This window comes from Centruroides sculpturatus, unplaced genomic scaffold (genome assembly GCF_000671375.1).
Source record: "Centruroides sculpturatus isolate CEXI.00-Female unplaced genomic scaffold, Cexi_2.0 scaffold1111, whole genome shotgun sequence".
In the NCBI taxonomy this organism is placed as follows: Eukaryota; Metazoa; Arthropoda; class Arachnida; order Scorpiones; family Buthidae; genus Centruroides; species Centruroides sculpturatus.
In genome coordinates, this window is record NW_019385311.1 from 85,890 (window position 1) to 146,629 (window position 60,740).

Genomic DNA, 60,740 nt, shown 5'->3' on the forward strand with positions numbered 1-60,740 from the left:
TGCTGCTGGTTTTAGAGCATCTGTCAGTGCTGTGTTTTCGTTACTAATTTATTTCTTCTTTATAGGTAAGCAATTTGCTTTCTCATATGGTTGATTGTTTTACTTTTATCTTGTTTATTGGTTTTGTATTATTTTTGACAGATGCTACGAAACTTTAACTTTAAACTTTAACTAATTATTGTATTTGATTTTTAAATCTTAATATTTAAATTGTTATTTATTTAAATTAATATTGTTAATATATAGTTTTTTATTGTAATCTTATGCCTATTGTATTTAAGTGTTTTGTACTTTTTGGGAGATGATTTTGCTCCCCGCATCAAGGAGTCTATCCAGTATGCGTAATAAATAAATAAAAATAAAATAAAATAATAAAATAATAAATCTCTCAGCGAGTGATTAGGTATTGATTAAGTTATCTCTTTATACTTATTGTATAGCCATTTTTTTCAGATGAATTTGGTGTGAAAAAACAATCTTTTTGGCATTCCTTTTTGGTTTGAGGCGAGATTTCCCTTCTTTTCTTTTGGTAAAGAATAGTGTTTTGATTGACGATGGCATCCTCATCAATAGTTTTCAGAGACCTCATATTGCCTTTTTCAACACGGGTGAAATCATTCGAAAATTCGGGTATTGAAATAAACGGATGAATAGAAACGATAGTACAAGGACAAGCAGGGTAATAGCTGCAGTATCAAAAATACAGTATTCTTATATGGATTTTATCGTCCTTTTTTTTATAATTCTTCATTGTGCTATTGTTATTAAGTGTAAAGATTTAATTATTAAATAATTTTGTGCAAAAATAAAATATTATAAGTTTTTTATCATTAAATAAAAATGTTATACTATTAAATACATTGGTGCTTCATTGTCGACGTTTTCAAATTTAATTTATCTTGGCAGGCCATTCGAACTCAGAATCCTTCGATGTCCGAAGAAGATTTCTTACTATAAATAAGGGAAAGTTGATTAAACTATCCCCGAACCTAAACGATATATGTCGGGCCCTGTCTTTCACTGCCTGGCGTCCTACTGAATGGCTGGTCCAACCCATAATGGGCTTGCTAATAAAGTACTTAGATATAGTATAATAAAGTGAAAATTGCATTAATTAGCAATGATTATATTGGGTTTTCCAGATGATTAACAGCTGTCGTTACTTAACTTAGACGCGTGATTTAATTATTGCATTCAATTATAAAAACATCTCACATTGTCACTACTTCGAGATTGTGATTTTTGGTAGATAGAGCATTTTGACGTTTAATTTTATTTTATTGTTAAAAGTGGACGAATAACACGCGATATAACAGATATAAACAAACAAACCAAAAATAATACTATTAAAGAACACAATACATACGAAGGTAACGCGCAAGCGAGGGACAAATTGAACGTGTACACTTCTCGTGCATTTTTCCCTGAACTTCAAAGGCAATGAAATTCGATATTTCTATTTATATGCACGTGATTTTAGGCTGTGTGTGGAGAAAACGATTATTAAACATTAACTCCTGTGCATTTTGTCGAAAATTTATAAAACTTTTACAGAGAGGTTAACGAGTAGGGGGTGAGAGATAAAGGGAGATTAAAGTTCATTTTAATAAAATATCGTATCAAATAATGCCAGTAAAGTTAAGCCACTGGTTGCTAAATATTTAATAAAGATGTTAAAAGCTACAATGAAATAAATAATAAAGTTAATTTACATTCCGTAGAATTTACTCGAAAACATTACTTGAATGCACAAACTTCCATATATTATTGAATAAATTAAAGTAAACACAACCGATTAATTCGATTATTAAAAAAATAATCAAGATAATGCTGTACTCGCCTTCTTTGTTACAGCGATAATGGTAAGACTCAAACGACTGCAAAACTATTGTAGCGATATTAAAATCTATATCCGTTTTAATTTCTGCACATTAAAAATAGAAATATTCGAAACAGGCGCGAGTTATAAAATTTAATCTATCGCTTATTTTAAATTTAAAACTAATTGTTTTCTGACAAAAAGATGCACGAACTCGAAGAATATTTATTGTGACAATCTGGAGAAAACGAAAAATAATTGATATAAAGGGGTTTATTGAATCCGTTCGACCACATCAGTGCCATCAAATAGCTCATACGACAATAGTGGAAACTCTGGTGAATTAGCATGTGCCGTAGTGGCGACAGCGCCAACTAGTGACATCTAGCGGTCCGAGGAGAACACTAACACCGCAGAATATGTAAAGTCTAACAGAACATGCAAAAATGCAACTAAATAAATATTCTATCACCTTTTTGTCCATATTTTATTATTTTAAAACGTGAATTATAATTTTATTTAATAGGATACGTGGATGGATAGTGATTTAAAGGAAGGAATAATACCAATAAAACATATCAAATGCAATAAGAGTCAGACGTTTTAAACTAAAATCTGAGGTTTTAATATAATTTTATTAAATCGAAACAATTTTTTAAAATAAAACATTTTTACATGAAATTAAAACACATCCAACACCAAAATGTATTACGTGCACGGTTTGATCATACAGGTGATGCATGGATTACACGTGATGCAGTTATTACATGTGTGAAATGTCTAATTTAGCATTTTTTGTTTTCAGAAACTCTCTGATGAATCATTATATTTTGTCACATGTGTCTTAGAAAGGACTTTGAAATATTTATCTGCCAATAATTAGTACAATTGTCATAAACACTTTTAATATTGGCATTCTTTAAAAAATAATTAATTAACTTAGTTAATAACGTAATTGATTTACACCGCGCTTCAGGAAAGGAAACAGGAAATCACTCTGGTTGTAACTTCCCCCAGGATACACCTTGGCGCGATACTAACCACTTATTATCCTGCGCCAGGGGCTCTCCGACGTCAGGTTTTGTTTTGATATGCCACAAAAAGAGACCTTTAGAAAGGACTTTCGGAGGTCATTTTTCATAAGCAAACAGATATCTCCTTCAGAAGTATTTTTGAAAAACAATTCAGTTTTTCGACCATTCGATCTCTGACACCGTGTCCAATAGAAATATATGTTAAATATAGAATATGAAACAGATCATTAAACAACACGATAACTGCTCCAATAACTTTAAACCGAATTAATAATTTATCTATTTTTTTAACATTCAGAACATTACTGGTTACTTCAATATAATCTCCAGGTTCATTTTTGTCGGTCGCTCTCTTTTCTATTCTCGTATAAATCGTAATAACTTTTCGTGAGTCAGCATAGAACTTTTGTCTTTTACGTTACTCTCATTTCGAAGGGATTCGGACCTGGCTTTTATTACCTGCATTTTACTTATTAATCTAACTCCGTTATGCTATATAATCAGTTAAATTGAATTACATTTCATACATAAATATTCACAAAATTATTAAGTATGGTTTATAACTGTTAAATTTTTAACTACAGAATTCAGCTAATAATATTTTGTACTTATCACTGTTATTTCTACTGCAACAAAGTAAGTAAGCAGATAATACGTTTATTAATATTACATGCAAAGAAATTAACATTAAAATTATTTATTGGTACGAGCGATTTTCTATGAAAATGTAAAAATAAGAAAAAAACAATTCAGGTTTTGACGCAATTCGTCAATTTTCGTTTAAACAATTGAAGTGTAACTTTTTTATTAAAATTTTATAATTGTGTTTACTACGATCCATAAACTGTATGTAAAGATTTTGTTCATTAACATTATACAAGACTCTTTCGATATCGTAAGGGTCTGGGTGTTCCTGTAAATCAATGTACAGAAACTCTTCGTCGTTCAAAGCTGACGAAATATAGAACTTTGGTGGGCGATAATGGACGCAATACAACTTATCATAAGCAATTATTCAGAGTGAAATTTACCTTTGACAAAACTTTTAAATTATCCAAATCCATTTTATACGTCACCAAAACACTGTTTCGAAGACCTGAACGTGTTGTCATATATGTATTGTCAATTGCCCAGAAAAAGTTGTCGCTCAGAAGTAAATGTACGCCGATCGCATACTCGACAAAATCGACTTTATCCCCAAAAGTGAAATTTCCAGTTTCAACAAATTGTCGTGTCGACCATAAATATTTCCATTGTATTCAATAATTCCCCGAGAATACATTTGATCGGGTAATTTAAACTTTTTCAGTATTTTAACTTCTCGTTTTTCATCAAGACGAAATTCTTTCAATAAAAAAGCAGCCTTTTCTAGTAAAATAATCTTGTAATTGTCTTTTGGACCCTCTTCGATATTTATCAATTTTGACGGAAGCATTCCGTTTAAATTAAAACTGAGTTTTTGATACTGAAAAGTTTCCTCATCTGTAATTTCTTGGAGAATGCAATCTGAAAAGAAAAACGTCAATTAAATATTTACTTAAAAATAAATTATTAAAATAGAAATGATTTTATCAACATATAATACGTCACAATACACTTTGAGTTAAAATTGAACTATTTAAATGTTACAAGTTAATTATAAGTTTGTGTTTTGTAAGAAAACTGTCTTAAAATTGTAATATAAAATGAAAGTTCAAGTCGGGATAATTAAAAATTATCAAACGTTTTTCCTAATTTTCTTAACTTTTCGTTGGAAGCCAAAGCCTCGCCATTCTTTTTGTCGGTTCATTTGTTTATCACTAGCGTAAATAAGAGTTTTAAGGAAGTATTTCTCACACGAAGTTGACAGAAATGTTCAGATTACGAGAAAATTTCATGTTTTCAACATAGTAAATGTAATTTTTTTAGAAAAAAAACAAAATGTAAATAATCGATATGAAAAGACATAACACATTTAATTAAATAGAAATTGTATATTGATAGTACAAAAGTTTTTACGATTTTAATTATAATAAAAAACTTATTTGTGCACTCTTGCACATGTATTCTTGAACTTAAAACTTTACAATTTACCTTTCTATCACATTTATGTTTTAGTGTAGTGAGTATTGTTTCTATTTTATTGTAAAATTGGAAAAACGTTTTTCATGAATTAAAGGATTTTTTCACTAGAAAATATTTTTTATTACTTTTGAAAAGAGAATTTCGAAAAATAATTAAAAGCAAACAATTACAGGAAAATTTCTATATGATTTGCTTGCCACGTTCGAAACAAAATGAATCAATTTTAGAAGGAAATTATCTGTATAAACACTATGAATTATACCAAATAGAATAAAAACGTTCGAAAAGGAACTGGACGAACATCTTTACGCTAATGAAGACGTAAATTTTACACTAGATGAACAACTATTTCTACCGCGCGCAATGAAAATCTTAACACAAACTCTATTATTTTCAACCCAAGAAATTATTGTCACAGCAAAAACAACGCATGTCTTATCAAAAGTACAATAAATCAGAATTTGCTCAAAGAAGCAATTATGAAATTGTACAACGGCGATATTAATTCTCAATATAATATAAAAAGAGTCAGAAAATTCTCTTACTCTCATTTTCTTGTTGGTTTTCTCCTCCAAAATTGTCTTTCTGTTCGTCTGTTTAAATAAATGTTAAAATATAAATATCATTGTTCTCGATTCCACAGAAAATTTTATATCTAAGTCATGTATATAATAAAAGAAATACCTTTTGATTTTTCTCTGTTTCTTTGACAAAAGTCATCGGCAGTGAAACAGTATTCTAAGAGATCAGTTTTCTACATAAACAACAAACGAAAGACAATTTAAACAAGTAAAAATAACACATTGTTACGCTTATTAATTATTTGAAGTAATTTGTTTCTAATTATTTTAGATTATACGGGTTTAACTAAACGCTCACCTTTACATTCCAATCTTCCTTTATATTTATTGTATCGTCGTTTATTTCAGATGGATTTGGTGTCAGAGAACAATCCGCTTGGCACACTTTTTCGGTTTCGGACGTGATTTCTCTTTTTTTCACTTGGTAACCAATAGCGTTGACATTGATGATGGCATCCTCCTCATTAGTTTTCCCCGACCTCATATTGCCCTCTTCGGTAACGTGTGAAGCCATTCGAATATTTGAATTTTGAAGTAAACAGATAATTATAAACGGTTGTACGAAGACAAAGAGAAACAGCAGCAATATCAAAAAATACAGAATTTTTATATGCATTTTATAGTAGTTTTCGTTGATATTCTTCATTAACCTATTGTCATTGAATAAAAAAAATTAATTATTAAATAATTTTGTGCAAAAATAAAATATTATAAGCTTTGTAATAGATAATAACAACTATATAATATTAAATACAATGGTGCTTCATTGTCGAATTTTTCGAATTTATTTCGTTTACGCAGGCTAATCGTTCGAAGTTCGAAGAAATTTTTACGTTATAAGTAACGGAAAGTCAACTAAACTATTTTTCGACCCGAAACGATATCGTAATTTAAGGTAAAATAAAGCAGTTAAATGCGTAAGTAATCAATTAAAGTCCGAAGCAATAAATAAAAGAATTAAATATCGTCCAATAAAATAAAAATTGCCTTAATAAGCAATGCTTATATCGTGCTTAACAGATATGTTTTCCGAAATATTAATAGCTGTCGTTAGTTATCATAAATGTGTGATTTAATTATTAAATTTAAATATAAAGGACACAGTCTGACATTATTGCTACTGAAAGAAAGATAATATTTTTTATGTAAAAGGGAATTTTATGTCTAATGTTATTTTGTTGTTATAAATGGACAAATGCAATGTAATAGTCATAAACAATGAAGCGATAAAAGAACAAAATACATACGAACGTAACGCGCGAGTGAGAGACGATTTCTCGTGCATTTTTCATCGTGTTCTGTTCGAACTTGAAATGCAAATAAAATTCGAGATTTTTATCTGTATGTATGAATATGCGTGTATGTAATGAATCTTAGTTTAGGTGTAAAAACGTAAAAATGTCTGTGCTTTTTGTGAAAATTTTCTGTTTGAAAGGATTTAAAATTTTTCTTATAAAGCTCATTCTTACCCTAAAAATTATTTGGCTATTTTATAATTAAAAATACGAAACTTCATTTNTTATCTTAAGTTGATTGTTTATTAAAATATTATGTAATTCTGTAATGTTGTTTTTATATTAATAAAACATCCGTCAAGTGTCTCAATTTGTAACATTCTTACCCATTAAGTTATTTGACCATTTTATAATTAATAATATGAAACTTCATTTTTATAAATATCGTAACACACGGCGTCAACAAATGCTTCTGGGAAAGTTAAGCGAGTCGTTGCTGGATTTTTAATAACAAATTTACAAGCTAACAATTAAATAAAGAATGAATTTAAACTACGCCCCGAGAAATTCGCAGCAAAACATTATTTCAATGCACGTGCTTATATAAATTATTTGACTAATTAAAGTAAATATTAGTTTAGGTGTAAAAACGTAAAAATGTCTGTGCTTTTTGTGAAAATTTTCTGTTTGAAAGGATTTAAAATTTTTCTTACAAAGCTCATTCTTACCCTAAAAATTATTTGGCTATTTTATAATTAAAAATACGAAACTTCATTTGTATAAATATTGTAACACACGGCGCCAGCAAATGCTTGCGGGAAAGTTAAGCGAGTCGTTGCTGGATTTTTAATAACGAATTTACAAGCTAACAATTAAATAAAGAATGAATTTAAACTACTCCCCGAGAAACTCACAGCAAAACATTATTTCAATGCACGTGCTTATATAAATTATTTGACTAATTAAAGTAAATATTAGAGATTATCAGGCTATTAAAGGAACGATTACAAGAACTGTTGACTCGCCTTCTCCGTTATAACGATAAAGCTGTGATGTGAACGAACGACTCCTAAATTATTGTATCGATATTAAAAACTATTTCTGTTTTACTTATGCATTAAAAATAGAAATATTCGACACAGACGCAAAATTTACTTATAATATTTAATTTGTAGTTAATTCTAAATTTAAATTTATAATTATTTTCTGACTAAAAAGTGCACAAACTCGAAGAATATTTACTTCGATAAAATTCAAATCAAAACCTTTAAATAAAACGAATACTTACAAAGTGATGTTTTCTTTGGGCTTTGAAACAATACGTTTGTACTACGAGTTTTAATTGACTAAACAGGAATTTCCATTTGTTTTATATTTTTGATAAAGTTTTCGTGTGACGTTAGTTATTTATTTACAGCTTGTCGATACTCTAAATTTGTTGTTACTTGTTATTAAAATAATGTTTAAAATATCAGAAAGAGATTTATTTAATTACTAAATTTTCTTCGCGTATTTGAAATGTAAAGTAAGGTGGAAAATAACACAACAGTGGAAATATATCAGAGTTATATGTTTCTAAAATTTTCACTAATTTTATTTTACGCATTAAAATCTTTAATGTGACAAATAAACAAACCATTTATAAATAAAATGATTTGCAAAACTTATAATAAAGCAGCTAACGTTTATTCGACAAAAATATTTTCTTATCTTTTTCTACTTAAAAGCGTTAGATTTAAATAAAATTATCTCGGCGACAGAAAAAGATGCGTTATAATTGGATAGTGTTTATTTTGACAACGGAACAATGCCGGGATGTAATGAATTTTTTTCTCACGTTTTAGCTCCTTTCAGTAAAGTCACTCCCGATTTTATATATTTAATCCGTTCTTCCTACTCCAAATCGTTCCATATCCTTCTAAATTTACATCTACCCGATTCCTTTCTCGATATTTAGAGAGGACAGACATACACCCGCACAGGCATAAAACACACTTATTTAAAATTAAGTAAATGGTAAAATTAAACTACGATTGACTTTCTATTTTTCAGCAAAAATGTAACGAAACGTTCTTTTCGAAATTATACAAAACTTAAATTGCAATTTTCTCATACGTAAATTTATTAATAAGCCAAATCTTGTACATTAAGCATATTAAACATCTATATAAATGAATAAATAAAAATTAATGTCAAACGATAACTAAAATGAAGGTAATAAATTCAGTTTATTATTATATAAAAGGCAACTTTACGTTTAATTACTTGATTTGGCAGCACTCGAGGATGTCTTGAAAAAATCCCTTAATAATTAAATATTTTATTTCTCTGTTTCTACGTTTCAGTCTAGAGCAGTGTTTAATCAATTAAACACTGCTCTAAACTGTTCNGAAATAATCACAAAAACTGTTGACTCGCCTTCTTTGTTATAACGATAAAGCTGCGATGCGAACGTACGACACTTAAATTATTGTATCGATATTAAAATCTATTTCTGCTTTAATTATACACTAAAAATAGAAATATTCGACACAGGCCCGAGTTTTTGTTATAAAATTTAATTTAGAGCTAATTTTAAATTTAAAACTGTACTTGTTTACTAACAAAAAGGTGCACGAACTCGAAGAATATTTATTTCGATGAAATTCGAATAAATTATTTTAAATAAAACGAATACTTACCGAGTGATGACCTCTTTGGGCTTTGACACTATACGCTTTTACTTGGAGTTTTAATCGATCTAAACACGAGTTTCCGTTTGTTTCATACTTTTGATAAAGGCTTCGTGTGACGTTAGTTATTTATTTATACTCTAAATTAGCTGTTACTAGTTATTAAAATAATGTTTATAATATCAGAAACAGATTTATTTAATTACTAAATTTTCTTCGCGTATTTGAAATGTAAAATCAGGTGAAAAATAACAGAACAGTGGAAATATATCAGAGTTATATGTTCCTAAAGTTTTCATAAATTCTATTTTACGCATTAAAATCTTTAATGTGACAAATAAACAAACCATTCATAAATAAAATGATCTGCAGAACTGATCATAAACAAGCTAACATTTATTCGACAGAAATATTTTCCAATCTTTTTCAACTTGAAGATGACCTATAAAATGTATTGAAAGCGTTAAATGTAAATAAATTATCTCGGCAACAAAAAAAGATGTTATAATTGAATAGTGTTCATTTTGACAACAAAACAATGCCGGGATTTAATGATTTCTTCTCACGTTTTAGCTTCTTTCAGTAAAAAATGCTCGAATTAAAATAAAGTTACTCTCGATCCGTATCAGTAGACTATATATATTTAATCCGTTCTTCCTACTTTAAATCGTTCCATATCTTTTTAAATTTACATCTACCCGATTCCTTTCTCGACATTTAGAGAAGACAGACAAACACACGTTCAGGCAGAAAGCAAACTTATTTAAAATTAAGTAAATGGTAAAATTAAACTATGATTGAATTTTTATTTTTCAGCAAAAATGTAACGAAACGTTCTTTTCAAATTTATACAAAACTCAAATTGCAATTTTCTCATACGTAAATTTATTAATAAGCCGAATCTTGTACATTAAGCATATTAAACATCTGTATATATGAATATATAAAAATTAATGTCAAACGATAACTAAAATGAAAGTAATAAACTCAGTTTATTATTATATAAAAGGCAACTTTACGTTTAATTAATCGATTTGGCAGCACTCGAGGATGTCTTGAAAACATCCCTTAATAATTAAATATTTTATTTCTCTGTTTCTACGTTTCAGTCTAGAGCAGTGTTTAATCAATTAAACACTGCTCTAAACTGTTCAGACGAATCATCATCTTTCAGGAAATCGTGCACAAACCAGCAAACGCTCATCAAAATGCTGACGCTTTAAGTCGCATTCTCATCAGACAAATCATTGCGATTGAACCTATAACAGATAGAAAATCTACAACAGTGGGACGTACAATGAAAACCAATTATTCAAGTTTTAAAGGAAAGAACAACCGCAGGAAAGTTAAACGAATTAAAATTGTTTGAATTTTATTTACACGGGAAAGTTTTTTTGTCAAAAACGCGCAAATAGAAGGCGAACAAATTTTGAAAACAAATAGTGATACCTTTAAGCTTAAAGAAGTATTATTTTATACACTTTCCGTGATAATCGTCTCGCAAAATATCTGGGAGAAAAGATAATGCGAACCGACATACAAAAACTGTTTTATTGAAGAAATGAAGAAAGAAATAAAAAGTTGTTGACAAAGCTCTCAAAGTTGGACAATTAGGAATGTAGAAAACGTTGAATTAATGTCTTTCTTTACTTTTTCCTTTCAACTAAATTCAAGAAGACTGAAAAGTCAGGTGTTAATTCATGTTGTTGATTGCCATCATGGATAACTTTGATCTCTACATCTTCCTTCGGAGTAGTTAATCTCTTGGAATGAAATATTTTCTTTTATTACTAGATGTATTCGATGAATAGATTTGTGATGTTTTTTAAGATAATTTCGGAATGTGTAAAAGACACACAAACTGATCGTTGCAATAACAATACTTGGATTATTAATATAATTGGAGATGAAATGATTGGAGTAAGAGAGGCAACTTGCGTTACTGGAAGCGAATGATCCAAGACATATTTTACTTGTTCGCTCGATATGTCAGCCATTTTAATGTCCAAATCTAATTTAATTTGTAGCTACAACGAGTGGTGTAGAAGTGGAGTATATCAACTTCTCTTTTAAATATTTTTCTAGATTATATAATTTCGTATTTTTGAAATAAACAATAGAACGGACTTGTTCATGTTTTATGTGTTTCGAGTTGTATCTTCATTTTTGGTGTACGGTCGTTTTCTTGTCTCAAGATTAACTCTTTTTCTGTTTTAGTTAGATTGTTCAGTTTATGCAGTTTAGTCACCCCATTCTTTAATTCCTTATAATAACTTCTTTAGGATCAATCGGAAGTTTTCTAAATTTATCACCGTAAACTATTCCATATTTTTTACTGTTAACCCAGTCTTGCGTTACACCAATTATCTGTTTAGATATAACAGCTTTAATTATCTTAAGTTGATTGTTTATTAAAATATTATGTAATTCTGTAATGTTGTTTTTATATTAATAAAACATCCGTCAAGTGTCTCAATTTGTAACACTCAATTGTGTTTGAAGCAAAAAATATAGTTTATAACTGTTAAATTTTTAATACAAAAGAATTATTACCATTAAAATTATTCATTCGTACAAGCGTTTTTATATGGAAAAGTAAAAATAAAAGAAAATAATTCAAGTTTCGACGAAATTCGTCAATCTTCGTTTGAACAATTGAAGTGTAACTTTTTTACAATAATTTTATATTTGTGTTTTCTATCATTTATTAACTGTATGTAAATATTTTGTTCATTAACATTATAGAATACTTTTTTGATGTAGTAACCGTACGGGTGTTCCTGTATATCAATGTACAGAAACTCTTCGTCGTTCGAAGCCGACGAAATATAAAACTTCGGCGGGCGATAACGTACGCAATACAGCTTATCATAAGCAACGAACATGCGTAGAAGATAACAGTTATTAACTCTAAAATTTCGCTTTGACAAAACTTTTAAATTATCGAAGTCCATTTTATACGCCTCGTAAATCATCTCCAACCAGGAACCTGCTTTAGATTCTTTACGATTTATCGTGTCAAATGCCCAGAAAAAGTTGTCACTTGGAAATAAATATATACTGTAATCATACTCAACAAATTCGACTTTATCCCCAAAAGTCAACTTTCCAGTTTTAATGTTATACTTGACAATTCTTTGTTCCGAGGTATTATCATGTCGACTATAAATATTTTCATTGTATTCAATAACTCCCCAAACATGCATTTGTTCGGGTAATTCATACTCTTTCAGTATTTGAACTTCTCGTTTTTCGTTAAGTCGAAATTTTCTCACTAAAAGGTAATACCATTCTTGGAAAATAATCTTGTAATTGTCTTTTGGACCCTCTTCGATATTTACCAATACTGACAGATAAGAAACTTCGAAAGGAAAACTCAGGTCCTGATACTGAAAAGCCTCCTCATCTGTAATTTTTTGGAGAATGCAATCTGAAAAGAAAGCTTTATTTATATTTAATTAAAAATAAATTGCACATTTATTCAAAATTATTGAAATGAAAATGTTTTTATTAACATGTAATACCTCACAATTCACTTCGAGTTAAAATTGAACCATTTAAATGATACAAGATAATTAATTATATTTGTAAGAGAAATCGTTTTAATTATTTGTACCATTTTTCACGATAACGAAAAGAATAAAACTTATTTCTCTTTCTCGCCATTACAATTGCATCTAAGTAAACACGTATTCACCTACCAATTTCAATGCAAAGCTTATACCTGTTAAATATATTAATAATTTTAAGTACATCTAACATTTTAAGTGTCTCGATAATTTCGTAGAAAAGAATAAAGATGTAAATAATAGAAATCAAAAGACATTAACACATTAAATAAGAAACTTTATGATTCTAATGATAGTAAAAACTTATTTGTTACACTTGCATTCTTGCACTTAAAACTTTACAATTTACGTTTACATCATTTTGATGTGTCAGACAATACATAAATTACTGGTATTGTAAAACTCGAAAAACGTTTTTCAAGACTTAAAAATTTCTTTACAAAATTTTTTTTTTTATTCTTCAAAAGCGAATTTGAAAGAAATAAATAATGCAAAGAAAACTATTATAGCTAATTTTTTAAATTATTTTCTGCCACGTTCTAAACAAAATGAATCAATTTTAAAAAGAAGTGTTTATAAATACTACGAGTTACACCGAATAGAACAAAACGTTCGTAAATAAACTGGAAAAACACTTTTACGCTAATCAAGATGTAAATTTTACAATAATACAAAGGGTCGGAATACAAAAAAAGTAAAATTCATATTTAAATAACTTCGAGTCATCTGATACATAAAGATTACTGAAAACTATTTTCACCGTGGAAAATGAAAAACTTAACACAAACTGCACTATTTCTAACCCAAGAAATTATTTTTATAGCGTAACAACACAATTATTCAAACAAATTATCTCTGTGTTGTGCCAAGTCTTATCAAAAGTACAACAAATTTAAAATTTCATCAAATATACAATTATGAAGTTGTACAACGTCAACATTAATTCTGAATATAATATATAAAGAGGCAGAAAATTCTCTTACTCTTATTTTCTTTATGATTTTCTCCTCCAACATTGTTTTTCTGTTCTTCTGTTTAAATGAATGTTAATATATTAATATCGTCGTTCTCGTTAAGTTAACAAATTCTATGTTAATTGACCTATATAATTAAAGATATACCATTTGATTTTTCTCCGTTTTTTTTTGACAAAAGTCAACGGCAGTGAAACAGTATTCCAAGATATCAGCTTTCTACATAAACAACAAACGAAAGACAATTTAAACAGATAAAAAGAACACATTGTTATGCTTATTAATTATTTTAAGTAATTAATTTCTAATTATTTTAGATTATACAAGTTTAACTAAACGCTTACTTTTACACTCCAATTTTCCTTTATCATTATTGTATCGTCGTTTATTTCAGATGGATTTAGTGTCAGAGAACAATTCCCTTTGCACTCTTTTTCGGTTTCGGACGAGATTTCTCTTTTCTTCAGTTGATAACCAATAGCGTTTTCATTGATGATGGCATCCTTGTCATTAGTTTTCCGAGTCTTCATATTGTTTTCTTCGGTAACATTTGAATTTTCGAATGTTGAGGCAAATAGACGAACATACACGATAATACGAGGAAAAGGAGGAATTGCAGCAGTATCAGAAAGTAAATTCTTTTTATTTGAATTTTATTGTCGTTTTCAATATTATTTGTCATCATGCTCTATCTATTGAATATAAAAATAAAATATTATAAGCTTTGTAAAAGATTAAAACTATGTAATATTAAATACGGGGGTGTTTCATTGTTGAATTTTTCGAATTTAATTAGTTCTGGCAGGGCAGTCGTTCGAAGTCCGAAGAAATTCTCACGTTAAAAGAAAAGGAAAGTCAATTAACAATTTCCCGACCCGAAACGATATCCATTTTGATAAAAATAAAAAAAGCTAGTACACGTAATTTAAGATAAAATAAAGCCATTAAACGCGTTAATAATAAATTAAAGTCCAAAGCAATAAATAAAATAATGAAATGAGATATAATCAAATGAAAATTGCCTGAATAAGCAATGGTCGTATCGTGTTCAACACAAATGTTTTCTGTATTATAATTAGCTGTCGTTACTTATCATAGATGTGTGATTTAATTATTACATTTAAGTATAAAAGACACTATCTCACATTAATGCTATTGAAAGATAATACTCTTTATTTTAAAGGAAATTTTGATGTTTAATTGTTTTTTATTATTATAAATCGACGAATAACACACAATTTAACATATAGAAACAAACACGCCTAAAATAAAGCGATAAAAGAACAAAATACATACGAACGATACCCGCAAGCCAGAGACGACTTCTGGTGCATTTTTTATCATGTGCGGTTCGAACTTAAAATGCAAATAAAATTTTAGTTGTAATGAATTTACAACTTTTTTTTTTTATAAAACTCATCCTTACCCTAAGAATTAACTTATTTGTCCACTTCATAATTAAAAATACGAAACTTTATTTTTATAAATATCGTAACACACGGCGCCAGCAAATGTTTCCGGAAAAGTTAAGCGAGTCGTTGCTGGATTTTTAATAACGACTTTACTTACAAGCTAACAATTAAATAAAAAATGAATTTAAAATACGTACCGAGGAAATAACAGCAAAAAATTATTTAAATGCACGTGATTTTAAAATTGTTCCACTAATTAAAGTGAATATTAGAGATTATCAGACTATTAAAGGAATTTAAAGAAAAACTCTTGACTCGCTTTCTCCTTACAACGATAAAGCTGTGATGCGAACGAACCACTCCTAAATTAATGTATCGATATTAATATCTATTTCTACTTTAATTTCTGTATATTGAAAATGGAAATATCCGACACAGGAGCGAGTTTTAATTCAATAAAATTCAATCTAGAGCAAATTTTAAATTTTAAATTCTAATTGTTTTATGACGAAAAAACTGACAGAACTGGAGAAATAGTCACTTTGAATAAATTGCTTTATATAAAACGAATACTTACCGAGTGATTTCCTGTTTGGACTTCCACACTTTACGCTTCTACTTAAAATTTTAATTGACTTCAACACGAATTTCCGTTGATTTTAAGTTTTTGATTACGACTCCGTGTGACGTGATTTATTTAATTACAGCTTGTCGATACTCGAAATTAGCTGATATCAGTTATTAAACCTCTGTTTAAAACATCAGAAACAGATTTATTTAATTAGTAATTTCCTTTTATTGATTCGAAATGTAAAGTAAAGAGGAAAGTGATTGAAGGGTGAAAATATAACTGAATTATGTACTTAAAAATTATTAATTACTTGATATTTCAAAATAAAATCTTTAATTTGGCAAATAAACAATCAACTTATCAATAAAGTCTTCGACTGCAGAACTAACAATATAGAAAAAAGCTGATATTTATTGCCACAACTTGTCACAATTAATATTAGCTTTTTTCTTGTATCGTGATGATTAAAATATGTACACTTAACCACAAATTTGAAGTTTCTTCTTCTTGTACAATATTCTTTTCCTGATAGCAATATATTAGTGCCAGTCATCAATCTAGCAGCTTTGAGGGAGAAATGTTTGAATTGAAATAACGTGACTTCTGATTTATATCGGTAGATCTCATATACTTAAACTGTGTCTTCTGTTTCTATTAGTTCCATATTCGTCTCAAATTATATCTATCTGACTTTATTCTTGATATTAAGAGAAAACAGACAAACCCACAGGCAAACGGAATGAAGTGATAATTTGTAAGACTGCAATTTTTTTTAAAATTGCAGTTAAATTAATATAGATGCTTTAGGCAAATAAAAAATGAAATTGAAATTGTTTTTCATTTTATTGATAAAATGCAATGAACCGTTCTTACAAAATTATAAAAAAACTCAAATTGTAATTTTTTCGTACGTAAATAAATTTATTAAGTCCAAATTTGTATAATTAAGACACTTAATATCAATATAAATAAAGAAATAAAAATAATATCAAAGTATAACTAAAATAAAGGTTGTAATTGTAATTTTTTCGTACGTAAATAAATTTATTAAGTCCAAATTTGTATAATTAAGACATATAATAGCAGCATAAATAAATAAATAAAAATAATATCAAAGTATAACTAAAATAAAGGTTGTAAATTTAATAATTAGTCGAGTAAACACGAGGTTTATCACAAATAGAAGTGGTTAACAGAAATGCATTGGACAGAATTAACTGTCAAATTTACCTTGTCAAGGTAAATATTATTTGTCAGAAATAATATTTAGCTTGTTGTGTTTTACTTTGTTTATAGAAAATTAAAAAAAAATTAAAATTAAGTAAATTGATTTTCTGTTTAACATTTTGTTTGTAATTAGAACAGGATATTAAACTGTACTTAAGATAAAATTATAAGATTCGATTTGGAAAAATTTACTTGTCATTCTTGATTGTTTGGTTTTTTGTACGTAATTTTGTTAATTTTATTAATTTTAAATAATTAATATTCAGCTTAATTCGATGATGCGTGATAATCAAGATCGTATTCTAGATCTGTGGAATCCATTTTTGACATCCACGACATTTTGTAAAGTGAGCTATCGAAAATACAATATTGCATTTTTGGATGCTCTTATCATCGTTTTGGGTATCTTATACGCAGTTAATTATATCTACATTAATATATTAATTCTGAAATTAATATTACACGGCAGTGCTGATAATAACAATCGCTTTTCGTGCATTTTTATATATTTTGATATTTTATATTCCCGTGTACCATTTTTACTTCAACAAGAATTATATCCGTCAGTTGTTTTCGGGAATATTTACAACGGAAGATATTTGTTTCGACAGTAGAATAAATCGCAAATATATCAGAATCGAAGTAACTTTTGTATAAATTTCTCACGTTATTTTCTGTATTTTGTCGTGTTTAACAGCCACGCCAGCACAAACGAAAATCAGAACATTTGATGTAACTTATAATGCAATTCTGTGTGGCTTTGTTATGTTTCCTTTCGCGGTTTTTACTGCGGTTTGGTGATAATGCTAATGTTATTCTTATTTCTCCAGTTTACTGTAATTTGATATGAATTAAAAATTGCTTTAGACACACTAATTCACTATGTAAAAGCGAATCGAAAACATCTTGCGAAATTTCAATTGATACCTAAGGCTTATATTTACATTTTAGATATGTGCAGTAAACTGGGGAATGTTTACTCTCCAAACCAAATTCGTACGGTAAAAAGACTAAAAATCGAAAGCGTATGACTATGTCACACATACACATTTTAAAGATGTACACAGTGTCTGAGATGAAGTAACATAGGTTAACTTTGCCCGAATTTTTCATTAAAGTACTTTCACGCGTGCAATATCATGTTCCAGTCCTTAAAGATAATACACCTACCGATCAGACTGCTTTATATATTTCCAAAGTCTCCAGGCTACGAATATGGTCCATTTAATAGGCCTGCCTAATTACTTGGTGTTCTGGAGGTTCTCATGCCCGTCCTGGACGGTGGAGCACGTGGTTAAGGCTGTGGCATGCCTGGTGTTTGTAATTACGTATTGATTCTCGCGTATCCTCTTTCGTGTTGACCGTTTAGATGAGCCAATATACACTAAATCCCTTCGGAATTTATCATTTTTCACCGGTACATTGTACAGTACACTCCTAGGACATTACACATTGCAACAGATTCTAAGAGGTAATTACAGTTTTATAAACAATCGGCAGAATCATAGGTAAATAATGGAATGGATTCTGATCAACTAACGGATACGGATATTTCATTCGTATGAAACCAAAGATAAAGTAAGGCATTGTCTATTCGAGAAAGACGAATATCAATTTTTGAAATTGGTTAGATTACTTTCGGCTCTTTTTACTTTCTCGGATGTGATGTATGACAAAGTTCAAATATTAATCTCCCCCAAGATTTTTACTTTTTTGGACTTGAAATATACAGAAATGCTTAAAAAATTGGGGGTTTTTCTGTATGTGTTGATGTTAGTGTGTGAGAAGTGCACGCTTTTGTTTACACAATTTGAAGCTTATTAACTCCTATGCCTTTTGTCGAAAATTTCTAAAATTTTGCAGGGGGATTTGTGTATAGAACAATTGATCCTATCAATATTAAATTTTGATGGTTAAAGATTAACGGGGTGGAAAAATAGAGTGAGTACATGTGTTTTATTTCATGTTAGATTTTTATCGGTTATTAGGATTTAGAAATTTTTATACAACTCGTCTCTAGCCTCAATATTAAGCTTTTTGCCATTTTAGAATAATAAAAGTTTTTAAATTAAATATCGTAATAGATGGCGCCACGCAGAATTTAAATTCTAATTCCGGAACAGTTACGCAACTCGTTTTCGAGTTACTTTGATCAACGAACTCGTACGTTTGAAACGACACGAGAATAACAAGTGTAACTATATATGTTTATATGATTTTTACTTGTAATTATACACCCATTTTATTAGAACAAACAGCACGTTTTCACTATTCTGGAGATGGTTATTATTGTCTTTTCACATATCTGTTTGTGTTGGTAATTAACAAAGTGTTTAAATGTGTATGTATGAATATTTTCATTTGTAAAGTAAATTATACTTGAAATGGCGACTGGTATCTTTCTTTATAATGACTTTTTTTATACACCAGTAAAAAAATTAATTAAAAAGTACATGTACTGCATATATTAACAAATACAGTTACTATCCTTGCGCCATTTCAAACAATATCAGTTGTTTTAATGAAAATGAAAACATATGTTTATTTGTCATCACTTATATTGTCTGTTGATATACCGTAACTACTTCTTGAAATGTTTGTATAAAATCGCTAATGGCACGCTGACTGTGCCTTATATAATAGCGATGTTGTAAAGGGAAGTAAATAATAATTCGAAATAACTGAAATGTTAATTGCGCTTCCCGCTCGATATTTCGTTCGATTTCCTTTCGTTTTTTCCGTTTGTCTTCATCGTTGTTGTTATTATAACGGTTAATGATTTTGCCATTTGTCCTTGTAGAATTCAACGATCGTTCCTGCAACAATGGCGCGTTATCGTGTGCAGAAAAGGAGAAATTGCCTGGGGATCACCCTATCTTTTATAATAAAATATTTTTCCAAAAAATTGCACGGAAGTAAGATTATTACATTATTTTGTACTTATAACTCTTATATATATTATATAATTGTATTTGATTTATAATTAGAAAGGTTATTTTATGTAAGAGTTTATCTCTCCGNGTCTACTTGATCAATAAAACTGTACCATTTCTTACCATTCAAGTATCGTGATAAATGTGACAGTGGTAGGCTAAAATAACCAAATTCTTTATATGATTTTCATTTTAATATTTATTGTATCTTATTGTATTTGATTTATAATTAGAAAGGTTATTTTATGTAAGAGTTTATCTCTCCGAGAGACAATCTGAGACATTCTTTAAATGGTGTGCAGTAGGAAAGAATAGGAATTTTTATAATGTGTTAAATTGGTCACTCTGTATGTTAAAACTTTATGTAAATATATTAATCAAATACTATGATGTAACGACCATATAAGAAGTAATTATTTTAGTCTAACATCATTACGTGAATAGCGATACTCGGATGGTACGAAATGGCAAAATTTCATTGATGAAATAGACACTGATTGAAAATATATGTTAAATTTTTAGGATGTTTGTACAGACAAACTGTTTTATTCATTAAACAGTAATCTGCCGATCCATCAAATTTGGCGAAAAATACACCAAATACTTAAACTCGCAGTGTAGAAAACCATTTAAAACATATTTTGTACTGGTCGATAACCTGGTATTTTGTAAACTTTTTAATCGAATGCCATCATTCTGCTGTAACAATCGATTGAAAACGTTTCACTCCATCAGAAGTTATTCTCGTCTGAATCTGCCGAACTCTGATCGCCCACTGCAGATCGCCTATTTGGGTTTTTTCCCGAACACTTGACGGTTTTATATCTTCTGTCACGTCCGTAATGTATTCTACAAAGTTGATTAATATATATTAATTATTAGTCGTGATATCGCGATTCGAAAACAAAGTACCGTTAACAAAGGACAAGTACTTCTCCACGTGGTTTGCCTAGCCATTAGGCGTGGATTAGCCGATCAGCGGGCGGCTCAACTCGGTCGTTTCAATTATTGTTTCGGCCTTACTGGTAAGGTACTTGTTATATTTCCGTGTATTATCGGTACTATCTCCAGGGCGTTCACTCACTTCTGCCTCATTGAAGTAACTACTCAGCATCCGGACATCATGACTGTCGAGGAAACTAATAATTCACTCAACAATAGTTTCATAGAGGAAGATTTAATATCTGCAATTAAGCAATTAATGAGAACCTGGATATAATCCTAACAAGTATCCCTACAAACTCCAACGTCTCTGTCAAAACGAAAGGGCGTGCTCAGGCAAGGGAGGCTGCTGTTAAAATGCACGCTGCAGCCAACCAAATTCTTGGGGTTGTGCTGGCCCTAAGAGAAAGAGTAAAGGTTCTGAAAGCCACTGGCACTCAACCAACCAGGGGAACCTACTCAGAAATTGTTAAAAGGAACCTCAAGCCTATGAGTCAAACAACCAAGCTGATATACAAAAAATCGGCCAAACTGGATGGTGTGTACAACCCAAAGAACGAGAAACATGACATTATCATATCACCAATTAAGAAACCGGATCACCCAGCTCCAACCCTGGAGGAGATTATGGGACTTTTACAGACCCATGTGGACCCAAAGAGGCTTGGGATTAAAATTAAGGCTGTCAGACCCCTTCCCAGCGGGGACATCAAAATACAAGTTCACGAGGAATCCGACCTCTTAACATTAAAAAAGGCCATGCAAACTCATGAAGCATTAACAGAGAAAATAAGAGTAATAGAAAAAAAATCAAAAACCTCCAAAGGTTATTCTGTATAATGTCCCTGATAACATAGGACAAGACCTAGTATGCAACATCTACCATCAAAACAACCATTTACAAGAGCTACTTACTAAAGAAGAGTTCAGTAACAGCACCAAAATAAGTCACAGCTTCTATCCCAGAGGAATCAGTCACTCAAAACATATCATACTTAGCGTCTCGCCGAGTATCAGGAACGTTCTTATGAAACAACAAAGAGTTTTCATAGACTGGAGCTCAGTCCGGCTAGACGATTATATTGCAACAATCCGTTGTTATAACTGTACAGGGTTTGGACACACCTCATATAGGTGTACTGAAAAACAAAAATGTTCCCACTGCACAAAGAGACACAAATTTAAAGACTGTCCGAATCTCCACTGGGAACCCACATGTTACAACTGTAAACAATTCAACAAAACTGTGCCGAAGAACAAGGCGGTCCGTACCGATCACAACGCACTTGACAAAGGTTGTATCATGCTCAAAAGGTACAAAGCTAGTCAGATACAGACAACAAGATATGAATAATGGCTCCCAACATGAAAAACATCATGGGCAACTCTCATACCACCCCGGACTCCATTCCAAGATACCTTTCAAAGAAACCTCTCAATATTCTGCAAATCAACCTACAGAGAAGTAAGGCAGCCACTTCAAATGCAGTCCAGACAGCCATCGAAAAGAAAGCTGATATAATAGCCTTCCAGGAACCTTATTTGTTTGACGGGAAAATTGCCATGCTTGGTAAAGGGAGAACCTACACTAGGCGCACTGACAACCAACCGATTAAAACAGGGTTCCACATTGCCAATGATAATCTGAATGTCCAGCTGATCACACAATACTGCAGCAGTTATATCACCACCATCAGGGTCCAACATGGCCCACATCACCTGTATATCCTTAATGTTTACGCTTCACCAGCTGAGGATATTCACTTCCCCCTCCAAGAGCTTAAGGAGTACGTAAATGGGTTCTCAACATCCCCTATATTGGTCTGCGGGGACTTCAACTCTAAGTCCCCCATCTGGCACAGCCCAGTCGAAGACCCAAGAGGCTATGCCGTGAGTGAGTTCATGTCAGAACATAACCTTCAGTCCCTAAACACCAGCCACCTGCCTACCTTTTCAAGTAACAATGGAAAGAGCTGGATTGATTTGTGTCTGGGTAATACCAAACTTCAAAAACTCAACATCAGCTGCCAGACTCAAGAGTACATATCTGCCAGCGACCACGCTTACATCATTACCAAGATCTCTAGTATAAATTGCCCAGACAACCTCATAATACAAAACATCACGAATTGGGACCTCTTTCAAGAATACATCAAAGCACACTGGGACCCCACGGGTCTGACCTCACTGAAACATCCTCAAGAAATAGACTATGCTGTCGAACAACTTCAGAACGCTCTCCATATGGCCTATTATAAGGCTACTAGAATTAAAACTTGCAAGCCATCTGCACCCTGGTGGAACAGCGATCTTGAAGCCCACAGGAAAAAAGTGCGAATAGCAAAACGTAGGTACAGGAGAGAAACAGATCCTATCAATAAGCAAAACCTTCATCAAACCTATCAAAGGTACTTTAGAGAATACAAAACTTTAATCAACCGCACAAGAAAAAAGTTATGGCAGAATTTCTGCACTGCCTCCAATGAACGGGGACCTTGGTCAACCCCATACTATACAGCCATAAAAAATAGAAAGCCGCTCACAACTCCAGCTACTATCGCAGACGATCACAACTTCACAACCACCCCAGAAGAAACCTACAAACGCATTTTCTCGGACCTGTTTCCTCCTGACAACCCAAATACTGACACAGAATACCACAGAGAGATCAGGAATCGGAGTATAAATACCCAATCTACAGAATACGTTAGGCCTTTTACCGCCCAAGAAGTTAAGCGACAATTCAACAAAATTAAGAAACGGAAGGCACCTGGACCAGATTCCATAGACTGGAGAATGGCCCAGTACGCTTTTGAGGCCATCCCCACTACCTTCCTGGTCCTATTTAACAAGTGCTATGACTGTGGATACTTTCCAAAAAAATGGAAAGAGGCCTCAATAAAGCTAATCCCGAAAGACAAGGATTCTCCTCCCTCAGCCGCGGCCGACTACCGACCCATCTCACTCCTCTCAGTGGTTGGGAAGGTGTTAGACGCCTTAATGGCTGAAAGGATCCTTTACCATCTAAATGTTAACAACTTTGTCAACCCAAACCAATATGGATTTGTGCGAGGGAAGGCCACTCACCACGCCCTGGAAAACGCCATCTCGTATGTCCAGAAGGCCAAGCAAATGGGTAAACACACAATCATGGTCAGTATTGACTTTAAGGGGGCATTCGACCATGCCTGGTGGCCGGCAATCTTGGCCACTCTCGCAGGTGCCCTCTGCCCTGTCAACACTTTTAACCTACTTAAGAGTTACCTCACAGATAGATCTGCCCTGGCTGTGGAAAAGGGTAAGGTCCTCCATTGCTCTCCTATCACTAGGGGATGCCCCCAGGGCTCTAAGTCAGGACCACTATTGTGGAACATCCTCTTTAATGGAATCTTGAATCTCAACAAGGACCCACAACAAGACGGAAATCCACACATCCAAGGGTACGCTGATGACACTGTAATACTACTCTCGTATCAAAACCAAGAAAAACTACAAAACTATGCAAACAACTTTCTGAAGAGAATCTACAACTGGAGCCAAGACCACAACCTAATAATAAACCACTCCAAGTGCTCTACTATGGTCTTCCCTAAGAAAAATCCTTTACACAAAAAGCCTTCCATTAAGATCAACGGAGTAACAATACGAAACGTTAACAACCTTAAGTACTTAGGGGTCATACTTGACCCCAAACTCTCTTGGAGGGATCACGTTTATTATTCTTACAATAAAGCCATCAGTGTCAGTCATAAACTGAGGTCAATTGCCAAGAATGGGTGGGGCCTAGATAATAACAACAGTAAAATCATCTATAAAAGTGCAATAGAACCTATCCTCACCTACTGCTGTGAGGTGTGGGGTTACGCGGCAAGTAAGGTCCATATCCGCAGGAAGCTCCTCTCGGCTCAGCGGACCGCCGCCATAGCGATCACAAAATCTTATAAGACAGCCCCCACAGACGCTTTGCTAGTGATTGCTGGACTAACCCCGATCAATCTAGTTATCACGTACAAATATGTCAGGAACCTGCTGGTGAGTAAGCTTTCCAGCAATGCCAGCCCTGAATCCATTCATCATCTGATCGACAAACATAAATTACCAGACACAATCCACCCACTGATTGATGATCTCTTGCATTGTGGCTTGGACGTCAATATGGATCGCATCAACAGCCACCCAGCTCACAGTATCACCTCCAATTTCGACTTCCATTCCCCCCAATTATGAAAGGGCTCAGCATCTACACCGACGGTTCCAAAGCTACAGGTGTAGTTGGCGCTGCCACTCACCTGGAGGATCCTCAAAAACGGCTCTTCTGGGATGCAGCTTACAAGCTGTACGAGAACTGCTCAAACAATCAGGCAGAGTCTTTAGCAATCTGGAAGGCTTTAAAGTACATTCAAGAAAATACTCACTTGTTCTCTGGGAAAGTTGTTAATATCATCAGTGACAGTCGAACCGCACTGCAACAGATTAGGAAAGAAAATCGTAAACTACCAATTATCCTCAACAGTCTTGATATAATTAGTGCCTTAGAAGGAGTTACTACCATCAACTTCTTCTGGGTCAGAGGCCATTCTGGTAATAGTGGTAATGAAACAGCAGATAAGCTTGCAAAGAAGGCTCATAATCTGACCTCTCATTACTCCTACACCTCAGCTCCACTCTCCCATCTGCGCAAAGAGATCTCTACCATCATCATGACAAAGTGGCAGAAAGACTGGGACAGCAGCCTCACTGGGCGCATTACTCACAGTTTTCTTCCTGACGTTTGTCAAAGAACCCGTCTTACCTTTCTGAGCACAACCCATGCTCTGACACAGATTCTTACCTCTCATGGCAACTTCAACTGCTACTTGCTTCGTTTCCTCAAAAAAGGAAACGGGCTTTGTGACTGTACAGTCAGGGAAGCAGACGATCCATTCCACCTCATTTTTACCTGTACTAAGCACGCTCAGCACCGCCAGCAACTGAGGAACAAAACCACAAAAAACGGACACAACTGGCCCTGCCATCTCAGTGCTTTTGTTGAGAACAAAGACATATTCAAGTCTTTTCTCAAATTTGTCAACACTCTAAACCTAGCTGACTACCAGCCCTCATCTTTTCCTCAGACCCACATTTCAGCATCACCATCAAGCAGCACAACCAGTATCAACCTTCAGGATTGAGGTATATCACCAACCATCCACCGACTCGACGTTCGATCACCAAGACCTTCTACCACCAGAACCAACTCTTCCATCAGGATCAGTCATGAAGACCCACTCCAAGGACCTTGCTCTTCACAATGGACTTTAACTCTCGAGTGCACCTTCCTGTGCTGTTTGTAACGGTACCCATTCAACCGTCTTCAACCCTTTTGTCTGCGTCAAGAAGGCACTACCTTTTATTAATATTTCCCTTTCTTTGTACTGATTGTACCTTCAGTATCTTATTGTGACTTCTCCACCGGACTAATGGTTCCCGACAGGTGCCAACTGTTCCCTCTCTTCCCTTAATGTTTTATTCCTTATTCCCTATCCCCTATCCCCCATCCAATCCCTCTATCCTCCATTCTCCCCCCTCATCCCTCTCCTACTTTTTCTAGGGCTACACCACCGAGTAAAGCCTTATCCTTTGTATGTATGTATGTATGTATGCTGTAACAATCAATTTTCGAAGAATGAAATATTTCAATTAGTCTTTTGGTAAATTTGCCCATACTCAAAGTAATATTTAAATATTTTGAAATTGATTTTTTCAAAATTTCTATATAAAGTTTTATAAAGCCAATCGTTTCAAATGTATAAAATTATTTTAGACACGAATATCTTCAAATACCAAAACATTATTCAAAAAGTTTAGTGAAGAACAGCAATGGGTTTATAAGTGTAAAGTAAGAAAAATTAGAAGATATTATCTTACTCTATCATCACCGTCATATTGCATTTATTCACTTTCCCATTAATATTTATCATCACTATTCTTCGCTTCATCAAATCTGAGTATTTCTTTCGACACTAAAAATTAAAAATAATTTTTTATTTATATTACAATTTGTTTGTAATTTAATATCATAGTTCTGCCATTAACTATAAATAAGTTTAAAAAAAGAAACAAATAAAACATTGTAAAATATCCGTGTTTATGTAAAATATTTGTACGTATTCCAATATTAATTTATTCTCGCAAATTAAGTTAAAATGAAACGTATATATATATATATATAAATATAAACGTTTACTGAAAGCTGTTATATAAATGACCGACACGACTCTATTGTTAAAGAAAAAGTATGATGTAAGGGGCAAGCGACTACTAATTTGAAGTGGAGAGTATATACGTTAAATTAAATAAATGAAAAATATCATAATGATTTGTATCTCAACATTGTGACTATACGTCACAGTAAATAGTTGCTCGTGTCTATTACTATTACAACGAGCGAATGCCATTAACAATCGTTTAGAAGCGTGCACTTTAATAATGAAAATTTTCAATAAACCGCCTTTAGGGATGATATTCATTTTATAGAAAAAATCCTTGACTTCTAATGTTACATTTAATAAAAATAAATATTTAAAATCAAAAATAACATAATTTAATGAAATAATAAACTGTATCTCGCTTACTTTGACCTCATCGTTTTGTATATAAACTCTTAATATCGCGAAAGTGTGGAAAATATTTTTGAACAATGAAGGTGCTGCTTTTCATTTTCCTACTTAGTGACGGCGGTAAGTTATTTCATTGTGTTTTATTTGTATACGTAAATACAGAATGGAAATACTAGTGTACTTTATGTTACAGGATTATGCACGGCATTCTCAAGTGGTAGGATTTATTACTCACCTTGCATAATTTACGGCGAATTTGAAAAATAAGAAAAATGCGAACGAAGAGAAATAAAAAGCATTTGTCACCGCGATTGTATTGTAAGGAAAAAAAAAGTTTGTATTTCTGTACCACCCGCGTGTCGATGTTAATAATAAAACTGAGTGCTTGACAAAATTTCGTAATCAAACTACATTTAATTGCGAATCTTTACAAATTTCTTGCGTTATTCTATTGTGTTTTCCTAACGTCTTGATCCGAAAATTGTGATTTATGGAACGCCTATTTATTCAAACATTTGCAATTAATTTTTAAATACTTCTTACAGCTCATTTAAGTTACTTGGGTAATTAGTAATGATTAATTTCTGAAAGTAACATTTAATGAATAAACAAAAAGGGTATTCTCTGTACATAGCTCAATTGCATAACTAAAAATTTCGAAAATTTTTACATTTTTAAACTCGGAAACGTTGATACCTTCAGAAATACAAAACAAAAATTCGAGGGTTTCTATGTCTGTTTGGAGGGCAAGCTTAATAACTATTGTGCATTTTGTCGAAATTTCTGAAATTTTTTAGGGACGTTTGCATGTTAGAAGGATTAATAATATTAAATTTTAGTAGTTAGCGGTTGAGGGAGTGAAGAGATAGACGAGCTTGCAATTGAGATCGCAGGGTCGGCACCTCTTTAGCGCCTTGACAGAATGACACCACTGTGTTATGTGGACTGACACAGAAACCGAATTAACCGTTTAATTTCGTTTCGTGAGCGGTCGCGGTTGCGGACTTTCGGATCCGGGATACAGGCAGAAGAAGAGAACCAGAGGAAATGCACTCCCCAAACTTGCATATATATAAAAATAACCGTTTATTATTTGATATAGACTATTTACAGATTATATTTCATAGCTTCTTACTCGAAGCTAATCCGAAGCTGACATATTGCGTAACTAGTACCACCCTAACAACGACTGATAACGAGAGAGAAAGTTAACATTAATTTTGCGCGAGGATAAATACCTGTAGAATTCACAAAATTATAGTCGGAGTTTTTCACACGTAGGAAATCTTGAAGTGGCGACAAATTTGTCAGAGTGGCGGCGATCAGGAACAGTTAGAGCGCGACGGATAGCAAGCGGCGGCGAACATACGCACAATTCAAAGTTAACTCCAGGACTCATAGGCCCCTTCCTTTTATTAGTGGGTCGCCATTAAGTTTTTCCCATGTTATTTTGGGGGAATTTTTCTTTCACCGTCCGATAGTTAAATTTTCTGTTGCCAATTCCGGATGTATCAACTTCAACCAAAAGATAAGTCCGTGGGAAAACAGTTTAATTATCTTTAAAAATGACGATTTTTGTTTTATGTTTTTAATTTTCTTTTTTTAACAAAAACTATATTTAAACAAAATAATTCCACTAAGTTCGGCCCTCACACAAAGATATTTGTTCATTTATGAAACCTTCACTCTTACGTTGACTTAAATTTCCCTAATTTAGTACAGTCGACCCCCCCCCATAAGATCAGAGATACGTTCCATTCTTTAGGAATCCGATTTCTTACGAGTCCTTACAATCACAGCCCGACAGTGAAGTTTACAGACTACGGCTGATTGAAAGGTTTTATTCCATAAAAATAATCGATTCTAGACTAATTAGACTCAACATTTCCAAAATATGTATATATTTTTTGGAAATAATTCGTATAAACTACGCTATAAACAAAAAATTGTACGATTACTTACCGAGTGTGCACCATTCGACATCGCCGTTGTTCAAGCTTGTTTTCGTCGCGGAACAGCTCAGCAAACCGCGACCGATTTCTAATAACTTATTTTTCTGCGAAAACTTTGCTGAACTTTGAAGACATCATTAATATAAATAATTTTAATCGCCGTTGAATAAAAAATGTTCTTTCACAAGAAATGTATAGAATTACAGTACTGTATTGGACTTACGGTACCTAATTTACATACCGTACAGACGACAGTTAACGTAAAATCTCCGTAGCGTGGCGCTACGCGGCAAAAAAATACATATAATTAATAATTATATGTATTTTTTTGCCGCGTAGCGCCACGCTACGGAGANTGACGCTAGACGGCGAAAAATATATATTTAATTATAATAAAGTTACAATAAATTAAGTTAATATATAATTATATATACAGTACCTAATTGATATATAATTGATATATAATTATATGTACATTACCTAATTTATATATAATTTATATACAGTAGATCCCCCTATAAGACAGGTTCCTATAATTACGATTCCTATAAAATGGTGAAAAAATTGAGGCTGTATCCATACAAAACGGTAAAAAAACTCCTATAATTACGTAAAACGTCGTTGGGCAGCTAAACTACTTTCCCGCCGTTCGTAGCGCCACGCTACGGACGTTTAGGCGGGTTAATTAAGTTTAGTTTCGTTTGTACATTATATATTAATTATATATAAATTAGGTACTGTATATATAATTATATATTAACTTAATTTATTGTAATTTTATTATAATTATATATATGCTTTTCTCTGAGTAGCACCACGCTACGGAGAGTTTAGGCGAATTACAGCAAAATATCGATTATCCACTGCTCTTTTTATCTATTTCTTTTTAAATGTAAGAGATTAAATTCAGTTTCGGAAGTTCAACACAATTTCTTTATTTTTTTCTTCCTTTGCTGTTCGTGTAATGAAGAGCATAAATATACACAGTGTTCTGTAATTTACTGAATTTTATTTTACGTAAGTTTATTTCTATGCTCTCTCTGTACGGTAGATAAACAGTTGCTTCATTGTACACCACAGCACTTACTGCAATGTGTATTAATTGTGGATTGTAAATTACTTTTTTTATACTAAAAAAAAATATTATATTATCTGGATATTTTCTAATACATCGTGTCTACGGTCAAAACTCAGTACAAATAATACAGTTTATTTCTTTTCCTGTAATTAGTGTAATTTAAGTTTCTGTTTACTCTGGGTTTTAGTGCAATTACTCACGTTCTACAGTGGTACAAAAATCTAACAGGGCATCAGCATAACTTTTGTATTTTATATGATTAAGAAGACTTCGTCTTCTTATTGTATTTCATTTTTGAAACTAAAAGTGATGCAATATAAAATACATTCATTTTATGATTTATTTTAAACTCTCAACACATCTAATTAAATTAATATTATAGTGCCTCATCGCTTATATATAATAATATAATGACACTTTGAATAAATGATATAAAAATTCATTCACCTGTAAGACTTGCCAAATAATACTTTCTGCAAGGAAAAAAAATCCAATTTTATTTATCTGAACACATGTCTTATTTGTATTTATTTGTATTCAAAGAAATGAAGTGGAGAGTTGCTTAAAATAAAAAATAAATAAATAAAATTAAATGAAAAAAATTTGGTGTCTGGCATGTTTGTCTGTTGTCTGTCCGTTCATGTTGTTTACTTTGTCATTTTGTGTCACTCACGTTTAGTTTTATTCGCATTATAAGTCCTGGTCATTCACATTATAAGACCTGGTCATTCGCATTATAATTCCTGGCACAAACTTCGTAATAGCGTAAGTAATGGTAGGTTTGTTTTTCCATGGTATCTTTAGCTATTTACAGTGTAATACGTTTGTAAATTTTCTAAAAATTAATTTTTCGAACCGCTTTCGAATTTACATAAGCCATAAGCCTTCGACAAAAGTACGAGATAGTCGTATCGTTCTATCGCACGGTAGGAGACACCACGCTGATTAAAAATAATTATTTAGTGTTACTAAACATTTTATAAATACTTTAAAATACTTTAATTTGTTTATTTACTATTGCTGGTAACCCTCGATGTTAAATGTATCCGCAATTTTTTAAACAAATATTCCGTGAGTCAACGAGCGACGTTCACCGAGTCACGTGATGTTGCGTACCTGCGCCCCAACGATTTTTTCTTGGAGTTAAAACGTAAACCGTGTACTTCTGTTTGCCGTGTACAAGTAACGTTTGAACTCGCACCACAAACTCTATATTGTTGTTCGCTAAACTCGGGTTTTCTTTTAGACCCCTCGGGGAACTACGGCATTGAAGCCTAGAAATTGCACGCCGACATCAAACCTAAAGAATACTTTAGCCGTACGTACGCCGTTCAGAGGGATTCTATTATTCTCTACTGTCTATATCCTCTCCCTTCTTCTTCCTCTTTCTCTTAGCCTCCTCTTTCGCTTACCGTTTTTTTCCGCTGGCTAAACACCTCGTGTATGGCCAAAGTGTTTCATGTGTGTATGTATGTTTTATTACTATACGAGGTTTTAAGAAATCGCACGAGAAAAGATAAAAACATTTTCTGTACATCGAAAGTTGTTTATTGTGTTCAAAGTTTACAAATGTCAGTGTAAAGATATAGATAAAAATTGTAGCTAATTTTAAGCGCCACTTGTGGTCCAAGTCGAATATTAAAAAAGACCGGCTTTACGGACCCTTTGGAATAAGTTTTTTTTTATATTTGGATTGTTTTTTAAGTCTCCAAAATTTAAAATAAAATTTTATGCGAAAAATGTTACTGCGATTTTAATCTACTTTTAATGACGCACAATTAACGCTTAACTCTCTTTTTAAGAAATTTTTCATCAAATTAGCACATTGTTCTAAAGTTTTGTAGCATGGATTTTACTTCGATAAAGTTGTGTAAAACTAGCTTCTAATGTCAAAAACGACCTCCAATAGTTTTTTAATCTTGTTAATTAACAGATTTTATTATATATACGTTTAATTAAGTCAAGGGTCGGAAATCGCAAAATAAAACGTAATTTTTTGAAAATATTTAAAAATATACGGCCAGCTAGTATTTACCTTATTTTAAACCCTTCTACACTTGTAAATTTTATGAGAATGTTCCGCGAAAGGCGATATCAGCTGTTCTGAAGGTCATCCAAATGTAAAAACAATTACACTTCAGCGTCAAATTTCGCAAAAAGGCAAGACAATTGAAAAAAACTACAGAGCTTTTACTTTAAAATTAGCACATTTCTTTTGTTTTTTTTTAGCAATAAGTATTTTTTCTGTTTAATTAAATATTTCAAAATAAAATATAGGCAAAAACAAATTAAATACAATCAAACNTAACTTTTTTGGGTCCGCTAAAGGCGCGGATTTTAAACATTTTTAATAACTTTTTTGGGTCCGCTAAAGGCGCGGATTTTAAACATTTTTAATAACTTTTTTGGGTCCGCTAAAGGCGCGGATTTTAAACATTTTTAATAACTTTTTTGGGTCCGCTAAAGGCGCGGATTTTAAACATTTTTAATAACTTTTTTGGGTCCGCTAAAGGCGCGGATTTTAAACATTTTTAATAACTTTTTTGGGTCCGCTAAAGGCGCGGATTTTAAACATTTTTAATAACTTTTTTGGGTCCGCTAAAGGCGCGGATTTTAAACATTTTTAATAACTTTTTTGGGTCCGCTAAAGGCGCGGATTTTAAACATTTTTAATAACTTTTTTGGGTCCGCTAAAGGCGCGGATTTTAAACATTTTTAATAACTTTTTTGGGTCCGCTAAAGGCGCGGATTTTAAACATTTTTAATAACTTTTTTGGGTCCGCTAAAGGCGCGGATTTTAAACATTTTTAATAACTTTTTTGGGTCCGCTAAAGGCGCGGATTTTAAACATTTTTAATAACTTTTTTGGGTCCGCTAAAGGCGCGGATTTTAAACATTTTTAATAACTTTTTTGGGTCCGCTAAAGGCGCGGATTTTAAACATTTTTAATAACTTTTTTGGGTCCGCTAAAGGCGCGGATTTTAAACATTTTTAATAACTTTTTTGGGTCCGCTAAAGGCGCGGATTTTAAACATTTTTAATAACTTTTTTGGGTCCGCTAAAGGCGCGGATTTTAAACATTTTTAATAACTTTTTTGGGTCCGCTAAAGGCGCGGATTTTAAACATTTTTAATAACTTTTTTGGGTCCGCTAAAGGCGCGGATTTTAAACATTTTTAATAACTTTTTTGGGTCCGCTAAAGGCGCGGATTTTAAACATTTTTAATAACTTTTTTGGGTCCGCTAAAGGCGCGGATTTTAAACATTTTTAATAACTTTTTTGGGTCCGCTAAAGGCGCGGATTTTAAACATTTTTAATAACTTTTTTGGGTCCGCTAAAGGCGCGGATTTTAAACATTTTTAATAACTTTTTTGGGTCCGCTAAAGGCGCGGATTTTAAACATTTTTAATAACTTTTTTGGGTCCGCTAAAGGCGCGGATTTTAAACATTTTTAATAACTTTTTTGGGTCCGCTAAAGGCGCGGATTTTAAACATTTTTAATAACTTTTTTGGGTCCGCTAAAGGCGCGGATTTTAAACATTTTTAATAACTTTTTTGGGTCCGCTAAAGGCGCGGATTTTAAACATTTTTAATAACTTTTTTGGGTCCGCTAAAGGCGCGGATTTTAAACATTTTTAATAACTTTTTTGGGTCCGCTAAAGGCGCGGATTTTAAACATTTTTAATAACTTTTTTGGGTCCGCTAAAGGCGCGGATTTTAAACATTTTTAATAACTTTTTTGGGTCCGCTAAAGGCGCGGATTTTAAACATTTTTAATAACTTTTTTGGGTCCGCTAAAGGCGCGGATTTTAAACATTTTTAATAACTTTTTTGGGTCCGCTAAAGGCGCGGATTTTAAACATTTTTAATAACTTTTTTGGGTCCGCTAAAGGCGCGGATTTTAAACATTTTTAATAACTTTTTTGGGTCCGCTAAAGGCGCGGATTTTAAACATTTTTAATAACTTTTTTGGGTCCGCTAAAGGCGCGGATTTTAAACATTTTTAATAACTTTTTTGGGTCCGCTAAAGGCGCGGATTTTAAACATTTTTAATAACTTTTTTGGGTCCGCTAAAGGCGCGGATTTTAAACATTTTTAATAACTTTTTTGGGTCCGCTAAAGGCGCGGATTTTAAACATTTTTAATAACTTTTTTGGGTCCGCTAAAGGCGCGGATTTTAAACATTTTTAATAACTTTTTTGGGTCCGCTAAAGGCGCGGATTTTAAACATTTTTAATAACTTTTTTGGGTCCGCTAAAGGCGCGGATTTTAAACATTTTTAATAACTTTTTTTGGGTCCGCTAAAGGCGCGGATTTTAAAATTTTTTTCAAGAACAAAACTTTTTTTGGTTCCGCTAAAGGCGCAGATTTTAAAAATAAATTTAACAAACAAAAAGTTCCATACTTTAACTTGAAGCCATTAATTAATTAATCATCACCATTATAATCGATTTTAAAGCTTTTTTTTATAATCAATGCTGTTGTAGTATTTCAGAAACTGCTCTTCTATGCTAATTTCATTCCGCTATTTTCTGATAACACGCCCAATCAAAAATTCACCAATCCGTGAAAATTCTTAATCAGTATGGAATGAATATTTTAACTTAGATTGAATTCTAGAATAATTTCTGTAAATGCTTCTTAAAATTAGATTTTCTCAAAATATGAAGAACTAAAAGAAGGAAACTGCAACAGCTCAGTTTCTTCTGTAAAAGTGTTAAAAAAAAAAAAAGCGTTATTAAATCAATTTTAATTACAAAACCTATTATTTATAACTTACATGTTTTTCTTTTGTCTACATTTTACGTTTACTTAATTATTATCTATGTCGCAAATAATAAAGTCATTTTATTGCAGAAAACACATAAATTAATTTAATAAATTGCTTGTCATCTCATGTATTTTTGTAAGAGATTTTTCAGTGTTTTTAATATGGTGATATGAGTTTCTTTTTAAAATGTATATTATAAAGCTGTCTATAATGCAAAACTCTAAACTTTCTTTTAGGCACTTAGTTTACACGCTGGTATATACAGACACATATACATTTAAATACATACAGAAGCATAAAAGTCGGAAAAAACAGTAAACTGTCGATTAAATTTCGGGTAAACCAGAACAAAAGTTGGCATAGATGACAAATTAATACATAGAATTTGTATAAAAGTGTAGACAAATCAAGCTTTTGGGGTGATTTTAGCAAAATTGTAAACACACATAATTTCTAAATTGCTACTTTGAATTTTGCTTAACGCAGATTATATTATAAGTAAACACAGTAATACAACGTTCGCGACTTACTTCGAACTCGATTTACTTACAGTCTGGATTGTAACTGTCAAGCTGCTTGAACAGGCAGTCCGCTCGAAAAGAACCAGGTATATGCGATGATAAAACTGAGATAACTACGCGTTAAGTCACGGACACCAACAAACCAAATGAAACTTTTGGTTAGAAATAAACATTTTTTCATTCCATAAATTTAATAATAGACAGACGACATTTTTATTTCTCTGTTAACAGCCGACTTGTTGTATTTTTTCGCGAGTGTGAAATTGCGAAAACTCTATTATTACTGAATCTAGTTTTAAGAACTCGATGAGTCTATCGTGATTGAACCTAGTTTCACTCGAGAGAAATCGCACTACGGCATATTCGCCGCGTTTAATCTGAATCAGGATTGAAATACTCCGTGCAAACGGGGTATAACAAACTAAAATGCGGCCTTATTATTAAACCAGTTATAGTTATAATATACAGTTATCTTCATAATTAAGAGAGTAAAGACAGTTAAAAGAGAAGGCTGTAATGTACTGTTTACGCATTAACTATTTTTATTAACTCGTCTGGACTTTAGGAGTAACAGCAGCGTGTTCTATTGTCACAAGTACTTCATACACAATGAAAGTACAGTGATAGCGAGATAAAGAAATTTTTGTAGATATAACTGTTATTCATACGTTGTTCCGAACCGACAAATGACGGAATGAATTGGTATTGACGATTATGGCATTATGTTCTAAGTAATTTATTTACTGGTAGAATAACCTGGTGTTAAAGTGAATTGAATTTTATGTGAATATTATTCTGCACATTTATCGTAACCTTCATTCTTGTTATCGTTAATTAATTTAAACATTTTAAATCTTACACCGCTTAACTTTTATTAAATAAGAGTCATGTTATAATTAAAATATAAATAATCTTTTACGTACCTTTTTCATTATTAAGCATTTATTTTCTTTTGCAGCACGAAAAAATCGCTGATGGCAGTTTGTAAAAGATATAGACGAAGATATCTGAACACTTTGTAGTTTTCTGCAAAGAGTATAAATATATTGGTAAACTAGGAAATGACAACTACAAAGATTAAGATTATTACACTATTTTGTACTACCAACTCTTGTATTATAATATATTATAGTATATGATTTATAACTACATAGGTTGTCTTATGTACGGGTTTATTACACCGAGAGGCAGTCATTAAATGGTGTGGAATAAGATGGAATAAAGAATTTTTATAATGTGCTAAATTGGTCACTCTGTATGTTAAATTGTTACGTAAATATATAAATCAAACACTAAGATGTAACCACCATATAAATAGTAATTATTTTAGTCTAACATCATTACCTTTATAGCGATACTCGGATAATACGAAATGGGACAATTTCAAATTTTTAAGATATTTGTTAAGACAAATCCTTTCATTTGTCAAACAGTAATCTGCCAACCAATCAAATTTGGCGAAAAATACAGCAAATATTTAAACTCGCACTCTAGAAAACCATTCAAAACCAATTTTGAGCTGTCGGATAACCTGGTATTATGTAATGTTTTAATCGAATGCGTTCCGCTATAACAATTAATTTTCCAAGAATAAAATATCTGAATTAGTATTTTCGTAATTTTACCCATTTTCAAAGTAATATTTAAATAATTTGAAATTTATTTTTTCAAAATTTCAATATAATGTTTCTAAGGCCGATCATTTAAAATGTATAAAATTATTTATAGTGACGAAAACCTTCAAATACCATAACATTATTCAAAAAGTTCAGCGAAGAACGGGAATGGGTTTATAAGTGTAAAGTAAAAAAAAAATACAAAATATTATCTTACGTTATCATCATCGTCATCTTTCAGAGATTCGCTCTCCCACGAATATCGATCGTTATCTGTTTTGTTGGCTTCATCAAATTTTCTTATTTCTTTTGATACTAAAAAGTAATAATTTTATAATTTACATTTCAATTTGTTTGTAATTTAATGTTGTAATGCTACCATTAACCATAAATAAGTTTAGAAAAAATAACAAATATAACATTGTAAAATATCCGTGTTTATGTAAAAAATTTGTACGTATTTCAATATTCATTTATTCTCGCAAATTAAGCTGGATTGAAAAGTTTATAAATATATACAAATATAATATGTAAACTATAAAAAATGACAAAGCAGTACACATGTATAAACAGTACGTTACATAAATGTAATCTTTATGAATATAAATATAAGTTCAGATTTTTTCCATTCTGATTGAATCAAAAAATCAAACATATAAAGAATGGAATATTATTTCGAATCAATGTTATGAATTGAATGAATTCGATTATTTTGAATGAATGAAATTTTCGAATTTTAAGAGCAAAGTGCACAGTGTTTTTCTGTTTGTGTTTCGCAAATTATTTGTTGTTTTAATGTTAATTTCAATGTTTATGTTTCATTTTGTGGTTATATACCGGACGTTATACATAATAAACCCTTTGCATTTATATAAACGTAATTAAATTGACTTTTCGTTTGACAACGCGAGAAATTGAAAAATTTAAGCAACAAAAATAATTATCTCAAGTACTTTTGACGAAATGAATGAAATCCTTTTAGAAATAAACATTTTGAAATTAACGCTAATTTTGAATTGTTTCGAATATAATAAACTACCACATCCAACACACCTGACAAACTGTACATGGATAATTAATATTAAGTTACTTAATGTAAACAGATTTTAACACAATGAATTTAACATTCAATTATTCTTTATAATAATATTTAAACAAATTATTTTATGAATCGAAAAATGTTTTTATAATCTCTTTGTGACCTCACCTTCCTCCATCACTTCTCCTGTTTCGTTCAATTCCATGGAATCTTCTTTTTCCATGCTTAATTTTTCAGCAAAGTCCTGTAAAAAGTGAAAGAATCTGATTAATGATATAATAATTTTACACTACTTATAGTGCTTTTTTATTAACTCAGAAAATATTTATTTATTTATAAATAAACACTTTGCATCCATTTTAAATAACACATTTTATAAGATTGTGCATGGTTGTCATGAGTTTTTCAGTTGTAAACTTTTAAATGATAAAAATTGTTAAATTATTTTCAATTATTTCCATCGAATTGTCACTTACAGAAGAAGACGATTTTGATTCTTCTTTCCTTTTCTGTGCTGCCAGATCCATGATGATGTGTACAATAGTCTCCACAGAATCCTGTAAGGTGACTTTTTTTTCGTCACCCGAAACTTGTACGTTCGAATTAATAATTTCTTCTCCCTTATTGCATTCTAAAGAATAAAAGAAAACTCAATAAACAGAAATTCGTAACATTTTCTTCGCCTGAATTCAAAAATTATATAGGAATTTCAAAAAGAGAAACAAAGCAAATAACAAACACTTTAAACCAAATAAACACATGAAATTGTTATTCTAGAAAGATATTTTAAAAGTATATGGTAAATTTACAAAAATAACTATTGAAATTCAAAAAACAATTAATTAATTTTTGCTTAGAAATTTCTTAAATTAAACGTGATATAAAAACATAAATATTGCGTTGAGATTTGAAATTATTAATTGTATAGAGAGTGTAAATTGTTTCAATCATAAAGTCAACTGAAAATGTAATATTAATAAAGAGTTTTTCTCTGTCGAAGTAAATAGACGGATATTTATTAGCGTATACTTAGAACAACACCAAACGATCGCCTAATTATCGGGCTATAATATGGCTATTGGAACTAAGTAATTTGACAATTAGAGGTAGGCGTTAGGCGCCATCTCTTAATTAAATAAATAAATTTAGAACATTCTGGAATAAAAGAACTGACCCGGGACAGGGGCTTGAACCCGCAACCTCCGCTCGCCGTGCGGTGCGCTTGCCAGTTACGCCACCCGGACCCCGAGCGAGTCTTCGCTTCCAGAAGTATATAGATTTAGATATATTAGATTTAGATATAATCGGGCTATAATAGCCATATTATAGCCCGATAATTAGGCGATCGTTTGGTGTTGTTATTATCTACTCGGGCTGTGAGTTGATGTTTATGTGTATACTTAGAAGCTTACTTTATATTCATTGATACAATTTAATAAAAAGTTTGAGTAAAATGAGTTTAAAATATTCAAGTTTCAAATTAACTTTACAAAATGTAAATAATCAAATATTCTTTATATCTTTATACTCGAGAAACAACGATAAAAAGTAAATTGAAATCAATAGATAATTTTAACCAATTAAAAATAATTGCCGCATTTGTTACCCTTTCGTTACAAGTTTTTTTCTTATAAATGTGAATTGTATGCATTTATCTAGCGGTGAACATCGATTTATTTATTCAATAATATCGATAGATAATGTAATGGACCAGAACATTTCGTAAATATAAAATATAGCATTACTCGATGAACAAATCCTTAAATAAATAAATAAATGCAAAGTTAAATATTGTTTATCGTATAACAATTTCATTCGGATTTTCAAATATCCCCTAGAAAATTACTATTAAATGTGTGTCTTTGTATTTATTACAAACATGTTATAAAAGATTTAATATAATTATACATTAAAAAGTATTTAACTTACCAATAAACTCCATTTTTTTCAAAAAATTCGTTTTGTATAATCGCTTTGTAAATTTGTATAAATTCAATCGCTTCAACAATAGTTGAAAAAGAATTCTTAAAATTTATTGTTTATGCAACAATAAAAATCGTGCTTACGGAATGATAATCGAAGCACGTGCTAAGTATTACGCGTGCCAATCAATTTTATTTTGGGATTTATTTTTTTTTATAAGTAACTATGAAGAACGACGTGTGCGATTATAAATGAAAATGTTTCTTTGTTTGTTCGCTTTACATTTTTTTGCTGTTCGACCAATTGCTAAGAAACTCGGTACTTACTTTCAAATCCTTCTAACGTACGTCATTTCGTACATTGCTTCTGGAAATTTCGATTAAATTTCTATAAATCAATTATTTATTTTTATATTTCGTTTCGTTTGTTTAGTTATCGCAACGCAGCACTTGGGCCATCTGTCTAGGTCAGGCATAACTAACATATGGCCCGAGTTCCAAATCCGGCTCGTCTAATGTATCTATGTTGTCTGCGATCAATCTTTTAATATTAGCTAGTGAAGTCTGAATAGCACGATGAAAAATTCTGAGGCCTTAAAAAGATAAAAAGATCACCAACTCACTGTGCGTTTATAGGTAACTCTCCATTACAAATCTCGTAATTATAGCGTAGAATGTTGGTAAAGCATGATAATGTGAAAAATGTATCTTTCCGAGTGTGTGTAACATCACTTCTCGTGATACAAAATAAGTGTTCTGTCTTCCTTGTTCTAGAAATTCGAGGCCCTCTCGAATTTCTAACAATTGCATGAGAAATTCTTGCATAAAAAATTCTATCGATCTGATTACTACTTCAAAGGTCAAATTATATCGGTGCATTCTTATTAATTCATTGAATGATGTTTGCTTCTCGGATAATACATTTATTTTTTAAAATGTTGATCAAAAGTGTAGCTTGCAAATAAAGTAACTTTTTCAACAATTCCAGTTATCATAGTTATTCCCTACGACAGAAATTAAGAGAATATGTGTGTGAGGGTCAGGATTTAAGAGGGCCCAGATTCGAATACTTATATTCATTTTAGTTCCTTTATTTACCGTTTTGTTTCAAAATCAAACCGATTTTTTAAATTAGGGTTAACACAAAAAGGGAAAAACAACCGATAAATTTTCTCATAAAAATCGCTCATAAAAACTCCGTTCCCACGACAATACTTCCCTGTAGAAGATGAGTTTACTGTTGTGTCATAATTTTGTCACTTCGCCCACCATTGGTCAACGAAGTTCATCACCTGTGACGTACATGAAGATATCTCGAAAAGAGAGCCCCCATATAAAAGACAAGTACGATGACGACACAAGGGGGAACAAGTTATTTTCTATACTGTGTGTGTGTGGATTACCTACCTCTCGTCGCCACCATCCTCGATAGAACTATTCTACGATTTGCGGACTTACGTCGACTCACGAACTATTTTAACGAGCCCGGGATTCGAACTCCAAGATCTTCCTGAAAACACCATCCTGTATAACTAGAGGTATTTATCCTACACGCGATATGTAAGCTTTCTCTCGCTATTCGAATATTCCAACCTCGCGGTTAGGGTCGCGACTACTTTATATTTTGCCGTTACTTTATGAACTATGCGAATTGAAATTCCCGAGAGGGATCTGTACCTTCGACTTTTTAAATAATTAACTATGTGTAAATGTACGGAATAACCGGAATAAACGGGTATTTTATTAACGAACTTGGATTGGTGTGCGTTTCTTCCGACAATTATCTACTCCATACTGAACCCGAAGTCCTCGACGAGATCGCTCGTGATAATTCCCCATCTAATTAACCGCGTATCTATCCGCGATAAATTGATAGATTGGTGTCAGATCCTGACAGGTGAAAGAATCTAACGATCCTTTCTCCTAACCCTTTTTCTCCCATCCTTTAGACAAGCGAGACCGGACCTCAAGGTCTTGAGTCGAGTAAGTGGTAGGAGAGTCAAGAACTCGTAAACATCCTACCCCCGATTAGTCTCACATGTGTAAGAACTACGCCCCATCATAAATAAGTTTTTAAAACTGCTTTTTATTCGTACAATAGCGTTTTTAAGGAAAGTTCGCGAAGAGTTTTTCTGACAATTCATTCTCCGTGCACTCTCAGAACTCTCTCTCAGTTGTGATAATTCTGTGAGAAACCGTGGGCCAAGGGTTACTTTCTCTTCACCACTTACTCGGCAACAGTCTAAAAGGACAGCTCACGTTGTCGTTCTGGATGGTTGTTTATCGAGTGGCGAGGGAGGTGAGCAAGTCGGCAGGCGTCCTTTCAGAGACAGAAACAAATTTAACAAAAAACAAAGCATTCAATATACGGCTAACACTAAAGTACAGGAGGCTACACAGAGTTAGATGTATATTTCTAGGTTATATCGGCTAAATGCGATTAACATAAGATTTCAAGTCTATGATAAACAACTACTTGGTCTATTCTATGACAGCTATGCCTACTTCGGTTACGAGAGAAAGTTCGCAGTCCACTGATAATTACCTCTAAAGTTGGAAAAATCTTATATGCGGTGATGACAGTTATTTAAGGAAAAGTTGGGAGTTGTCGACGTTTTCTACCGTGTGGGAGACGAGGAATAGCTAAGACCAAATATAACTTCCGTGTGCGAACTCAAGATCTTCCGGTGGCTCGCACCTATTATATTATTGTCGTGAAAAATCTAACACGTGATCGACTTTTATTGACGATGACGGTGAATTCTTGACACCTATGTGTCAACTTTCCCACTGACTTGTTACTACAACCGGTGACCCCTGATCTAATTTCTACTTCTCCGTTTTTTTCTAACGAAGATGTTTACATTTTAACAATTGACATTTTTTTTTTTAAGAGCTTCTTAAAAATCTGCGGTACACAATTCCGAGTCTAAGAACTTTTTATTTAATAAAATCTATATCTCCAATAATGCCAATTAGGAACAGATCCACATTTTTCTGGTCAGTGAGCATTGGTCACTGACCAGAAAAATGTGTTTCTGTTGATGCATGGTCAGTGACCAATGGTCACTGACTATGCATCATATCACGAAAAGTCAATGTGAGGATTATCATAGAAGAAAAACGTCCTCACTATCAGCGTCAATAAAAATTTTTATTTTTTATTTGTCAATTGATCGATCTCTCCTTCAAATTTTACTTCGCTAACTTGTGTTTTAGAATACTTCCGTTTAAAAATGCGACTTCAACGCAACGTCGACAGCAACGTGACTCCAGTAGTCGAGAAATTACGTAACGATTCTGCTTTTGTTGACGTCATAGGAAAAGGTACTAATGGGAGTCTTATTATTATTATTATTGTGTTGGGTTTAGTGGGTAATACTCGGTTTAAACCGGTGGCTGTGTACTATGCCGGACCAGAGTCAAGGCATAGCAACCATAACAAATTAAATAAGTGTGTCAATGTCTGTATTCAGGAATTTCCTAACGATATGACATGTATTCAATATAGTGGCCTTCTGTAGTGTGATGTATGTATTTCTATTTAATTGTAATGTTCCCAGCCTTTTGTGTAGTGTGTGTGGTATCACACCTGTACAGGAGAGAACGACAGGTACAATAAGCACCCTATCCATCCTCCACAGATGCCTGATTTCCTGGGCGAGTTCTGTGTACTTGCTAATTTTTTCAGTGCATGTGTTTTGTACATTGTGAGTGTTTGGAATGGCTATGTCTATAATGTATGTGATTTTATTGTGTTTGTCAATGAGTGTGATGTCTGGTCTGTTGTGGTAAATTGTTTTATCTGTGATTATGGCTCTGTCGTAGTACATTTTGTGCGTGTTGTTTTCCAATACTGTCTGTGGAATATACTTGTAGTATGGTTCGTGGATGTCTGCCAATTTGTGTTTCTTTGCAAGCTCTTGGTGTATTATATTTGCTACTTGATTGTGTCTATGTAAGTAATCTGTCTGTGCCAAGAGCTTGCAACCAGAAGTGATGTGTTGTATAGTTTCTGGCATGATGTGACATTTTCTGCATGTGTCATTTGTGAGTGTTGTATCTTTGAGTATGTGTTTTCTGTAGTTTTTAGTATTTATGACCTGATCCTGTATGGCAATCATGAATCCTTCCGTCTCCCCAAAGAGGCATCCCCGATCTAACCAGCTGTTTGACGCAGTTTTGTCAACAAAATCCTGGGCCAGGTCATAAGGATGCCTGCCATGGAGTGCCTTTCGAGCCCACGATTGCTTGATGGTGTCTATGCTTTTTATGTGTTGTGTCATGTCTGTATGATGTGAGTGTAAGTTTAATGGTGTGTTATTTGAGTCTGCTAGAGTTACTGCTTTATGTAACTGTGATGTTTCTTGTTTCTTGTAGAAAAACTCTCGCAGTGACTGTATTTGTTTGTAGTGAAGGTTAACTATGTCAATCAGGCCACGTCCGCCTTCTTTACGTGGAAGGGTTAATCTTTCTGTGGCGGATTTAGGATGATGTTGTTTATGCTTAGTAAGTGTTGTTCTTGTTTTCCTTTGGAGTTGCTCGAGATCTGTGTGAGTCCAATGTATAACTCCAAAAGAGTATGTGAGTACTGGGATGACATATGTGTTTATTGCTTTAACTGTGTGTTTTGCATTTAACTGTGTTCTAAGTATAGCGTTTAACCTACTTTGGTATTCTTTAATTAATCGTTGCTTTATTTGTGTATGTTCTGTTAGTTTGGCCTGTTGGAATCCTAAGTACTTGTAGAACTCGCCCTCTTCCATGGATTCAATAACGTCTCCATTTCCAAGTGCAAAATCTTCTTTCTTCAGGATTCCTTTTTCTATGTGAAGTTTTTTGCATTTGTCTAGGCCAAACTCCATTTGTATGTCCTTAGTGTATGAATGTGTGATTTGTAGGAGTTGATGAAGTTGTTTTTGTGTGGATGCATAAAGTTTTATGTCGTCCATGTACATGAGATGTGAGAGTGTAAACTGTGTTGTTTTTTCGTGTCTGATATTGTAGCCGTATTGCGTGTTGTTTAACATGTTGGATAATGGATTCAGGGCTAGGCAGAACCAGAGAGGACTCAAGGAATCTCCTTGAAAAATTCCTCGCCTAATGAATATTTCGTTTGTTTGTATGGAAGTGTTACTAACCCTGAGATGTAGTGTTGTTCTCCAGTGCTGCATAGTGTTTTCGAAGAATGCAATGAGTGATGGATGTATTTTGTACATGTGTAGAATATGTAGCAGCCAACTGTGTGGAACACTGTCGAATGCTTTTCTGTAGTCTATATATGCCATGTGTATGTTTCTGTGTTGTTTGTGTGCTTGCCGTAGAATGACTGAATCTATGAGTAACTGTTCTTTGCATCCCCTGTGATTTCTACGGCAACCTTTTTGTTGTTCTGTAAGAATGTCGTGTTCTTCAACATGTTTGTATATTTTGTTTGTGATACAGGATGTCAATAATTTGTAGAGTGTTGGAAGACATGTAATTGGTCTGTATTGTGTGGGGTCTGTGGTGTTGTTGTTTTTAGGTTTCATGTAGGTGATGCCCTGAGTAAGAAATTTTGGCATGTCTTGTGGATTGATGATGATGTGTGTTAGATGTTTAGCTAGTTCCTGGTGCAGTGATGTAAACTTTTTGTACCATAAATTGTGAATGTTTATTATTATTATTATTAAAGCAATAATAACCATCATGATCCTAATACTGTTAATTTTTCTCGCATACATTTTTCTTCGACAATTGTCGTTATATTTCCCGTATCATTTGTATTTATACAACTAGTATCGTCGGTTCTAGTTTCTATTTCATTTCGGGGATAAAATGTCGGACGTTTATTTAACTCATCTCAATCTATGATCTTATCTCCATTACAATTATAACTTTTCTTTTCCCTACTTTCCTATTCGACGTTTTTTTTTTCCTTTTTCTATTTCTACCTATAATATGAGTGTATGAGTGTATTCATTCTGAATACCCCGGACTATACTCCTATACTTTTCCTGACATCTTCTATTCCTGTTCTAAGACATTTTCTCTTTTATTTTTATTCGTATGGGCTTTATTTTTCTGATATGGAGAACACAAATTTACTTTTTTTTTCCTCTGAAAACAATACTCGATTGTTTGCAAAGTCCAGGACTGAACCTTTTTGTACTATTAGGTCACGTCCAATCAAACACTACGATAGTCATTATTCTTGAATCTACAATGCAAACAAGCAGCGATAAATTTCCTTTTCCTATCTTAAAGTTCAGCATTATTATGCCAATATTCTGTATCTTATGACCTGTAGCAGCTTCTAATTTTGTTTTGGTGTCATAATCGATACTAAAAAAATAATAGTATATTTTAACCTATCAGCTGGTTCTCAAAACAAAAGAGTGAAACTAGCCCCGTGTTAACGGCCATTGCTATTGAAATTTTGGAGTTATAAACTAGAGTAATGGAGTCGCAGCTTGTTCAACTAAAATTGATTCGTTTTTTTAATTTTTCTAATTGTGGTTTGAATCAAACTTTGTTTTTTTCGTTTCTGCCGCTTGATCTTGGTCTCTCGGAGGATTATTAGTGTTTGTTCCTTATCGATCAATTTGTGCGTTACTTTTCTGACTTTGCGGTGGATTAAAGTTCCTGTTTCTCTTGAAATGATTATCCTCTCTGTTCGAAAGTTGTGCGTTGTCGGGCGAAATTTGTCTTGACGAAAGTTCGAATTCAGGTTGGAAAATTGGCTTCATTGGCAAGAAGATCGGCGAAACATTCTGGATGATCTTTGCATTTCGATTCTTCGTGTTTCCCGAAGCACCATTCATAGTATTTTAAAAAAAAAGTTGCAATATCAGAAGGTGTGCGCAAGATGGGTCCCGCGACATAGCGGCGAGCTGGTATGACATGAGCATACAAAAATTCCCTCAACGCATACAAAAATGTGTCGACCGAAATGGCGATTTTCGGCTGCCGCGGTGTTTACCGCATCACAGAGGTCCCGTGAATCTTTTACTTTAAGTTTTACCTGTTTATTTTCTAGTTTTCTTAGTTTTATAGTTTTATTTTTTTACTTTTAGAATAGCTCTTCCTGTGTTTATTTCCATTTTGTTAAAATTAGAGTTGTTTTAGCGCATTTCATTGATAGATTATCTTTTTCTCTTGGTTGTTATAACGGACGTGTTGACTTTCTAACCCCAACCTGGAAACTTATTTCAAAAATCTTCGCTGGAGTGGCTTGAACAACTTCCCAAAGAGTCATGGTAATCAAATAAACAGCGCATAAAAGACAAACATCCAGACAACAATACATTCGTTTTTATATATACAGATAATAACTATAACAATCTTATAAAGTGATTTTAAGTAATTTTATTGAATAACGCAAATTAATAGTTTATTCAGAATCATTCATTCATAACATTTTATTTATAATACACATTTTTTCACATTACTTTTTTTTACAAATATTCTATTGATTTATTCATTAATATATAAAGTAGAGCGTCGATTATCTGAAAGTCAATCAACCGAAACGTCAATCATCCGAAAGAATTTCAGTCGGCAAATTTAAATTTTCGCCAGTGTCCACCCTGCAATCTTTGGCTATGTTTTGGGATACTCAAATATTTTACGGTTTTGATACTAAATTAACTTCTGAAGTATAATTTTATATTGTTTTTATATTTTTCAATATATTTATTTTGTTTGTACAAGATAAAAAAAATAATTTTTAATGATACAATAGCCACGATTATTATTTTAGAAAGTTTTCGTTAGGCTTAACATTTACGAAAATTCAACGCGAAGCGACACGCAACGGACAGAATTTTAACATGGGATAAGTTAATATATTTTTTGCAAAATATAAATTAGATCTACATAGATTAAACGAGAGCTACATGTTAAAAGCCTACTTTACGACTCGCGATCACTTTGTACCTTATAATTAACATTCAGAGCATTATAATATTGAAGTATCCAGTACTCTCTAGGTTCATTCTTGACAGTCACTCTAACTTTCGTCATTTCTCGTATAAATCGTAATAACTTTTTATCACTTAGCATAGAACTTTTGTCTTTTACATTAGTGAGGTAGACGTGAAGCACACACACACACACACACAATCAAATCGCAATTTCCACGATCTTACTCGTCGTGCTTACCCATTTTATACGACGTTCTCCTTTCGGGCCTTTCCCGGATTTCGTCATAGATGACGATCTCCTCGGACCTATGAAGTAACAAGGGATACAATCGTCACACAGATTTACTCAACTCAACAAGAAATCGAACTCGTGGGAACCTAGGTTTAAACTGATTTTCTCGATTATATTAATATTTTTCCCTTTTCTCTTTTGATTTATAATAACTCGTTCCGTCTTTATAGAATTGCATTTAAAGTTTAATTAAAATTTATAAAAGATTAAGGTTTATAACACGAAATTTCTGATCGTCACACATGATAATAATTTTAAAAGATTACAGTAAAAAAATTTTACAATTGTCTGAGCACCGAACAAAAGTAGAAAGACGAAAAATAACTGACAACTTGTCTAAATAAATTGAAGCCCGCTACCTAAATACTCAACTAAACAGTCCTTTCAATCGAGCCATAAATCCACCATTATTAATGATTAGCTACTAAAAAACATTATAATAATATAATTAATAATTATTAATTTAGATTAAAAAAAACACGCTTAGCGTCTATCTTTAATAATAAATTATTATCTAATCACTAATAATAGCGGATTTTCAACCCATTCGTTTAAGGCAATCGTTTAGTAACTTTAGTTAAACCGATAACTTCAACGTACAGCAACAACACTGATTGAGATGGCTCCAACTGGTCACCTTCATCATCGATGAAACTCCCTGAACATTAAAAACAAACACAACTTTTATAATACAGTTTAACGGGTCTGTTTAGAAATTCGATTAAATAACCACGTGTTCTCTAGAGTAAGGAATTATAAACTTTAATAGTAACATATATACTGTATATAATACTATCTCATTAATCAGTATCCCTTTTGATTCAACTCCATTATGCTATATAATCGGTTAATTTCAATTGCCTTTCATATAAAAACATTTACAAAATTATATAATATGGTTTATAACTGGAAAACTTTTAATTACAGAATTCAACTATGAATAATTCGTACTTTTCACTGTTATTTCTACACCAACAAAGTAAGCAGATAATACGTTTATTAATATTTCATACAGAAACTTATTAACATTTAAAGTATTCATTACAAATGATTTTATATGGAAAGGAAAAAAAATAAGAAAAAATAATTCAAGTTTTGTCGCGACTCGTCAATCTTCGTTTGAACAATTGAAGTGTAACTTTTTTACAAGAAATTTATTGTTTTTTTGGCGATCAGCAGTGTGTAAGTAAAGATTTTGTTCTTTCGGATTATAGAAGATACTGTCAGTTTCTTTCCAGTTTGGCTGTACATCAAAGTACACAAACTCTTTGTTGTTTAAAGCAGACGTAATATAAATTTTACCAGAGTGATGAGTAACGCTATACACCTTATCATGAGTAATGAACATTTTAATATTGAGAGTTGACAAACAATTATTCACAGTAAAATTCAGCTTTGACAAAAGTTTTAAATTATCAAAATTTATTTTATACGCCACGAAAACAATGTCAAAACAATTTCTTGAATTGCGTGTCGTTTTTATACGGTCAAGTGCCCAGAAAAAGTTATCACCATGTAAGGAACGTATGGCATGTTTATTATCATCAAAATCGAGTTTATCCCCAAAAGTCAACTTTCCTGTTTCAATGTTATACTTGGCAATTCTTTTTTTCGATTCATTTTCATCTGGACCATAAATATTTCCATTGTATTCGATAACTTTCCACATATGTATTTCTTTAGGTTATTCGAACTCTTTCAGTATTTTTATTTCTCCTTTTTCATTAACTTGAAATTCTTTCATACAAGGCGTAAATACTGTTTTTGAAGTAATCTTGAAATTGTCTTTTGGACCCTCTTCAATATTACAAAATTCTGAGTCATATTTTACTCCCAAACGAAAATTGATGATTCGATACTGAAAAGCGTCATCATCTGTAAAATTTTGGAGAATGCAATCTGAAAAATAAAACTTCGATTTATTATTTAATTTTGTTTATATTTAATACTGAGATTTGTTCTAGATTTATATTTATTGAATCTGTTCAAGGCACACTGTTCTATTTAAAAATGTTTTCAGATTTTATATTTCAAAGTACTTGATATTACTTTTTGTTTATGATCTGATGATAGGAAGAGTCAATTCCAAAAATTATTATATTAAATATTTCCTGACTCCTTGAAATTTTTACAGTGTTTTTTGTGTGTGCATTTAGATATAATTTCTTAACTTACTNTATTCGAAATTATTGAAATATAAAAGTATTTACCAACATATAATACGTCACAATTCACTTTGAGTAAAAATTGAACCATTTAAATGTTACAAGATAATTAAAACATTTCTGTTTTGTAAAAGAAATTGTTTCTATCACCTCAATAAATAGGGGTTTTAAAACGGTGTTTCTCACAAGAAGATGACAGAAATGTCGAAATCGCGTAAAAATTCCATGTTTTCAACTAGGCAAATAAAATTTTGTGGAAAAAAAATATAGATTTTAATAATCGAAATCAAAATACATTAACACACTTAATTAGAAAATTTACAAGCGACCAATATATAATTATTAGACCGATTTGAATCAATAAAATAGTAACAAAAACAACGATCCATCTTTAAAAAAAATAATCATAGACTCTTTTTCAAAGAATAAAATATTAAAAACTACTTTGAAGACGACTAAATCGTGCAGTATTACGAACCTTTCAAGCGTCATCATTAAGTAAACAGTGAAAGTTTCTTCTTCAAATAATCTATTGGAAAATGTTTATAGGATATTATTTTCAATTTCATTTCAATTCATACGAAGGAAAATAAATCACATGCGAGTTATGTGAGTTAACCTCGACCCACTTTCATAATTCAATAAATATAAGCAAATGAATTATATTTAGTAACTAACACCTTCAGTCGTGTGTAAAACAACACGTATAATTCTAATGAATGCAATTAAAAATGATTTAAAACAGAAATAATAAAATCAGAAATAAAAGAATTTTTGCATGATATTCTTGCCACGTTCGAAACATAACCAATCAATTTTAGCAATAAATAAAGTCTCAATAAATACTATGAGTTGGGCTCTACCAAATTCAATACAATACGTTCGAAAATAAAGTGGAAAAACATTTTTACGCTAATCGAAACGTAAATTTTACAATATTACAGTGTCAAAAAACAAAGAAGCAAAATTCCTATTTAAATTACATTTTAAATTTTTTAAAACACTGAACCATACCATTAACTTTTTTCCCAAGAAAAAATAAAATTTTTAACCGCGCAGAATGAATATCTTAACACAAACTGTATTATTTCTAAGCCAAGAAATTATTTTTATAGCATAACAACACAATTGCTGAAACAAATTGACTGTGTTGTTCTAAATTTTATCAAAGAAACAATTAAGAAATTGTACAACGGCAATACTAATTCTAAATATGATTCGAAACGTGTTAGAAAATTATCTTACTTCGATTTTCTTGTTGCATTTCGCCTCCAAAATTATCTTTCTGTTCGTCTGTTTAAATAAACGTTAATATATTAACATCGTTGTTTCTATATATCAGTCTTATATTGTACAACGTCAAACTTAATTCTAGATATGATTAAACACAAGTCAGAAAATTATCTTACTTTTATTTTCTTGTTGCTTTTCGCCTCCAAAATTATCTTTCTCTTCGTCTGTTTAAATAAACGTTAATATATTAATATCGTTGTTCTTTATTCCACAAAAATTTCTATATATAAGTCTTATATATAATAAAAGAAATACCTTTTGATATCTCTCTGTTTCTTCCACATAAGTCATCGGCAGTGAAACAGTATTCTAAGAGATCGGCTTTCTACATAAACAACAAACGAAAGACAATTCATACAAATAAAAGTGACACATTGTTCTGCTTATTAATTATTTTAAGTAATTAATTTCTAATTATTTTAAATTATTCGGGTTTAACTAAACTCTTACTTTTACTTGTACATTCCAATCTCCCTTTATATTTATTGTACTGTCGTTTATTTCAGAAGGATTTGGTGTCAGAGAACAATTCCCTTGGCAATCTTTTTCGGTTTCAGACGAGACTTCTCTTTTCTTCGCCTGGTGACCAATAGTGTTTTGATTGATGATGTCATCCTCATTATTACTTGTTCGAGACTTCATATTGCCCACTTCGCTAACGGGTGAAGCCATTCGAATATTCGAATGTTGAAGTAAATACATGAATATAAACGACAGTACGAGAACAAGCAGGAATAGCAGCAGTATTAAAAAATAGAGTATTTTTATATGGATTTTATAGTCGTTTTCTTTAATATTCTTCATTATCTATTGATATTCAATATAAAAATTAATTACAAATAATTTTCAGCAGAAATAAAATATTATTAGCTTTGACAGAAAGAAAATTATACAATATTAAACACGTAGGTGCATCATTGCTGAATTTTCCAAATTTAATTCGGTTTAGCTGGCGATTCGTTCGAAGTTCGAAGAAGATTTTTCGTCATAAATAACGGAGTCAATTAAACTATTTTTCAAGTTGAAACGATATCTATTTCGATGAACATAGGACAGCGAGTACACGTAATTTAAGGAAAAATAAAGCAATTATACAGGTTAATAATACACTAAAGTCTAAAGCAATAAATAAAATAATTAAATATGGTACAATAAAATGAAAATTGCTTGATTAAGCAATGGTCTTATCGTGTTCAACACAAATGTTTTCTGTATTATAATTAGCTGTCGTTACTTATCATAGATGTGTGATTTAATTATTACANATATATATATATATATATAAATAATATAATTCTGAACATAATATTAAACGAGTCAGAAAATTCTCTTACTCTCAATTTCTTGTTGGTTTTCTCCTACAAAATTGTCTTTCTGTTCTTCTTCTGTTTAAATGTATGTTAATGCATTAAAATGATTGCTCTCGATCCCACAGAATATTCTATATAAAGCTCATATATACAATAAAAGAAATACCTTTTGATTTATCTTTGTTTTTTTGACAAAAGTCAACGGCAGTAAAACAGTATTCTAAGAGATCTGCTTTCTACATAAACAACAAACGAAAGACAATTCATACAAATAAAAGTGACACATTGTTCTGCTTATTAATTATTTTAAGTAATTAATTTGTAATTATTTTAGATTAAACTGGTTTAAGTAAACGCTCACCTTTACATTCCAATTTCCCTTTATATTTATTGTATCGTCGTTTTTTTCGGTTTCAGACGAAATTTCTCTTTTTCTAACTTGGTGAGCAAACTTGGCGTTTTCGTTGATGATGGCATCCTTATCATTACTTGTTCGAGACTTCGTATTGCCTACTTCAGTAGCGGGTGAGGCCGTTCGAATATTCGAATTTTGAAGTAAATAGATGATTATAAACGGTTGTACGAGGACAATGAAAAACAGCAGCAGTATCAAAAAGTATAAAATTTTTATATGGATTTTATAGACGTTTTCTTCGATATTCTTCATTATGCTATTGTCATTGAAAATAAAAATTAATTAGTAAATAAATTTGTGCAAAAATAAAATATTATAAGCTTTGTAATAGATTAAAACTATAGAGAGGTTGCGGCCGACGTTTTCAACGCGAAAACGTGTACAGTACGTCGGACGTTCAGCGTCGCCTTCCTGTAAGCCTAGAAGTTTGACAATTGGAACGTCGAGAATGATTCTACTGACGTTACAAACGCCATTGTTAAACTTCTAGACTCACAGGAAGGCGGCGCTGAACGTCCGACGTACTGTACACGTTTTCGCGTTGAAAACGTCGGTTGCAACCTCTCTATTCTTACGTTATAAATTACATAAAGTGAATTAAACTATTTTCCGACCGAAAATGATATCGATTTCAATAAACAGTACACGTAATTTAAGGTAAAATAAAACAATTGTATACGTTAATAATAAATTAAAGTCTAAAGCAATAAATAAAATAATTAAATATGGTACAATAAAATGAAAAATGCCTGAATAAGCAATGGTCTTATCGTTTTCAACACAAATGTTTCCTGTATTATAATTAGCTGTGGTTACTTATCATAGATGTGTCATTTAATTATTGCACTTAAGTATAAAGGACACAGTCTAACATTATTGCTACTGTAAGATGATGTTCTTTCTTTATTGTTACAAATCGACGAATAACAAAGAATATAAACAAATACAACGAAAATAAAGCGATTAAAAACAAAATACATACGAACGTAACGCGAAAGTGAGAGACGATTTCTCGTGTGCGGTTCGAACTTCAAATGCTAATAATATTCGAGATTTTTATCTGTATGCATTATTTATAGTTAAAGTGTGAGAACGAAGTTTCAAGCATAATAACGCCTGTGCTTTTTGTCGAAAATTTCTAAAATTGTGCGCATAAGTCTACGTGAAAAGAGGTAAACACTATTAAAGTGGTTGTAAGTCGAGAGGATGGGGAGATAAAGGTATTCGTGTCATATCTCCTGTACGGTCAGAGTGAATACAAATTTACCCGTTATTTGGATTTACAATTTATTTTATAAAACTCATCCTTATTCTAATAATTAAGTTATTTGACCATTTTATAATTAATAATATGAAACTTCATTTTTATAAATATCGTAACACACGGCGTCAGCAAATGCTTCTGGGAAAGTTAAGCGAATCGTTGCTGGATTTTTAATAACGATTTTACAAGCTGACAATTAAATAAAGAATGAATTTAAACTACGCTCCGAGAAATTCGCAGCAAAAGAGTATTTCAATGCACGTGATTATATAAATTATTTCACTAATTACAAAAACTGGAGAAATATTTACTTTCAATAAATTCTTTTATATAAAACAAATACTTACCGAGTGATTTCCTGTTTGGACTTTTACACTTTACGCTTCTACTTGGAATTTTAATTGACTTTAACACAAATTTCCGTTCGTTTTAAGTTTTTGATTACGACTCCGTGTGACGTGGTTTATTTAATTACAGCTTGTCCAGGACCGTTGCGTGCTATTATGCAGAGATGCAGCCACATCAGGCGGCACCGTATGGGGGCGGCATAAACAGCATTCAAAGGGCGGCATAAGTGGCATTTCGAAGACTTGCATCATACTAAGAACTGACTTCTAATTTGTATCTGTAGATCTCATATACTTAAAGTGGATCTCCTGTTTCTATAAGTTTCATATCCGTCTCAAATTATATCTATCTGGCTTTATTCTGAACATTAAAACAAAACAGACAAACCCACAGACAAACTGAATGAAGTTCAAATTTGTAAGACTGCAATTTTTTTTAAATTGAAGCTTAACATACATACTTTAAGTAAATTATAAAATGAAGTTAAAATTTAATTAAGCTTGTAAATTTAATAATTAGTCAAGTAAACACGCGGTTTATCGCAAATAGAAGTGGTTAACGATCTTCCGGAGAGAAATGCATTTGCCGTTAATTACTTCATCTGGCAGCACTCGAGGATGTCGATAAAGTAGAAGTAAAATAACATTCTTACGGGAAATTCATTAATAATTAAATATTTTAAATGTTTTTGACAAATTATTATATTTACTGAATTTATAAAATGACACGAATAAAGTGTGAAATACATATATCTGTTTTACTGAATTAACATTTTTTCCGTTGTGTTTTACTTCGTTTGTATAAAATAAAAGCAATGAAAGTTAAGTAAATTGATTTTCTTTTTTAATTTAACATCCTGTTTATTATCAGAACAACATATCTACAGTCGACGCCCGTATAACACGGTAGATACGTTCTGTTCTTTATGAATCCGATTTCTTGCGAGTCCTTGCCAATCACAGCCCGACACGTGAGAAGTTTACAGACTACAGCTGTTTGAAAGGTATTTTTTCATAAAATAAATCGATTCTAGACTAATTTGACTCAACATTTTCAAAATACGTATATTTTTTTTTTTTGAAATAATCCATATAAACTACGCTATGAACAAAAAATTGTAGGATTACTTACCGAGTAATCCTACAATTAAATTACCGAGTAATTTCCTGTTTGGACTTCCACACTTTACGCTTCGAATTTTAGATATTCGTCTCATATCTCCTGTACGGTCAGAGTGAATACAAATTTACCCGTTATTAGGATTTAGAATTTTCTTTATAAATCTTTTCCTTCCTTAAGAATTAAGTTATTTCTTTATTTTATAACTAAAAATATGAAAGTTTGTATTCATAAATATCGTAACACACGGCGACAGCAAATGCTTCTGGGAAAGTAAAGCATTAATATAAATAATTTTAAATTTAATTAATTAATTAATCGCCGTTGAATAAGAAATGATTCTTTCACAAGAAATGTATAAAATTACAGTACTGTATTAGACTTACGGTACCTAATTTACATACTCTACAGACGATAGTTAGCCTANATCTTCGATCCTACTCATATACTTTCCGCCATGACAGAAGCTATCTGTATCACGTGACAAGGACTGATCCGATTTTACAGATCGATCTATACAAAACGAAAAGTATATGCACCCTTGGTGACCAATAGTGTTTTCATTAGTGATAGAATCCTCATCATTAGTTTTCCGAAACTTCATATTTTTCTCTTCGGTAACGGTTGAAGCCACTTGAATATTCGAATGTTGAAGTAAATACATGAATATAAACGACAGTACGAGGACAAGCAGGAATAGCAGCAGTATCAAGAAGTAAATTTTTTTTTTTTTTTTTTTAATTTTATTGTCGTTTTCTATATTATTCTTCATTATGCTATTGTTATAAATTTTAAAGATTAATTATTAAATAACTTTCTGCAAAAATGAAATATTATCAGCTTTGTGAGAGATAAAAACTATATAATATTAAATACGGGGTGCTTCATTGTTTAATTTTTCGAACTTAATTCGTTTTTGCAGGCGAATGGCCTGCTAAAACGAATTAAATTCGAAAAATTCGTTCGGAGTCCGAAAAAATCTTCACGTTATAAGTAACGGAAAGTCAATTAAACTATTTTCCGACTCGAAACGATATCGGTTTCCATAAACATAGAACAGCGATTACACGTAATTTAAGGTAAAAATAAGGCAATTAAATGCATTAATAATAAATTAAAGTCCAAAACAATAAATAAATTATTTNTTACAGGAACCCGTGTTATAGCGGGGTCTACTGTACTTGTATTTAATTTAGATTTTTAAGACACGATTTGGAAAATTTGCCTATTATAATTGATCGCATCTGCAAAACAATTGATAAGAAAATTTAACTTAGACAACAGTACTGCAAAGAAAGAGTGTCTAGCTACTGTTTGGGCCGTACGATACTTTAAATTCTATCAGTACGCGTAAATAGAAAGCAAACAAATTTGTAGAAACAAATAGTTATACCTTTAAGCTTAAAGAATTGTATTTTTTACACTTTCCGTTATAATGCTATCACCCAACACGTAGTGGTGTTGTCAAACAAATTAATAAAACGCTTATTAAAACGAATGGATCCCATATGCTTTATTCACCTATAAGATCGCACTGCTTGTCTCCGCTAACGAGAGTACATTTTGTCTGTTGTATGAAAGACACCTAACATTCAACACTCAATTTCAACTAACATTCAACAATCAACACTCATTATACAGCACAAAAATATGCCGAACACGCCGCAGAAACAAAGCAAGAAGGACACCGATAACAAAACAAACTGCCACATAATTAAGTAAGAAACACAGTTTTAGTAAAAGAAGTAGTTCTCTCGCAGGTAATTAAACTAAAATTGTCACTTCGATGCCAATTTTAGTTTTATTACCTGCGAGACTATCGAAGGTAATAAAACAAAAGGTTCGTATCGAATAACAAAAGTACCGAGTTTCGTTAATTACCAAATTGAAAACGTTAAGATAAAAAAAAGTTACGCGTTCACTCAAACCGAAAAATACCCGCAATCGCTAGAAAAGTGTTTAAACTCAGCAACGAAATAATGGTAGACTAACAAGACATACGATGCTATAAAAACTACTCAAATAAGAAAATAATCGACCTATATAGACTTTTGGGACAAATTCTCAAAATTCAACTTTCCCGTTTCAATGTTATACTTGACAATTCTTCGTTCCGAGACATTTTCGTGTCGACCATAAATATTTCCATTGTATTCAATAATTGGCCGAACATTCATTTGTTCGGGTAATTCGAACTCTTTCAGTATTTTCACTTTTCTTTTTTTATTAAGTCGAAATTCTTTTATAAAACCCTTACCATGATATTGTGAAATAATCTTGTAAATGTCTTTTGGACCCTCTTCTTATCATTGCTGACGAAAAAAGGTCTCTTCAATAAAAAGTTAGGTCCTGATACTGAAAAGTCTCATTCTCTAATTCTTTGGAGAAAGCAATGTGAAAAGAAAAACGTCAATTAATTATTTATGTGAGAGTCGAACTTAGTGGAATAATTTGGTCAAATATTTTTGTTGAGAGAGAAAAAATATAAAGAGGGAAACTAAAAACCGACATTTTAAAAAATAATTAAATTGTTTTCCCACGGACTTATTTTCCGGTTGAGGATGATACATCGAATGTGTCACTCGGAATCTACGAAAAGAAGAAAACCAACTATTGGACGATGATGGAAAACAGTTTTAATAAGGCTATGGGAAAAACCCAAAGACCCAAAAACCCTTATAAAAAAAGGGGGTTGATGAGTCGAGAGAGAGTTCGACAGTGTTTAATGAACGGTGCGTGAAAGAAGTAGCCGCTAATCATTATCCGCCGCCGCCGCCCAAGAATCACCGCGGTTCCGAAGGATTAATCATTGAAAGAAACGTCATCGTTCGAAAAAAATTTGTGCCATCTCAGAATTATCTAAAGTTCCACCTTAGAATTTTTTATGTGGATTACCTTTCAACTGTTTTAGGATTATATCAAGGTATTTATCCTCGCGCGAAATTTATGTGAACTCTCTCTCTCGTTAGAACCGGTTATCAGAATAGTAGTAGTTACGTCAATTGTAATACAAAATGAATTGTATATAGGCTAAATCAAATAATAAACGGAATATATATATACAGAAAATCTGTAGAGTGAAATTCTCTGATTCTCTTTTTCCGCCTCCATCCCGGAACCGCTTGCCTAACGAAAAGAAACGGCCAATCTGGTTTCTGTGTCTGTCCACAAGACACAGTGGAGTCAGTCCTGATAAATTTGTCATTGCAGTACAATGTCGACCCTTCCGTCCCGTAATGCCGAAGCATAAAGAGGGCTCTTCGGCATTGTCACATTTACTTAAAAATAAATTGCACATTAAGTCGAAATTATTAAAGTGAAAATGTCTTTATCAACATATAATACGTCACAATTCACTTTGAGTTATAATTGAACTATTTAAAAGTGGCAAAATAATTAATTTCATTTGTAAGAGAAATCGTATAATTATTTGCACCATTTTATACGGTAACGAAAAAAATAAAATTTATTTCTTTTTTTTGCCATTACAATTGCTTCTATGTAAACACGTATTGACATACCAATTTCAATTCAAAGCTTTTGTTTTATATATATATTAATAATTTTAAGTACATTTAACATTTTAATCAAAACGTTAAAAACTGTCGAATAACAAAAAGTAATGGTCCTGGGAAACTAATATTAACCTATCAAAGTACAATAAATTCAAAACTTTTAATAATCGTTTAAAGCGTCTTATTTATCAATGGCCTAGTTCGTCGTTTTGTGTTATATTAATAACTAGCAGACCCCGCCACGCCTTGTTGTGGCTCAAAATGTATCTATTATAAATGTATAACACTTCCCCAGTGGGAATAAATTTTTTGAAAAATCCCTTCTTAGTGTACATTCTGTTGACGTATTCTATTAGAACGCAATCAAAAACGCAAAAACCCGCATCTAAAATAGTATAATAGAAGCCAAGTTTTTCAGAGTAAGCCTTAATCCTATCTCTCTCCCCTGCAAGGAGAATATCGAAAAATCCCTTCTTAGTGTACACTCTGTTGACGTATTCTATTAAAACGCAATCAAAAACGCAAAAACCCGCATCTAAAATAGTATAATAGAAGCCAAGTTTTTCAGAGTAAGCCTTAATCCT

At 31.8% G+C, this 60,740-nt stretch overlaps 2 protein-coding genes across 6 annotated transcripts; both read right to left on the reverse strand.

Annotated features, from left to right (window-relative positions):
- Positions 1–35,084: 35,084 nt before the first annotated feature.
- LOC111637483 lies at positions 35,085–40,632 on the reverse strand. The gene is made up of 6 exons (XM_023382985.1): positions 40,539–40,632; positions 39,086–39,240; positions 38,778–38,853; positions 37,788–37,885; positions 36,878–36,980; positions 35,085–35,368 (listed from the first exon to the last, which is right to left on the reverse strand). The coding sequence occupies exons 1-5, from the start codon at positions 40,549–40,551 to the stop codon at positions 36,897–36,899; spliced, it is 426 nt and encodes a 141-aa protein (XP_023238753.1). The 5' UTR covers positions 40,552–40,632; the 3' UTR covers positions 35,085–35,368; positions 36,878–36,896.
- A 9,655-nt stretch (positions 40,633–50,287) lies between these two features.
- On the reverse strand, positions 50,288–55,616 carry LOC111637488. 5 transcript variants are annotated; one of them, XM_023382990.1, is made up of 6 exons: positions 55,522–55,616; positions 53,857–54,166; positions 53,662–53,731; positions 53,520–53,570; positions 52,138–52,185; positions 50,288–50,626 (listed from the first exon to the last, which is right to left on the reverse strand). In XM_023382990.1, the coding sequence occupies exons 2-6, from the start codon at positions 54,160–54,162 to the stop codon at positions 50,412–50,414; spliced, it is 690 nt and encodes a 229-aa protein (XP_023238758.1). In that variant the 5' UTR covers positions 54,163–54,166; positions 55,522–55,616; the 3' UTR covers positions 50,288–50,411. The 5 variants fall into 5 exon arrangements, with proteins under 5 accessions (XP_023238758.1, XP_023238757.1, XP_023238762.1 ...); XM_023382989.1 differs by having other exon boundaries at positions 53,520–53,573; XM_023382994.1 differs by lacking the exon at positions 53,520–53,570.
- Positions 55,617–60,740: the final 5,124 nt, after the last annotated feature.

What these genes read in the sequence shown, in the direction of transcription:
- LOC111637488 (XM_023382989.1), bottom strand. Translation starts at nt 54,162, where the DNA reads ATGAAGAATATCGAAGAAAACGTCTATAAAATCCATATAAAAATTTTA. An exon ending in AGGGAAATTGGAATGTAAAG is followed by an intron (nt 53,732 to 53,856) that starts GTGAGCGTTTAC and finishes TTGTTTATGTAG; the next exon opens with AAAGCAGATCTCTTAGAATA. An exon ending in AAACAAAGATAAATCAAAAG is followed by an intron (nt 53,574 to 53,661) that starts GTATTTCTTTTA and finishes CATACATTTAAA; the next exon opens with CAGAAGAAGAACAGAAAGAC.
- LOC111637483 (XM_023382985.1), bottom strand. An exon ending in AGGAGAAGTGATGGAGGAAG is followed by an intron (nt 37,886 to 38,777) that starts GTGAGGTCACAA and finishes ATTACTTTTTAG; the next exon opens with TATCAAAAGAAATAAGAAAA. An exon ending in AAGATGACGATGATGATAAC is followed by an intron (nt 36,981 to 37,787) that starts GTAAGATAATAT and finishes TACTCTTTGCAG; the next exon opens with AAAACTACAAAGTGTTCAGA.